General features: G+C 31.3%; 4 protein-coding genes and 1 long non-coding RNA gene across 6 annotated transcripts; 2 read left to right on the top strand and 3 right to left on the bottom strand.

Moving 5' to 3' along the window:
• The first annotated feature begins 2,511 nt into the window (after positions 1-2,511).
• LOC122579221 (homeobox-leucine zipper protein HAT22-like) lies at positions 2,512-5,593 on the top strand. 2 transcript variants are annotated; one of them, XM_043751340.1, is made up of 3 exons: positions 2,512-3,187; positions 3,381-3,463; positions 5,253-5,593. In XM_043751340.1, exons 1-3 carry the CDS (start codon positions 2,717-2,719, stop codon positions 5,530-5,532), a joined length of 834 nt encoding a protein of 277 aa, XP_043607275.1. In that variant the 5' UTR covers positions 2,512-2,716; the 3' UTR covers positions 5,533-5,593. The 2 variants fall into 2 exon arrangements, with proteins under 2 accessions (XP_043607275.1, XP_043607276.1); XM_043751341.1 differs by having other exon boundaries at positions 2,515-3,187; positions 3,384-3,463.
• Positions 5,594-6,981: 1,388 nt separating this feature from the next.
• On the top strand, positions 6,982-7,960 carry LOC122609818. The gene is made up of 3 exons (XR_006325399.1): positions 6,982-7,065; positions 7,685-7,775; positions 7,866-7,960. It is a non-coding gene; the product is annotated as an uncharacterized LOC122609818 (long non-coding RNA).
• An 8,996-nt stretch (positions 7,961-16,956) lies between these two features.
• On the bottom strand, positions 16,957-19,108 carry LOC122610004 (probable xyloglucan endotransglucosylase/hydrolase protein 7). The gene is made up of 4 exons (XM_043782970.1): positions 18,837-19,108; positions 18,505-18,605; positions 18,201-18,397; positions 16,957-17,601 (listed from the first exon to the last, which is right to left on the bottom strand). Exons 1-4 carry the CDS (start codon positions 19,039-19,041, stop codon positions 17,211-17,213), a joined length of 894 nt encoding a protein of 297 aa, XP_043638905.1. The 5' UTR covers positions 19,042-19,108; the 3' UTR covers positions 16,957-17,210.
• A 12,649-nt stretch (positions 19,109-31,757) lies between these two features.
• Positions 31,758-32,389, bottom strand: LOC122580438 (uncharacterized N-acetyltransferase YoaA). The gene has a single exon (XM_043752710.1). It carries the CDS (start codon positions 32,287-32,289, stop codon positions 31,783-31,785), a length of 507 nt encoding a protein of 168 aa, XP_043608645.1. The 5' UTR covers positions 32,290-32,389; the 3' UTR covers positions 31,758-31,782.
• A 6,372-nt stretch (positions 32,390-38,761) lies between these two features.
• LOC122611252 (LRR receptor-like serine/threonine-protein kinase HSL2) lies at positions 38,762-42,550 on the bottom strand. Its single transcript, XM_043784243.1, has 2 exons — positions 39,734-42,550; positions 38,762-39,287 (listed from the first exon to the last, which is right to left on the bottom strand). Exons 1-2 carry the CDS (start codon positions 42,312-42,314, stop codon positions 38,929-38,931), a joined length of 2,940 nt encoding a protein of 979 aa, XP_043640178.1. The 5' UTR covers positions 42,315-42,550; the 3' UTR covers positions 38,762-38,928.
• Between the last annotated feature and the right edge of the window lie 29,539 nt (positions 42,551-72,089).

Here is a 72,089-nt window from a genome sequence, read left to right on the forward strand (position 1 = left end):
GCCCATTCAAGATCTAGAAAACACATTAAGAAAATAAGTATCGTAACATAAATAGTCTGTCTGTACGTAAATAGCTTGTCTGTCTCAAGATAGTACGTAGTACAGTCAAGAAAATATATATATATATAAGTCTGTATATATATATATATGTACAAGATAGTTTTCATGCTTTTCAGTCCCCGATAAAGAACTTTAAAATGTACGAAAGGGGAATAAGTGAACTCACAGTGATCTGGTACAAAATAGAGAACTAGTACAGTGAACAAGTACAAAGATAGATAAGTATATCTATCGAGATCCAATTACGCCTTGTCGAACTCCTATGCACATAATAACCATATAGAAGTACATATATTAGTCTAAGTGATTATTCAAATCACAAATGTCCTTGATGAACTGATGATTTGGTCCTTTGAACGTTTTGACTCAAAATAGTTTTAACTGAACTTTACGTACATGGACTGAACGAAGGTGCGCCCTAAATCTTGTTTGAACTGAACTGAACGAACTTAGACCTTAAGTTCGTTTGACTGAACCTTACGAATTTAACCACTAAATTCGTATGAACTAACCCTAAGTGCTTTGAACCGTACGAACTTAACTATTATCTTCGCACGAACTGTTAGACGAAGTTGACTCTATTTTCGCATGAACCCCTTAAACGAATTTGTCTTTTATATTCGTATGATCTGAACTGGTACGAATATGGCCCCTAAATTCGCAAGCACTATTAAGTTCGTTTAATGACAGTAACATTTGAAATTTCATTTATGAAAACGAATTTAAAATTCGTTTGGAGAGAAACGAACATTATTTTCGTTGGAAGATACTTAGACTGAACTTCGGGTGAGGGAAAAAGGGTTTATAAATTCGTTACAATGGAAAACGATCATTAAGTTCGTTTGGGCTCAATATTGAACGAAGTTATTTGTTAAATTCGTATGGCATGGATCTAAACTTAAGCTAATTTCGTTTTGAACAAGATAATTTCGTTTGATGTTGCAGGCATACGAACATAAGACTGAACTTAACAAAAATCACGGGTTTTGAAGATTAAGGCATGTTACGACCCAAATTTGATCACCAAACAGTTACTAGACTTATTTAAACATAAACCCATTCATTTTTAACACGATTTTGACGTCAAAATGACCAAATCATCAAGAACACAAGTCTAAAAAGTTTATTTTTAATTTCATCAAAAACATAAGATTTGTGGTTGTTACCTCAAAACCGATTACAGAAACACGTTTTGATGATTACAAGGAAGCTAAGGATATCAATGATTTCACCCAAACCAACCAAAATCAGGAGATGAATTTAGTGTGTGTTTTAAGGTGTGGGGAGTGTGTGAAGAGAGGTAGGAGATGATGAATAGTAAACTTTTAGGGTTTTACACTTTCTATTTATACCTTACCATAAAAAAATGAGATTTCACAACTACAAGGACCATTTTACAATTAATTTAGGCTGAACTCTTTTATGAACTTTTAACATTTACGAACCGAACATATTATATTACTGCACGTAATCACGAACTCGTCGTACAATATTAATATTTAGATCAATTTGAAGTTCACCTAAGCACATAATGAACATCTAAAATACGTCTATAACTCATATAAATTAGACTGTCTGGCCGATCTAGTGACATAGATACGTTTTTAAGAACTTAAATAGAACATTTCTGGGACGGTTGTTACAATAAATTAATTAGAAAATGTTTTAAACTTTAAATAAAATGATGTCATAATTCAAGACAATAAAAAAGAAACAATTTATATGAAGATTCTAATAATGACAAGTATTATTTACAAATTAATGATGTCATAAAAATTTATTTTATTTATATAAGAGAATAAATTTTGGGATTATATAATCACTTATAGATTATGTCTATATATAATTATAACTTTATTATTATATACTTCAGATTGGAATGATATCTTATTATCTCGTTTTCATCATCGCCAGATACGAATTATTGTATAAGTTAGACAGTCAATGTGATTAATATAAAAAATCAAGCATGTGTACTAATTGTTACGTCGATCCATTGGACAAAACATCTCAAGTCTTGCAGTCAAATACTTAAATAATACAGTACAAATTGTAATCTTTTTCATTTAACTCGGGAGATCGATAGGTATTTTTCTGAGCATCGGGTTGACATGTAGCTTTGATATATATATATATATATATATATATTAAGCATAATCAATATTCTATATGCTAATGGTTACATATTTTATTTTGGTTATAAATCAAAGAAGCATATCATATCATTACATGCACCTTTTAATTTTTTCAATAGAGAAAATATAGAGTAGTATATTCGATAGAATGAAGGTGCGTCGAATCAAAAGAGTAATCTTGAAGTTTGCTTTGATTCTTAATTATTATTGTATCCAAAAGTCAACCTATGTATAGTAAGAACTCTACTTTTTCTCTCGTTTTATCAATTTATTTCATTAATTACTCATTTTATCATCATCTTATTCCACTCCCACATACCATATTCCATTTTCTACATATTCATTCATCTCGTTTTTAAGCATCATCATACCTTTCCACACTTCACATCCACCATACCTAGCTTACCCCTAGCATATATTTTCCTCCATATTATTATCATTTATTTTCCTCCTCTTTATATATATATATACTTACATACACCCCATTTCTTCTAAACTTCATTAATTAATTCATCAATCAAATGGGGTTTGATAGTGTTTGTGACACGGGACTTGTCTTAGGACTAAGCCTTAATTCATCACCAATCACCAAGGGTGTGGTGACCGAAAAAATGGCAATTTTCGAGCCATCACTAACGTTAGGTCTTTCTAGCAACTTTCATCATGACTACCATAACACTTATAACAACAAACTAGTGAGTGATCTTGGTGGTGGATTGTATCGACAAGATAGCACGGTAATTAGCGGTGGAGGTTCATCATTTTCGAACAATAACATGAGTGTGAAAAGGGAGAGAGACCAGCTTGGAACTAGTGAAGAATGCGAAAGAGTTTCAAATGATAATAATTATTCAAGAGTGATGAGTGCAACAAGTGTTGATGATATTGAAGATGATGATGGTTGTGTTAATGGTAGGAAGAAACTTAGGCTTACCAAGCCTCAATCTGCTCTTCTTGAAGAAGCCTTTAAACTTCAAAGCTCTTTAAACCCTGTATGTGTAACTCCTCTCATTATTCACACACACTGCTCGTTTAAATGTCACTGTGGATTTTCGAGTCATCTAACAATTAACTCATCGTTTCAATATATACGAGTAATATATATCACACAACTTAACCCTAGAAAATGAGATGATTTAGTAAAGTTGGTTGTATAAGCTAACGATGATTAATGTTGTATATTAGCAGAAACAAAAGCAAGAACTTGCAAGGGAGCTAAAGCTAAGGCCTAGGCAAGTTGAAGTTTGGTTCCAAAATAGAAGAGCCAGGTATATATATATATATATATATATTCATTATTCTTTAAAATTCTTTTCTGAACCATCAAGTTTTCAATAAGGAAAATGATAAATCCTACTAAATATTAGCTTAAAAATATATCTTCCTAAAACTTTAAGAATGTGACATACGTAATCCACTAATTCTATTTCATAATCTTGTCTGTTGATTTTTTTACCTTTTATCATCCAATAGTTAAGAGAATTTTTTTAAGCTATTTTGTTATAAGGATTAATCATTTCTCACTTTCAATAATTATATGCAAATGTTTTCTAAATTTTTTTTTTAAACAACTTTTCTGGTTATACCCAAACCCAACTTTTGCGATATTGTTAATTTATGTCTTGATATAGGTTTTAAAATTGTCCTTTAATTAATGAGACAATATAGCAATTTACGTGAGGAAACAAGAAGCAAACTGGCAACAAGTTACGTTGTTAACACTTTTTTATGGCAAATCAACGATTAAAAACTAGAAGCAACATCTTAGCGTAGTAATGTTTCTATGCATGAACAGTTTTGGTGATTAAATTCATAAAAATATATGATGCTAAACAAATATAAACTATATCTGATAAGGTTAGCGTGTTTGTCTTTTTGTAAACATATGTATCCAAAAGAATATATGATATGATCTTGATGACTTGATATATGTCCTCTTGACGTCTATATACGAATTGAATGATTAACGAAACTATATATGATTTGAACTACAATATAATAGAAATTTGAGATCGTCGAATAAATTAAATGAAGCAAAACTATATGATTTACTTTCTTGCTTTCATAATTGTTATCTTTTAATAAACTTACTATAGACACACTTTGTCAAATGTAGATAAGGAAAAAATTTGATATGGATTATTTGTTATTGGTCGTATTAAAAAAGGTTGCGTGCATATTTTCTCCTTTCCATTATTTCTTTTTGAAAAATGCAACGTCACGATCAACTGATAGTGTGATTACAACCACTTTATGAGTAATTAGTAACTATAATCTACATATAATTGCATGATACATGCATCAGATTCAATTATCGATTAAAATCTATCTATTATACAAATAAATTTTAAAGGTTTAAACAAAATACTCGTAAATAAACAGGCATATATATATTTTGTAAAGATTTTGATGATGATTGTTTTATAAGATCATATAAAGTATCAACCATTTATAGTTTTTTTTTAACAGCCAATCTTTTATAGTTAATGGTGTATTTATCATACATATATAAAAAAATTGTATTTTATATATCAAATATTCACCTTTTGAATTTTATGGTAAGTGTATACTATTTTATACACCTTAACTCCAACTCCTAAAACTGTATTTAACAATAATTATTATTTTTTTTATGTATATTGTAAGATAGACAGTTTTAATTAGAACTATTTTTAAAGAAAAATAATAATAAAATTATTCTTGTTTCCATTGTATTATTACTTTTCTGCTTTCTTTCTACTATTAGAATAAAAATCTTTTAGACAAAAGAAAAGTAACTAAACACAATCCATGATGACTGAGTTTGCAACAACAGACCAAAAATATTAATGTGGGCTCTATTGGTCTGCCTTTGATTGCAATATCCAACTACAATTATTCCTAGCTAACACTAATGTTACCTTTCAACTTATGCCACCAATCATGAATCATGGAAAATACTACTATGACTTAAAGATAATTAGAAACAAATATATACACGTAATCTAGCTAACTACTTTTATTCGACAACTTTGTACGTTTTTTTCTAATATTGGATTATATGTTTTTAAATAACAGGACGAAATTGAAGCAAACCGAAATGGACTTTGAACACTTGAAGAAATGTTGTGAGAAATTAAATGATGAGAATCGAAGACTCCAAAAAGAGCTTCAAGAACTTAAAGCAATGAAGTCGTCTCAACCGTTTATTATGCAGTTGCCGGCGGCCACTCTCACCATGTGTCCGTCGTGTGAAAGGATTGGAGACTCTAAATCCTCCGCCGTGAAGAACCCTTTTACCATGACTGCTAAACCTCACTACTTTACTTCTTTCGTTAATCCATCTACCGCCTGTTAATAGATCATTAATTCTTCTTTGTGATTTAATCACACACATATATATAGTTTGGTTATGAAAAGTATCTAATTACTTAAATCGCCAATGCATAGCCCTTGCTACCTTTTTTAGAGTCAAGGGTACGTTTTGGCTTGATTTGTTAGTATAAAAATTACTAGAATTTCTAGCATATATATATATATATATAGTTTTTTTTTTTGTGAGTAAAAACTAGCTAGCTAGCTATGTCAATGAATAGTATAATTGTACAAGTGTTAATTATGTGTGCTACACTTAATTTGCGTCATGTAAAATGTTACAAAAATAATGACGTATAATATATAGATTTTTCTATTTGGAGAATCAAAATACATACTATGGTAATGTAATCATATGTCATGCTTATGATGAATGAATAAAACTTTGTCATAACTTAGATTCAATCGAGTAATCAGTTGTTAGCGGATCAATCGAACACATTCACCAGTGAAAGAAAGTTAACATTTAAGAGATTGACTCGCTCAAGGCGGACTCGGTGATCAATGTTCTTTGACATATGATGATATATTTTTCGCAGCCAGTAACCCGACCATTGTTTTTTGGTATCTCGACCACAACTACTATTTGCAGCGATAGTCGCTGCAAATAGTGTGGGTCCCCAGTCTATAATGGCAAATCTGGTAAAATAATAGCGGGGTCCCTGTCAGTAATCGCTGCAAATAGTTGAATATAGACAAAACACCACTATTTACAGCGATAATCGCTGCAAATAGTCTGATCGAGATACCAGATTACTAGTCTGGTCACCCGACGTCTATATTAATTAGTTTGATAATGGAGTATTTGGTTATTCTCTATGTACATGTAACAAAAGAACAATTCAATTTAATAAGTCAAAATAGCAGTAGTAAAAGAAAGAAAACTGTCCATATAGACTACGAAGCGCGTAACCCGACCAGGGAAAAAGCAGTAACCCGACCACCCACTATTAGCGGCGACGTCGCCGCAAATAGTGGGTCCCCCATCTGTCAGTCAACGGCTGTAACTGGCCGAATCACGTGGGTGTGGAGCCCACTATTAGCGGCAACGTCGCCGCAAATAGTGGGTCCCTCCACTACAGATCCATCGTCGATATAAACAAGGCAGCCCCCTTCTTCTTCTTCTTCTTCGTTCGTCTTCTCCATTTTACTCCTCCGTAAAAACTTTTAATTTCTCCAAAAAATCCATTTTTCTCCATTAGTATAACTCACAAATCCGACCATCTATCCCCTCATCATCATTATCAACGTTCTTTTTTACACCATCTACGTTTTCCGGCCTCCCGGAGTCCATTTTCAGGCGTATTTTTAGCGGCGACATTTTTCCAGCGATTATATTTTCCGGCGTACCAGTTTTGCGGGGAACCTATTTTCCACCATTGATATACGGGAAAATAGATTTGAAACTTTTCCGGTTTACTCCGGCGATATTGTTTTCCGGCGACTAATATTTTTGCCGGCCAGCCATCCGTTATTTGTTCTACTCTTTTTTCCGGTAAACCATTTTTTAGACGAGGTAACACTCATTTACCTTTTTATATATAATAATGTTATCAAATATTTATTTCTTATAGAAATTATTAGTTATAGAATTGTTATATTTTTTTGTTAGAAAATATATGTTGAAAAAAAAAGTTAGAAAAAATATGTGTTAGAAAATATGTGTTATAAAATATTAGTTATATAAATGTTATAGTTTAATGTTATATAAAATATATGTTAGGAACAAGTGTTAGTAAATATATGTTAGAAAGTATTAGTTATAGAAATGTTATAGTTTTATAGTTAGGAAAGATTACTTATGTTATTATAGTTAGGAATGATATGATTTTTAGAAATTCATAAATATTTAAGAAAACATTTGTAGTTATAATTATTATTTATTATAGTTCAAAGTATGATTCTTAGTTAGAAAACACTTTTTAGTATGATTGTAATTGTTAATATAGTTGTTATTAGGTTAGTATTAATGTTATAAACGAATGTTTGAAAAAAAGTTGCAAAAAAGTGGTCATTTTAGGTATAATAATTTTGGAAAACAATTTTGTGTCGAAAATATGTTAATTTAGGTCGCACCTTTTTTATGACTTTTATGTTTGTTTATGTTATTTTATAAATTGGGACGGTTGATGTAGGTTAAAATGGCTGCACTTCACGGCGGAGATGGTGGCAACGACCCTCCAAACTGGGGGTGGAATCCCGAATGGGGTTGTAGGCGTACGGGTGGTAAGTATATATTAATGTACGTTGCATATAAATATATGGTACATATGTATATATATATATATATATTTGTTATTTTATTTTGTTTTGGAGGTATTAGCACAGGGAGAGCTGCTGCTGCTAACAACGATCTGGAGCGCGAGTTTCAGAATTCGGGACGCCGAATCTCGCTTATGTTAAATAACGATCTCAGTATGTGGCAGGCAATCGGGGACCACGCCAAGTGGTACAAGAGCTATTTGGGGACCTATGTCGCTACCGTCCCACATAATTACGAGTCGTGGGATCAGGTGCCCCAGCCCATCAAGGATGGACTTACTGACTGGCTTATGGTATAAAACTAATTTTTTTTACTTTTTAAATACTTTATTTAAAAAAAATGGTAGATGCTAACTTTTACTTGGTACTATTGCAGAGACAGTTCTACTTAGAACCATATCTAGGTCACCTAGAAAATCACCCGTTACGAGAGGCCGTGACCAGGATGATACGTCAGGATGCCCTGAAGATCTACAGGGATAAAAAAGCAAAATTCAAGAAGACTTGGCTCACTGACAGGGGTGGGTCCCAGAGGCTGGCAGAACTGGAGGGTCAACCTCCGTATGGGATGCCTCCACAGGTGTGGAGTTATCTACTGGGTTACTGGACCAGCGAGCCCTGGATGATTGCTGCCCAAAGAAACACGACAAACAGGCAGCAACAAAATAATTTTGTCAGTACTCACGTTCGGCAGTCATACGCTCAGCGTGAATGGCGTTACGCTGTAAGTTATACGTAATTATTTATATCCACGTATGTAAACATATATCTATACAGGAAGGTACGCCCTGCTTGGCCCGACCTTCTTCTCGCTTTTAGGAAGTTCGTAATGTCTTCTTTGCGAGTCAAGTTTCCTGGAAATTCAAGTTTGAGGTTTACCAGGATCTGATGTGGGTACAAACCGCAATCCGATTGGGTCCCCACAAATTCCTTTTCTTCATCCGTCATCCGTCTAGCGTATGCATTCCCTTGCAGATTGGTAGTTGGATCATGATTGTGTCTCCAATCCTTGACAGTTAACCTCCAACCACCATCACGCCCAGGGCGGCCTATCAAAGTGAAGGGACAACCTATCTTACTGGACCGTTTGGGTGGGCCAATTAACCTTGCATCGCGCACTCCACCGTGGTGACATATAAGTGTCACTTTATTCACCACCTCTTTTGAGTTTTTGTTCGTCCGCCGTATAACTAGAACATAACCCAAATCCATTGCTGTTCTTTGAGCCCACTCCGTTAATTCTTCAAAGGAACCGAACACCTCATCAGTTTCAAAGTCCCCAGCTTCGCATTCATATTTACCGTCTGCATCAGGTTGCTCAAACACATTATCCGGCACTTCAATACATACGTTTTCTGGGTCTGCCCAAATATCCTCCAAACTATCCATCTGAAACAATTCAAGTAAACATCAACCTCAATAACTATTAATGGTGTCCATACTCTATATATATATATATATATATATTTACATCTATACTCAATATATATATATATAAACAAAACGCTTGAAAAAGAAATATACACAATACCATCAACTACAAATACTGTTAAAATATATATCTTGAAACGCTTGAAACAATATGCTTGAAAAAATACAATACGCTTGAAACAATACGCTTGAAAAAATATATATCTATACTCAAGAATTTTTTTTTAGAAACTTATATTATTTCAATATAGTTCCGCAACATATATACTATCTAAAAATGATGGGCTACCATCATTTTATCCTATCAAAGAATGGTTCGGTATGACAAATTTTCATTCCCACTACGGCGCAGTGGGAGACCTGACCTGCAACCCTAATACCATTTTGACAACCAAACCAACTTAAAACCTTCATATGACGCAATGAGCTTCACATACTACATTCCGAAAGTTTCTAACAACATCATAAACACATTTCCAACACAATTACATCATAACTGGATTCAAAACTCATGAGCGCCATCAAACGGGTCATTTACCCATTTTGACACCATTTTCGCCCGACATTCAAAATTACAATTCTCAAAAGCTTTACACCTGAACTTTTGCAGAATTTCAACCAAAACATCACCATAAAACCAAGATGTACCAAGAGCCAAAGGAGGGAGACAACTAGGCATTTACACCAAAATATCGTCATTAATCCAAGAATGACCTAAATACCTTCAAGAGCTTCCAAAGTTACTTCAAGCTCTAATTCAACTTCCTTCAATCAACAACACTAGTTGCTTCTTCCGGAACTACCTATAAAAGGGTAAACAACTAAAATATAAGCAAAGGCTTAGTGAATACACTTGCATACATTTACGAATACGAAGGAGGGCATAGTACAAGGACTTTCACATGTAACCTATGGCATTGTCATGTCACATTTACATATTCACCTTACACACAAACAATGCATATATGGATCCATATAGGCTACACAATCATAACAATCATATCTATCGGGATTCTTAGGCCCCGGAGGTTCTTAGGCCTCATATCACATCAACTATCGGGATTCTTAGGCCGCGGAGGTTCTTAGGCCTCATAAACAATGCCCCACATGGGCTTCATGCCAAATCAATTACCATGCTTGGAACATTCACATCTCATGGTAATTGACCCAACGTAAACATAAGGGTATGCAAATATACTCACCTCCTCCGCAACAAAGATAATAACGCTAAATGAACAAGCACAAGCAATCTTCAACCTATGATCATATTGTAAAAATGCATAAGCTTACATTCACAACTATGACTAGCTCAACCTAGTCATACTCAAACACTAGCCTTCCTAGACCCAAAACCCAACCCATTTGTCATTGAGTTTCATTTTCTTTAACAAACACACTAGGTAGTTCAACCTACCATTTTCATCAATAATTTCATAACTAGTCAAAATTCATCTTTTCTCAATAACTAAAATTTATCACATGCACCCATTATTTTCATAAACAACATATCATATAACTCAATGACAGCTAGGTTAACTAAGGAATTGGGGAAAAATTAATCATAATTCAATTTCTAGTAAAACCCCCAATTTGGTTTCTTCATGAACCCTAAATTCAAAAGAAAGATAATTTGGGGAATTTTCTTACCTCAACAAAAAAGACAATTACTTGGGGTTTTAGATTCACAATTCCTTCCTCCTTTTTCTCCCAATTTTCGGCCACCACCATTAAACCCACAAACCCTAACTTTGAATTCTTGAATAAAGATTACTTGATGGTGATGATTAATATGATTGTTCTTATCCTTGAATTGAAGGGATTTAGCTTGATTTTGAAAAAGAAATGAAAGAGGATTGCATGAAGAATAAAAGTGAGCCAAAGTGGAAGTGTGAGTCAAAAGAAAAGGTGGCTGGCACCCTCCTGGCTTGCCACGCCCCATATGGCTTTTTGGTATTAGAATACCCGCTATCCGTTAAGGTTCCAACTAAATTAACCCCATATTCAAAAATAAAACACTTGGAAACTAATTTAATGCCAAAACTATAAAAAGTGTCAATTTCTTTTACCTTAAAATATTTTGGGTGTTACACATTCAAAAACGCCGCCTAAAATAGCGTGGCGCAATTGTTGAGTCTTCAATGAAATAATCTACCATGAGTACGTCAGCAGACCCATACTGATCTCTATAAATCCGTTCGCGAGTTAAAATTTGTGACGATTCGGCACCATCATTGAGCTCGACACAATCTTTCATAATAGCCATGAGCTTATCATCACTATCGTCATCGCTTAGTAATGGACCCACATATGTATTGTTGCTCGACAAGAAAGACATGATGATTTTATTTTGAAGTAGAATTTGATTTGAAAAGTATGTTTTTGAGTTTTGGTTGAATGATTGAAATGAGTGAATAAATGGTGGAAAAGTTTGGATTTTTTGAAAAATTTGAAAAGTGCTCGTTTATTGAATGATTGAAGAGATAAGTTGATTTTTTTTTACTTTTTTAAATTTACTAGCCGTTAGAAATAAAAAAAAAATAAAAATAAAAAAAGTAAACATGCTTCCTTCTCCGTATTGCCTACCATGGAGCGCTTGAATACACGCTCAATACGCCACCAATACGGCCCACACCCATACGTGTGGACCGTATTCGAAACCCAATACGGACAAAAACATGCCACACCGGGGTCTCTTATTCTTGTTACATGTAAGAGCGAAAATATCAAGTAAGATAAATGTAATCTAAGTCACTATTGTACTTTCCTTATATAAGACTAGCACGGTACCCGCGCAATGCGGCGGTCGTTGTTACAGCGGTCTGGTAATGTTGGGGACATGTGGTGATAATGACTATTGATGTTGGTGTGATTGATGTAAATGTAATTGATGTATAATTAATTGATTTAAAGGAGTAGTTGAAATATTTTAGAAGATAAAGGACTAATGGTGTAAATTATTTTATTGTGGGTATAATAGTCATTTTGCATCTCTTCTTTTTCTAACTTTTCAACAAGGGGTGCATATTTTTTATATATTAGTAAAGATAAATTCAGACACCAACTACACTCGTATTAACAAAACCATTTAACATAAAAAGTTTGAATAAAATATTTACTAACCACAGATTAAGTAGCCAGCTAGAGCCATTTTAAAAGAATTATTGGTTTGGAGAGCCATGATCAAATCTTAATTCCCTATAATTTCGGGTATTTACCTTTTGAACGTGTAGGTAAACGTCTTATCACTCCTGTTTTGAAGGAGTGCGTAAGTTCCAAATTCCAGACACTAAAAGAAAAAGTTCTTCAATAACCATTTTCCTTATTGACAACTAAAATTTAGTCATTAATAAATTTATTTAATTACCATTAAAAAAAGGTGGTAACTAAATTTGGTCATTAAACAAAAATTAGTGGCCACTAAATAACATTTTTTGGTTTTTAAACAAATTAGTGACGGAATTTTAGTAACGAAAAATGACCACTCAAAATTTGGTAACTAACCATAATAGTGACCAAATTTTGATTGTTAGTGACGAAAATTTGGTCATTATAATAAATTAATGACCAAATGTTTTTCGTCACTAATCCATATTTTTCTTATAGTAAGCATACTATTCATCTTAGATATCACTGTTTGGGTCCGAACCATTAACCTGTAACAGTTGCTATTTGAAATGAATATATTTATTCTTCGTATTAAAATCATTTAACGCTACACATTCTTCCTCACAGAATTAATTCTAGTGTAAAATGGGAGTAGATAGTGGATGCCTACAATGGAAAGGATTCAGACGTCACAATGTGCTACTATTAGAAACTTTATAGTTTGTCAACCGACGCAATTACATGACATATATCTTGGAAGTAAATGGGAATTATTATTGTGGACAAACTCTTTAGCTTTCTGAAGTTTCCAGGAACCTACGTTAGTGGTCTACTTGTCTTCACCATTAAATAGTTTGTGTGTTGGAATAAGCTACTAGTACTAAGCTAGTAATCCTATTTTTCGTTAACGTCGATTTTTTGTTTAATTGATAGATCGAACCATCTATCTTTTAACTTTATCTTTATTTTCATTTATACACATATTTAAGGAAAGCTCTAATAATTTACTTGTAAATTATTCGAATTTTATTTTTTAACTATAAAACTCTTCCTTTTAATGGATTTTTTCTTACGTCATGATCAATTAATGCACACTTAAGAATTGGATTTTATTCTTGATCTCTCATATTTTTTTTTTAAAGATATAATTATGAAAACTTATAGATATTCTGTGTGTAGCAGAGTAGAGATTAGTCTAATACTACTATAGGTTTTAATTAAGTTACTAACATATCAAGATAAATTTTGTTTCATTGGAATTGCGTAACAAACTTTAAAATGAATGAATGAAGTAATTGAACAATAATTATTAAAACCTTTCCATTATTATAATTATTAAGTACTTCACTTTAATCACTTTGGACTAAAATATCATTAGAATACGGATATTTGGTTTTGTTAATAGTCATCTACATCACAATATGCTAAACAAACAGAAAGGTAAAGATTAGACTGACAGAAACTATAAAAACTTATTGCGACAAATCAATTTTATATACATGCGAATCGCTGGCTATGTATAAATCTTGACATTATGTGAATCCCAGTGTACAATACAATAGTCCACTTAACATTACTGCTAGTGTATTATTCTCAAGCTTCTGATGCTGTCCTAATGATTGGGTCACTGAAGCCCAAAACATATTGTCCAATTAGCAATATGACTGGGCCATTGCCCGACGTTTGGACAATTGGTGTTCTTTTGTCACGGGTCAACTCCATTTAATCTATCTGTTTAAACGTACATATCTCGTCATCTAATTACTAAGGGTGAACTTCTAAGGAGTGGTGAGAAGAAGATCCATTATGTTTGCTGGCGGTTTTCCTTCTGGTGATGGATATTATTAGTCCACGCCACCAAACTATGATAGTGATGTAATGATGTGTGCAAGTGTCTGAAGTCATCTGCCTCTAAATGGATGATTGAGGCGAGTATTTATAGAGGCCTAGGAGACAAAGTCTGAGTGTTTTTCCCCTATATTCTTCGGTACGACCTGAGGTCTGTTAGAGACGTACCTTCCTTAATGGAGGTTGGGTCAATATTACGTCATTTTGTCAAGTTAGTTGGCCACGTGTCGTTCACGTGACAACCTACACATGTACTTGTATTGGATCCGCACCATGTTACAATTCCTTTTTGAAGGCTGTGTTATCTTTATCAGTTATGACCAGGTCATACTGCTGACTAGCAGTAACGAAGCCAGGAATTGCGATTGACGGGGGCCGGTCCAGTCGGATGACAAAAGATATTGACGACTCGTGACTAGATAATAGGACCCATCATCCATATAGTTGTCGACTATCTCAAAACGTGGCTTATAATATTGAATTTTTGACAGACTCGTAAAAATCGAAAATATTCTTATATATATATAACATATTATGTAACATATTTGGAAACAAATATAAAGTCACAATTCATTCCCAAACTTTTCTAACGAATTATTAGAAGGAATTCTAAGTTGTAAAACTCATATTTATTTTAATTTTTAAGAACTTGATACGTCATGATATAATAAAAACATATAGAAAAATATTTAACAAATTCAATAGTTAAGTAATTTGCATATTTTATAATTTTGTAATATAAGTATAGCTAATATCTTTAATAATGCTGTACTACGTTTAAAACTAGAAACCAATTTCATTTTTTTTCTTTCGAGTTAATTAACAAAATATACAAAAATAAAACAACTAACTTATTTAATGAATATTTTTTTACTGTGTTTGCCAAGACGAAACCAATACCTTTTTCTCTCTTTTCAATGATTTTATCTTTATCTTTTATTCCCCCCTCTCTCTCATTTTTATTCATCTCTCTAATATTCTCACTTTGCGTTTCTAAAGTGACCAGTTATGGCTGTCGGAAACACCATAGATAAACCCACTGTCAATATTATCATATATATATACATGCCCACAATCATCAACCATCATATATATGTATGATTTCCACCATTTTTGAATTCATTGCAGGGGGCTATTTTATACTAAGGTCAAAAACCCCTTGTCTCTGCCACTGCTGACTAGGATGGTACACTATCACTATTAATCTTTATAATATGAGCCCAAAAAAGCAATGAGTTTCGAAAATACTTGTTTCGCTAGTCCGTTTTACTTCTTTAGTAGATTTAGGCTAAGGCTAAGTGGCGATATTTCCTTTTTATATACTAACTCTAATATTATAAGAAACCCATTCCAAAAAACTCATATGCCCCTACTCCTGAACTCATTTTTGCTCATGCCGGAATTCAAAACCGAAGACCTTAAAGTCTTAAAGCCCTTCAATTCTCAAGTATCAATCCATCTATTAATGAATGTGGTCAGTCCATTATACTACTTCAATTATTAATACCCAGATCTTTGATCTCAACACTTTAAAAGTACAATTGGAAATTGAGTTGAGTTATATATAAGTAATGAAAATTATGTTAAATTAAACTAAAACAAGTCATAAACGTTAAGGAAGCCAATGGTGCCGGTCTTGGCATGTACTCGCTTCTCACCATACTTTGGAGAACACCGTTGGCACCAACACCACCATTTTGGGTCCGTTTTGGAAGCCACATTCTCCAAAGAATGGATAGAAGGTGGGTGCAGGCTATTTTAATTATTAACGAGATACGTTTGCCCCGGGAGACATTATATTTATTGTGTGAAGTACCATGTAAAAATTATTACATGCTTTTATAAATGTTATATAGCTCAAAACCTGAGTTGATATTGATTTTTTAATGAGTAAGCAATTATAAATTAGAAAAAATCAACAGTATAATTTTATAACAGATTAATATATTATATAGATTCCAAAAGATAATAAGTATGAAAGTAGAATATTTAAAATAAAAAACAAATTAATAATACAAACATAATAAAAGCTAATTTCCTAAATCATTGAAAATAGAAAGTGAAACAAAAATAATTCATAATAATAAAACATCAACCGAAATAACATTGAAACTAATAAGTATTGCAAACAAAATTTTCGGAGATGGTTAAGTGTATATATTCCAAACATAAACCCTACTTTTATATGTATATATACAATGTAATAGTTCACTTCTAATAAGATTAGATAATCTTAAAAATGTTACAAACTTAAAAAATAATAATATGCAATTAAAATAAGTGATATTTTGTAAACAAATTGAAAACAATTTAAAAGATCAAAACATAATTTGTAATTAAGAATATAAGATTGGTCCAAAAGAAAACGAAGTGACCAATTAAGAAAATGAAAACGGGCCCAAAGAAATAAAATGGTCCGTTACTATTCTTTACACACGATTTTTTTACCTTTCTTTTTAACATATATATTAATGTGTAATGTGTATATAGCTTGTGTCTAAACAACATAATATTAAAGAATATGGGGAGAATGGTGATATTAATTGTTGGTAGGGTACGGTGTATGTTCTAGGTATGTTCTGGAAGGAAAAGTAATGTAGCGTTGATGTGTATTGATGATCAGGATGATGGTATTGTTAAGAAAGGCCTAAAGACTTCCATGTAGTAGAGTAGTAAATTACGGAGTAAGACATTTTTGAAACAAAATGGTAGGATTTTTAAATTAAAAGACTTTATTTAAACAAAGTTACAATTTGAATAATTGAAGCCCATAAATACAAAGTTACAATTTGAATAATTGAAGCCCATAAATACAAAGTTACAAATACAATAATTTCACGCTATAGAACACATTTTATGGTACAATTTCAAATTCAACCCTCGTGTACATATACAATTATATATCCACTGACTTTATTTATAACACACACATAAAAATACGCTTGTTGCTCTCATGATCGATTGATGGAAATAATGGTCAATATAGCCATACATATACATTTCATATATTGTATGTTATATTCCAGCAACGCATTCGGGTGGTGTGACAGGGTAACGGTGTTTATCAGTACAATAATCATAAACCATATGGTTCATTCGTACCCATCTGTAACGACGGGCTGCAACTGGGTCGAGCTGTTGGTAAGTAGAACCTTCCCACCAATTTGAAGGATTAGAAGCACAGGATCTGGGACCAGGGACTACACAACCCTCAATGTCGAAATCCTTGTAGTATGCATAAAAGGGTGCTTTATTCCAATCTATTTTTTCAAGCCCACCTCTTGTTGCCCAATCATCTGCTTCCCATAATGTGGAGTAAACTCCCATTGGCTGGAATTTGGGAAATGGGACACCTTTAGCTTCATTGTTCTTGTAGACCCTAATTGGCACTTCATCCACAGAAAACCTGTACCATCATTTATGCATTTTTTTAGTTTTGTTATAAAAAAAATGGTCAAAATGGGCCTGCAACAGGGTTTTGGTCAGTGTTTATGTAGAAAAATGGGTGGGTTTAACATTCGGTTAAAACGGGCCAGTCTGGGTCAGGTTGGCTTCTTTGGTTCGCTATAAGCTAATTGGGCCTTATATGCGTCTCACATGTGGGCCGGTTGGAAAATCAACCTTAAGTAGAAAACAATTGCTAATAGCCTAATACCTTAATTATAACTTTTTTAACTGCTACTTACTCGATCCTAAACTACTACAGTAAAGACCAAGAAGCACCAATGCTTGGAATTAAACCCGGGGCTTTTCCCTAAGAGGCAAGAGCCTCAACCACTCAGAATGTTGAATGACACCTTAATTATAACTAATGAGTTGATTGTTATTACAATAAGTGTTAAGAGGTTATACCAAGACTTTTATAGTGTATAACTGTATAAGTTTCCTTTTTCTTTAAGTTAATCTTATTGATTATACATGTTTAATATGTTAGAAATAAATATGGTAAGAACGATGAATCTAGCTCTACATATATATTTTGATCGAAATAGCCTATCTACTTACACAACATGGTGATGGTTCCACAAGATGGAGTAAGTGTGATAGTCAGCTGCAGGGTCAAACCAAAGGTTAACCCTTTGTTCTCTATCACCTTTTCCATGAGCATACACATTTGTTTGGACCGAGTAAGGTTGCCCTGTTCGGTTGCCCAAGAACTCAAAATCCAGCTCGTCACGCACTTGATCTGTATCCGAATTCATCTGCCATGAAAATATACAGTACCAAGACATATATAAATATTAGTCACAATATAACTATAACTAGTTAACGAAATACTTATATAATTTTCTTTTTAAAGTTTACGTACATAGAAGGCAGTAACAGTGCCAGCTGAATCTCCCGGTATAAGCTTAATCTTCATGCTAACACGTCCAAATAAGTATTGGCTTTTTGAAGCAAAACCGCATCCTGTGATACATAATCAAACACGAATGAGGCCATCTCCTTTTTTGAAAAACTTATCAAAGGCAGGACATTGTACATATATTGTACATAGAAGCTGACCCGTACACCACTTTGTTTTAACCATACACCAAACATGTTTTACAGGTTTATACAATACACCAGTACTCTAAAGCACATTTGGTGGTGTATGGCTAGAAAAAGTGGTGTACGGATCATACTCATTATAGTACGTACCTGAGTTTTGGTCAAGAACAAGTTGAATGGCTCTGCCACCATCAAGTTGTTTAATGTGGGAATCGGACCATGTGATACGAAAATCCTGGAGGAACGTAGCGGGTTTGGCATTGGCCACGAGCAATATTGCCGAGAAGACGATTAGGAAAAGAGAAAGGTTTTGTTTTTTAGAAATCGTTGTCGTCGAATGTGTCATTTTGATCATATGTACACGAATGGAATATGTATCTTAGTGTGTAATGTATGTTTGTATGTGATGAGTATGAGTTAGATGGATATATATGGGGCTATATATATATACTTTTAGAAATAGATAGTGTGGGGTTCTTAAACTATTGAAATTATAGATATAAAGGGGGCCTATGAAAATTGAGTTCGCTTTCCATACAGCTCATTTTATGCTGCCAATCGGACTAAAACTTACATTCTGATTGGACATGGGCTAAAATTTAAAAGGAGGCTTTCCTATCAAAATTAAACTTAATGCAAGTTAGCTTAAATAATTGTAAACTCATAGGTGTATACAATAGTAATTATTCATCAATAATATGTTATTTGCATATGTATCAAAGTAAAGTTGTTATTGTATATGTACAAAAGTACAAGTCCCATTCATATAAGCAATGAATAATTCATTTTAGATTATACTAGTTTTTAGACCCGTATCCAACACTTGACACAGAATTTACGATATTATCAATGCTAGATATTCATACATTTAAGTCATAAAAGCTTATAATTTTGAAGATATATACGGTTCTAAGTGTTATATTTTGCAAGTTGTAGTACAATAATCATAAGTTCGTCACTGTCATTATTAGCCGATATATATTGATGGAATTGTTTGCCGTAATAATTACACAAGGCACATGCTATAATAATTTCTTTATTATAAAATATTTTGAAATCAGTTGTACTCATGATATGATATTATTATGAAAAATAATTAAGAATTAAAATATAAACATACTTGTGAACATATACATGATATTCCAGTATATGTATTTGATCATGATGCGGGCCCATAAACACATAAGTTTATTTTTAACCATCTGTCCTATGATAATTAGATAACAATTAAAATTATTTTTATATTCTTTGATAACAATTAGGACTCTTGATTTGAGTGACAACTGTAACTTTAAACATTAATACGCAAAATTAATATATATATATAAAAAAAGATAAAACTATATATATTTTTTATTGAGAGTTAAAATGAATCTTGAATGGAGTACATATTGATTTGGATTTAGTATTCAAGTAATGCTCTGTTGAAAATCGTGTTTTGTTCTGTGATCGTCTCATGTTCTGTGATTCCTATTATGTTTAGGATAATGATGTTATATATCGTCATCTTTTATTATGTTTGGGATATGTATCTAGAATTCAAATTGTGTTTATATTAAAAATTAAACTAAATATTAATATTTATAATTTATAAAAATCTAATCTAATATTTTGTTAAAATTTATTAGCTTTTGAAATAATTTTTCATAGAGAATATTTCATATGTTAAAAACTTTTTAATTAATTAAATGATTATAAATATTAAAAAATTCTTTAAAGTTGATTGCTAAAAATAAATATATGGTAAATATTGAGGGCTAAAAAATGTAAATTATTGATGGAAAACAAAAAAGTGTAAATTAATGAGATTTTTTCTACAAATTAATATAAATACTAATATAATAATATATTTGGATAATGATTATTAGTATTTTTAATTTATAATTAATCTAAATGATGACATAAGCGAAAATCAATTTGATGAAATTGAGCGATTTGATTGGTTAATAAGTCATTAGTTCAACTGTCTTATAATATATATTTAGATATGTAGAACGTATACTAAGCAAATATGGTAGAATGAATAGTTATTCATGTGAAATCAAGATATAGGGTTGGATTGATGGATGTATATCAGTATATGTCAGAAGAGGTCTATTTTTAATTAATATATAAGACCAAAGCAAATGAGTAACGGATCATGCCACGAGTGTGTTACTGTTATTATAACTGTATTAAGATTTCAAATTACTTCATAAAGGGAAAAAAAATGCATTGCCTCAAAGATACATTTTTACCTTATTTATGTATCATAAATACTCGTATAAAAAAGGTAACTCATGACTCCAAAACACCACCCACCGGGCCACCCCTACCTCACCCCCGTATCCTAAGTCCTTATTAATATATTTTCATAAATATAAAAAATAAACTCAAACTCAAGATAATCAAAAGAAAAGATTGAGAGATAATGAGTGGATTACACATATCATGTGATAAAAACTTTAGGTTAATTATTAGGTTGATCTTTAGATTGATATATTATTACTCATTTCAAGGTCAAAGGCATTACCATACCCTCTCTATAGTCGAGCTAGTAAAACGAGATATCCTTTTGAAGTGAACGTTCACAAAGATCGGGAAAACTTTTATCTTTCCTTCAATGTAAGTTAGATGATAATAATGAAGTTTTGGTACAAGTTTACTTGATTAATTAACTGTTAACACTATACGTTTTTTGAACTATAAATAACACGACACGTTTAATATATAATGTAACTAGTCTTCAATCTCGTCTGATCAATGGATAGTCTAAAAATATATATATCAAAGGTAAATATGAAATTAATAAATAACATAACAGGTTAAAGATAACAAAACATGAACAAAACAAATTTAAAATAATAAACCCTTTAGTAGTAGAATAAGAAGTCATAATCAAACTATAATTGACAACAAACTAAATTAAAAGAAATGAAAAATAACAATAAAATAACAAATATCAAATAATAAACAAATACGAACAAATATCAAAAATAAAGTTAAAGTAATATAAAAAAATCGTATATTTATTTTGAGAAATTTAGTTAACTTGATTTTTTTATTTAGGATAGGAAGGAGAAGTATAATATGAATGAGGATAATTAATAAAAATTTAACTTGTATATATAATAATTTATTGGGAGAGCTTTAAGAATATTATATATCTTTAAAATCTAAAAAAATTTGTTTTGATTGAAAAAGATTTATGATAAAGTTTTAAATATAATTATCTGTTTAATTAGCAAATAAAAAAATAAGAAAAAATAGAGAAAAAAAAGAGCTCTAGAGTAATTAGAAAAGATCTTTAAGCTTAAAATGAGCTTTAAGAAATGTCAAATGTATCTCCAACCTCCTCTTTAATTATAGTATATATATATTTACAAAGTGATACTATTATGAAAGATAATTAATAATTAAAATATAAATATAAATGTGATTATGTACTTGACATTCAAGTATATGTCTTTGTTTATGATACGGGCCCATAACACAAACCAGTTTATTTTCAATCACTTGTCCTATGATCAATAGATAACAAACAGGATTGTTTTTATATTCTTTTATAATAATTAAAATTATTGATTTGAGTGACAATTGTAACTTTAAACATTAATACGCAAAACTAATATATGAAAAGGGAGATAATGTTATACCTTTTTTTATTGAGAGATAGAATGAATCTTGAATGAAGTTCATATTGATTTGGATTTAGTATTTAAGTAACTCTCTATTGTAAATCGTGTTTTGTTTAGTGACTGTCCCATGTTCTGTAAAACCAATTATGTTTAGGGTAAGGATGTTGTATATCGTTATATATTATTGTGTTTGGGATAGGTATCTAGAGTTCATAGTATGTTTATATTAAATATTAAATTTATTAATATTTTAATTTATAAAATAAGAATCTAATATATTATTAAATTGGACGACATTATCAAAATTGTATTGACTAACCAATGTAAAAATAATATAAAAAATATAATTAAAATGTTTAAGGGTTTTTTGAGTTTTTGTTGAAATAGCATACATTCCATTGGAATCAAAACTTTTCTTTCATATCGTGATTGAACCTTGAATTTCATGTTTTAAAAAATTCAATGAAATATTTTAGGGTGCGTTTAGTTCAAGAAAACTCTCCTGTTTTTTATTTTCATTTTCCAAGAAAACATGGAAAACAAGAAACGCGTTCAAATTGTATTTTTCTAGAAAAGTTTTCCTTGAAAATGAAAATTCCCCTTTCCAACTTTTGCACTAAAATTAGAAAACTGTTTTTTTCAGTTTTTGTTTTCACTTTTCTATTTTCCAAACCTTTTATAAACTTAAAATTAGAAAACAAGTGAATTTGAACATGTTTTCTAGTTTTCTAAAAAGGAAAAATGAAAACTCCATCTTTTATTTTGAACGCGTTTTCAAAAGGGTCTTTTAGAAATGAAAAACCTTTTCATTTTTTAAAAAATTAGAAATGTAAAACTTGAAAATATTTTCTCCAACTAAACGCGCCCTTAAACTCTAACTTTTTTGTTTTCTCAACTAAACATGTGATGAAATAAAATTTATATTCCAATTTTTATGAATTTTAAAAGATTCTATTGAACCAAACGCCCCTATGTATGCTTAGTATACCCCAATTTGAAGATGTAATCGACACAATTGGTCATAAATGAAAACAGATGTGGAGTAAGATAAATGGGCCGCTCCATGAATGTATTGACCCAATGAAAGTTGCCAGCATCGAGCCAGATGTATCATGCAAGTCCCACCTATATGCTATGAGACGTTTGTTAGATGGTTAAATCAATCTGTCACAAGATTGCTACTTACATCACTAAAATGAATGGTGTGATTTGTGTGTTTTCAAGGGAATATATGAAGAGAAAAGAAAAAACAATATTGCTAAATGGATAATGGATTTGATACCATATACATGTTATCTTTGCTCTGTAGACTGTAGTTAATTCCTTCCTTTTCTCTAGCATTCACCTAGTTTTCATTTCAACCCAGCTGCTTTTGATTTTGATTCATTGTATTTATTAACCGCTAATTGTATTGAAAACCTTTCGGATGTCAAAAACAACAAACATTACATCATATAGTTTGGACTTCGGACTAATGTTTATTTTCATGTCATTACATCTACCTTTGAGAGTCATGGTTTCATTTCAAAAATGCGTGTAATTCGCGCTTAAAAGTAGGATTAAATACCGATCTAAAAAAAACTGACTTGATTTTGAATTCATTGTAATTTTACCTTTTTCTGAAAAATTTTCCTTTACACAAATAACATGTTATTTTATTAACAAGGGTACAATGAGCCAATGATTTTGTTAAATTTAACGATCGATTTTTAGGCCTGGATCAATATATATAATCTACCAGAAAATTCATATATAATACTCTACAAACTTGTCACTCTAAAAATTCAAAATCTAAGAGCTAATGTAAAACCCAAAAAAAAAACCTCCTTTACAGTTATCTGGTATTTATCGGTTGACTTGTGATCTAACAAGTTAATTTTCCATTTGTTTTTTTAGAACTTTTGTATTTTTCTTATTTCACTTAGCTATTCCACTTTTAAAATGGACATTCTTCTAGAACTTAAAGGGTTTAAAACAGAAATATTTAAATATTTTTTAATTTGTTTAATGACTCAAAATATATTTGTCTTAAGAATATGTCATTGACTACGTATATGTTAGCTTGATAAATAATGTATCCATATAGAGATCTTGTACGATAATTTATAATGCAACAAGGACGAATGTCCACATAGACAAAGGTAGAATGCTGTAATGTGTTAATTGGTAATACTTTGTATGAGCATGTATATAAAGCCCTTTTCATCTTCATTTGTATTCGACTGAATTTTTAGAGTGTCTAAGTGTGAGTGTTAACTTTGTAATTTGGTCACGATTTCCACAACCGATTTTGTGTGATCAAATAAAGTTTCATGCTCATTCAAGTTCGGTTTATCTTATAACTTTTGATTTAGGCTGTGTTTGTTTTAGGTCTTATAGGGAAAATCATGATTTAACTAAAAATATTTAAACCGTCACCAAAAGTGTTAGTTTTTTTAACTTAATAAACAAAAACAACTCTTTCAACTTAATTAATACAGACATTATTTATTCATTAATCACTCTATCAATATAGTCATTTAATGGTTAAAAAAAGGCCCGTTATTTATCTATACTCCCTTATAAAGCAAATTAGCTTTAAGTCATTAAGAATCTGATAAGTCTAAAATGTCCTTTACCTTAATACATCTTTCTATACCCACCTCTACAGTTGGACTAAACTACCCCCGAATCTATCTCATTCTTAAAACAAACTTCCGCCGCAATGCGCGAATATTATGCTCGTATTACATAATTATATCAGTGTATTATATCTTAATAAGATATGATCAATTTGGAATTGCCCCTGCATTATGACTCTAGATTTATGTATTATTGCAATAATAATAATAATACAACAACATTTAAGGTTGCACATGATTCTGTTTATCTGCAGATCGTGGGCCTATGGCCCGATAAGGAAAGAGTTAATAGGGACTTGAATGTATAAAGAACCGTATTTGAAAGAGAATGATATGATTATTTCTGACCACTTGCTTTGGCGTCAATGGCCTACTACGGCCCATTAGATTTGGGCTTTAGTGCTTCAACAGTCAACAGTAAGACCCATCGCTATCACCACCGACCTGAAGCGTGAAGGCGCTTCGGTGGCAAAATTCAAAATTTCTAATTTTCTTTGCTCTATAAAAATTGTGTATATAATACAAACTATCATCAAATTGGTCTAATAGTAAAAATTTTGTTCATTCACAAAAGATTCCAAGTTTAAATTATGTTTTAATTGAGTTCATATCTTGGAAGGTTAAGAGAAATGGTAGGATTTGGCAAAGGGGCAAAGCCCGGTTGGACCGCCCCAAAAATAACTTGTTATATCGGGTAATTCTTAACCAATAGATACACCAACAACAACAACAGGACTCAATCCCTGCGCGGGGTATGAGAGAGGTAAGCTGTAAATACTCTTACCTCTACACAAAGGTAAAAAGACTGCTTCCATAAGGACCAATAGATAAGCTTTTAAAATAATTAAAATTATGGAGTAGAAAAGAATGCTAGATTTGGGGTTGGTTAGTTTATAAAAAGTGAGCCATTATACCATTTGCACATCTACAAACATGAGAGGGTGATTTATTGATTGTAGGAAAAATAAAAGTTAGAAGCTGTTAAAAGTTATCATTAACTCCTATATGTACCAAGGGACAATTGAACTCGTCATTCATAACGAACAAATCGAATATATGACAGATACGTAAAAAGTTCAATTTCCGCTAACGAATGTTGAAGCCGAAGGACTTAGTCATTCAAGAATGAGGCATGATTATGGTACAAACATGTACATCATAGAATACTCGTAATAGGCTGCCAAACCATTTACTTTTTCTTGGGCTTAAAGGTATAAAGGATTGCCAAAAATGAATAGAAGACAAACACAATGATTTATTTATAATTCATACAACAACAATATATCCAATTGGAAGCAGAGTATTGGGGGAGATGAAGACGTAAACAGTTTTATATCTACTATAAGATAAACAAATTGTTTTGATAAAAATTTCCAATCAAATGAGAATATAGCAAGATATAAGAGATAAGTAATATATACATTTATTTATAACTAGCACGACACCCGCGCTATGCGGCGGTGTTTAGGGCGGCGACGGTGTGGTGGGGGACAACTTTTTGTGGTAAAGGTAACGTCAAGTGGTGTAAATAATTGATGTAAAAAGTTAATTGAGATATTTTAAAAAAGTAAGAACTAATAATGTAATATATCATTAATGGGTAATTTTTATTGGGAGATGGGAGATTCAGATTATTGGAATAAGGAGATGACCAAGGGCAAAAAAGTAAAATTGCATGTCTCAAATTGTGTAAACTTTCAACAAGGGTGGATAATGTTTAATAAGGAGTATAGATTTATGGCATGCTTGGTTAATGGTATTAGGAGATAATTAATGGGATTGATTATTATTAATGGGGCTTGTTTTGTTATTATCTAGGTAATCATTGGCCATTATGGGGTAATATATCATTCCTCACTAAATTGGAGGTAATGAACTAAGTAATCAACTTTGTTACTTGTATTCTTACTTTTTTAAATTTGCTAATAAATTTACTCATAAAAAACTTTAACTTATTTTTCTACCTTTTTTTTTTTATTTTAACTGTTATATGGGTGTTTTAAAATTTCATGCTCTTTCATTAGAGATGTCATTCGAAAAACTTTCGATGAATTTTTAAATCCAAGGGTGGAGCCCGTACAATTAAAGCATTTGTCTATCACACTCTATGACCTATGACCTCTTATGACCTATCACACTCTATGACCTATCACCCCATCATCTCACTGCCGCAACACGCGGGTACTTAATCTCGTTATGATTAATCATTATGCTTTATTGACCACTGGCTTAAACCCCAATGGTTAAGGGTATCTTTTAAATCAATTATGTGGGCCCCCGGGGTAAGTTTACCTAAGGTCTCAAGTTCGAGTCTTCGAGTTATCATCTTAAAAGAATTTTCCATGAGGAGAGGGTCGGAGGTTCAGAAAATCCCTAGTTAAACACGTTTGAATCGAAACTCACTTTACCAAAAAAAAATAAAATTATTATGCTTTATTATAATTGAATAAATTATTTTGGATATGTATATACTTAAACAACGTACCAAGCAATATCAATCGGAAAAAGAATACTAATTAATCCCCATTGCATTCGTGAGTATTAACATTACCTTTCCCTTTCCCGTTAATCATTTTGAACCGTTTATATTTTCAGTCGGATATACATACGTTGCTGTAACAGCTAATTTCATTAAAACACTTATATTTTCAGTCAGGGCCGGTCGTAAGGGTGGACAAAGTAGGCGACGGGCCGAGGCCCATTTTTTTAGGGGGCCCGATTTTTTATTTGTAAGTCCACCTAACAAGATGTACACGAGATCAAGATATAAGGTTAGACAATAGTAATCACAAGTTATATCAAGTAACCCGACTGACAAGTAAATCGAAACTAGATATGACTAGTTAGAATTACGATCCAGATAATGGATAAGAGTAATAAGGTATAATTGCTTGAAACTATATAAATTACTAAATATAATCAAATATTATGGCAATGAGTCGAGATGTACTTTTCAATGTATTTTATTTATTGCTTATAAACAAAATACAAGAGTTGTTGCGGAACAAAGATAATCACACTTGTGAAAGTATCTAAACAACCCAGAAATTCAAATGATCTATGCGACGAGGAATTACTCGTAAGAATACTTAGAGTAATATCACACGTTGCAATTGCCAAAGTTCCAAGCAATATTTGCAAGTGTGAGAAGTCTTATATTTATAGGCAAACATGTCCTGATGACATGGCAATATGCCGTACTAAATATGGTTGGATGGATTCGTGGGACAAATCCATAACATGCTTGTTTAAGGTAAAGTATGTAAGTTTCTTGATGTGACTTGACATACTTTATTCCCAACCTTTTGCTAAAACTTTCCCAATCCCAGGTTGATAGAAATTAACCGGGTAAAGGTAGTTAAAGCTGCAAAAAGACTTTCCTCGTAATCAGTGAAAAAGTGTTGTAAGTACTTTTTCACCGAGCCTCTTCAGATTCAACTTCAGGTAAGATCTTCTCTGAGCTCTGCTTCTGAGATGATCTTCTTCCTCAGTCTTCAGTCTTTGACTTCCGTCTGAACGTCTTCAGTTATGGTTGATTCTGAATCTGAAGTGAAGCTTCAGTGAGCTATATTCTGTGAGCTATATTCTGAATGACTTCAGAATCCTGAGCAAGCTTTCTTCACTGAGCTTCAACTATTTGGAACAAATTATACTTAGTCGATTTTTGACATAACATTATTTTTTAAAAAAAATGTTATATATAGGTTTTAGGTAGAATAAAACAAGTATTAAAGTAAAACAAATAAAACAATATGTTTCTCTTCACTCAAAATCACCGTGGATAATGAAAATCATCGTGCATCAATTGCTTCGTGAATCTGCGTACATGAATTTAATCATGATCTAAAGGTCAAGATCTTGTCTTATTTGTTTTACTTTAATATTTGTTTTACAATACATATTACATAACCCCTATATATAATATAAAATTAAAACTTTTACCGTGTTATAAAGAGGAAAAAAAGTCAAAGCAGTCATAATAATCGAAGTCAAGGGGTGCTCTTATTCTGTCACTGTGATTACAATTGTCTTTGTCCCTACCTTTCTTTTAATTTGCGGGTGATACTTTTCTCTTTGTTTTTATTTTATGTAGATAACGATTAATTGCAAACTTTTATTTTATAATTTTGCATTTTTTTTTAGTTTCTTAAAGAATAACTTTTGTTATGTTTATTGATATATCATTTATCGTCATTTTTTAAAATTAGTTTATATAATATAAACTCGTTATTCAAAAAATATATATAAACATAATTTGTTGCGCTTAGCATATGGGGCCTTTTTTAACGTCCGGTCAATACCTATAAATTTTCGGGACCCGCACTATTTTCAGTCCTGAGTTGTATTACGTATATATACACAAATTGTCCTCCATTAACATTCTCCTTTTTCATATTTTCTAATTTATACATGTACATAAATATAATTTTAGCCTTTAAAGGGGTAGTGGGGTGCCCTACAAAATTGGACTCTAGTGAGTTGTGGACCTTGTGGTGGGTTTAATGTTAGTTCCATGGTTGGACTTGATGTCGTAGTTGTATTATGTCTGGGGGGTAAGGTACATTTAGAATTTGACCACCTACCTTCAATGACGCTCTCTTCTTATCCGATATATATACATTGCTATTGAATTGAATGTATGGTTAGACTTTAACATAAAAATCATATCATATACATATACATATAGATAAATTTATAGTTTCAGAACAATTTATCAAAGATAGGATGATTTTGCTAATGAATTAAGACTTATTGCTAATATATTTTTACATTCATCAATATATATATATGTTTTAATTTCAAATTACCCGTCCTTAAAATATTTAACTAGTATATATTGTTATTTAATGTAATTTACATGCAATAATAGATTAGTTACAATTTTAACTCTAAAAAGATTCGGTAGCAAATTAAAAACTAGTCACTACTAAGAAAGTAAAAAGTGATCGATTTTACAACCAATTAATAATATTGGACAATAATATGATCTGATCCCAGCATTGCACGTGAAGGTTTTGCGGTTACATCCACATATCAAATCTTGAATGTTTTAAGTTAATGCATGACATTTAATATAGGATTGCGATGCTTCAATTCGTTTAAGTTTGAGCATTCATGTTGATTAAAAAAACAAAAATAAAAAAAAGGTTTGAGCATTCATGTGTTATTTATTACACTTTTCTCATATCATAGTTATTTCTTTTCTATAATGCTGAGCCAATCAAATATATATTTCCCCCCTATGGAGTTAGCCCATCAAACTTTTCCCATATGTGTTAGAAAATCATGTGGGCTTTTGTCACTTGGGATAAATTTTGAGGGTTTGGTTCTCCCTGTCATGGGGTAGTACTGTAGTAGTAGGAGTAAAATATAGTCGACAATAAAAGTATTAAAAAATCAGCCAATTATTTTTTTAAATCTGTTACAAAGTTGTAGAACATACATATTGTAAATATGTAAATATAATTATCTCAGTACATAAAAGTTAATGTGAGAACCTTTTAGATTAAAAATCATAAAAACCTTTAAATTATAACTTGATTGAAAAAATCACAAGAACCTTTAAATTATATGATGCTCATACATGAATGGTAAATATAAACAAATTAATTCATATATGTACAAATTAATTTATACTATATTTTACCTATGTTCATATGTGAACGCATCTCACATGAACCTTACCTATCTTAGTACTTTATACCTATAACTTTTTGACATGTCAATACTTAAGATCGCCGTTGAAATTAAAAAAAAAAAGAAGCCTTAACAGATTTAATTTACACAATTTTTGACAAAACCCTGATTTAATTTAAAATATTTAAAATTTATATATTGGGATTTGTTGAAAATAAAATATGATTTATAAAATAATTAATCATAATGAAAACCACCTTTGACATTAACAAAAACCCTAATTTAATTTAATAAATTTTTTTGAAAAGTTACAGATTGGGATCATACCATAAAGATTCTTATGGGTGACAATATCAAAATCTTCTCCACGTATGTTTAAATCGGGTGCTTCATCATTCTTGGCCATAATCTGACAAAGATTCGTAACCTGGTTTTTATGTATGTGTGTGTGTGGGTGATAATTTTTGGTGAAATAGATTAGGGATAATAAAGCTTCTTTAGTAACCTGAGAGAGGTGGGAGTGGCGAAATGTCATTTTTGCCCTCACGTGAGTCGTGCGTGCTATGGCTAACGGTCAGAATTTCACACCGTTTGCCACTTGGACGTTGATTGCAAAAATTTGACAAGTTTAAGGTTAAAATTGTAATAAAAAAACGTTAAGGACGAAAAATGCAAAAACTGCCAACGTTAAGGACGAAAAGTGTAATTTACCCTATTACTAATGCAACACCACATTTGTAGAGATAAATCCAAGACAGGCTAACTAATGAGTAATGACTTAAAAGAAGCCTTTTATATCAAAGATGACTTTAACAAGATATTTGTTCAAGCTCAGTAACTGTATATAAGTTGATTACAAAACATTGACCTTGGACCGTACTCATGTAGGCAAGTCGAACAGGCTTAGTCTTAAGTCTGAACCGGGTTTGCTTACAACTTTGGTCTGAGCTGGAGTTTAACTTATGGGCTCATAGATATCATATTGGGTTGGCCTATTTAATTGAGAAAAAAAAGGGCCACAAGGTGTTGCATGCTCTTTTTTTTTATTGATGTAGTTGTTATCATTTGTTATTTATTATCTCGTGAGATAAGAGAATTATAATCAATAGAGTTATTACTTATTCATTATTAGGATTTACATATTACAAATATATCCATTATGGCATTATATATCTAATTTACCAACATAAGCAAACTTGATAAACATGTTTAGCATAAAGTTTAACTAGATATTACATCTGTAGATAAAAAACTATACATGATCATATCTCTAATTTGCCCTTTATTAAATCCATACTTCCTCAAATAGCCTTCTTTTTGAAACCCTGCTTTCTCCAAAACCTTCTGTGATGCTACATTTTCATTCTCAACCAAACCTTCGATCCTGACCAAATTCGGCAACTCTTGAAACACCATACGGATTGCCATCTTCACTGCCGCTGTTGTTAGCCCACGTCCCCAAAATTCGTAACTTATTGCATATGATATATGAGCTCGGTGGCTATCAGTCCCTTGTTCTGGCTTCACCGAGATATATCCAATGGATTTATTGTCCCAACAAATTGATCGTCGCCATGGATGTGGTATTACGATTTCTTTTAGGTATGTGAGAGCTTGTTCTTTGTTGGTGATGCTCTTCCATCTAAGATATTGTGTTACTTTATCGTCGCTGGCCCATGTCAAGAAATCATCCACGTCGGTCAGTCTAAACGGACGAATTGAAAGCATTAGTCTATTTTTTTTTAATCTGGAAGATCGAAGAACTTAATTAATTTCATATAAGTCTTGAAGTCTACTTACAAAACGTAACTACATAGACACATATATAACAAGCTGCCAACAAACTATGAGAAGTTAAGATGTTTTGGAAAAGCTTATATACTTCCAAACAACCTTATCTAGACTTTTTTTGTAAACCAACGTATAATTCTATAATAACACTAGAATAATGCTATAAAATTTGTCACATAAATAAATTTGAGTCACTATTTTGATAATCTATACTCGGACATATGAAGAGTAGTACCATTTACTATTAGCTGATGATTCTTAAATTAAGAAATAATGAAAAATAGAGTATGGGCGTGTTTAATGATAATTGTATATAGCAATAATAATAATGGACGAGTAATTTATATGCGAAGAAATTAATGATCTCCACACTTATAAGTGTATACAAATATAAATTTGTACATATATTAGTGTGAATATTTTTTTTCGCACTTTAAATATGAAACTTTCAAAATTGTCCGCACTTATTGATGTAGACACTTTATTTATATTTATAATTGCAATTGATTCAACAAAACTTTATGCATTTTTTAAAATTGTGTAAATTAAAGTGTAAAAAAATGACTAATTTGTTGTAGTGATTGTGATTTTCTTTAAAGCAAAAAAAGAAAAATAAGAACAACTAAATATCAATTGACTCCCAACCCATAGACACCAACTATTTGATATTTTGATCAATAACTTTCACAATGAAAAAATAGAAAATGTCGAAAGGTAAACTCATCAGTCATCTTTTTAACTTTATTGTTAACGAGCATTAGGCTATTCTAAATTTGGCGAAGTTTTGTTTTGATTTTTCGATTTTGTCAGCTTGTATTGTATGACGTCTGGGTTTCATTTTAGTCAAGATAATAATAAGGATATTTTTTGGTGGCCGTTAGTGTACTTTTATTTATTTATTTATTTTATTTTTTAGTATAAGGATTTGTTTTATGGTTGTAACTTGTAATGTACCATACAATCATAAGTGTTCATTTCCACCTTATTCTTTTGCAGTTTTACCCCTCGTATTTGTTACACTAGTTCATTTACACGACAAAGAAGTTCATTGGGAACATTTGCTTAAGTTCTGATTAAAGAATTGTTCATTATAGCCAAGACTTTAAAACAACTTGCTGACCTCTCTTCGCAACTTGTTTCTTTCCTTACTTGATACTCGATTTCGGTAGTGAGATTTGCAAGTCGTTGAAACTTTAAAGTCTTCACGATAGAAATTAAAAACAATTTATATATTTATTTGATACTATTAATAGTTGTTAAACTCGTATAAGTCGAGTAAAAAAAAATGAAAATGAACGGACTCGGTGGATGATTCGATTTTGCTCCAGAATCGTAGCATGACTTGTTTTTTGTCATGTGAGTCTGTTAGAGTCATGTTCCAAGTCACGAGTCCCGAAATAATTTTTTTTATTTTTTAAAACTTAACTCTTTTATGATTATAAATTTGATTTGATTTGAATAATATTAATTTACTTTTAAGTTATTATATATATATATACATATATAATACTATATTACTAGATTTTAGACCCGTGTCAAATACACGAATTTTACAATATTACTAATATAAGAATTACTATATGGAAAAAGAATTGACCAATTGACCAAGGCTGGATGGGGTAATAGAGTTTCCTTTTATACAATTTTTTCCACAGAATGAAACATTATCTTAACTTTAATTACACAATTGACCAAGTTTTCATTGATATCTTGTAAAAGTAATTATATTTTCGTTAGTCATGGTTGTTAAGAAGAATAAAAGTAACGGCTAGTTCGTGAGGTTTTTAAGGATTTTTTGTGATTTTATATGTAGAGTTTAGTTTATATAAGAAGAATCTATATCCTAACGATAGTTTGATTCTAGAAACTGATAACAACAATGATTATCCTAATTATAGTCTGATTACAATTACTAATAACAACATTATTTTAGTTTGATTACAATTAATAATGTAAAATAAAATATTGATATAAATATTAATTCGTATTAATCCAACTATTGTAACTTCTCTAACTTTTAGCTATATTTTGTTATTAGATAGACATTGTGCAATAAATTATTAATTATTTATAAATTGGGTTAAATGTGTAAATTGGTAATGAAAAACCAAAAAGTGTAAATTAATTTAGACATGTACTGATTTAATCAATTTTGAGAAATTGAGAGTTGTGATTGATCAATTGAGGTTAGCTCAGTTGCCTTTTAGTATATACTAGATTTTAGACCCGTGTCAAATACACGGGTTTCTTAAATTGTCAATATAAAAAATATTATATGCACTTCTATGCTTATACGACTTCAAAAATTGACAATTTAAAAAATACTAGACTCAAAATAATATAAAGACTTCAATAAATTGAGTTCACGATCGAAATCACAATGCTATTTGTCGTCATCTTCTATGCTTATAATTTTTTATTTTGATGTGATTTCCAAAACTTTAATTAAACATATATTATATTTATCATTACTGTTTACTATAACTTAGTTTCTATCATCGGTTTACATTAACCACAATTTATTTCATACTCACAAATCATGTATGATACATATTCAAATTTCTTTATGATACAATCTATATGTTTACCGTATATCGTACGGGTATTAGGAATAGATATAGTTAATATTGTGTGATATATATATATATATATATATATATATATATATATAGGGAAAAGAAAATATAAGGTTGTTCGACACCTAAGCTTAGGTGTAGAACCCCTCACATACAAATTTTTTAATATTTCTTGATTAATGAATAAATGCTTAGGCCCCCATTAATTTTATGGATTAAAAAAATAATATGTGAGTATTCCACACCTAAGCTTATGTACCTAACAACCTTATATTCCCATCCACCATATATATATATATATATATATATATATAATTATTAAAACAATAGGAATCCTAGCCTTCTAAAGCTTTCTTCAATTTAAAGCTATTTTTAAAAATTGACACATAAGTCTTATCCTATGTGGCTTCTCTATATTTTTTTCACAATATAATAAATCCACTAAATTTTATTATATAAACATATTATTAGATTAAATAGAAATAAAATCTATATATACACAAAATTTAAAAGAAAAACAAAAGTAAAAAATCAAATCCTATGTTATAGTAGAAACCGTATGAGCTTAAATTTTATTTTTAAAATTGGAAAATATTTTATACTATTGGTTTTTAAAGTGTTCATATCTTATTCTACTATCAAAATTTAAAGTGGTTTTAGTTATAATTTTACATTACATTTACATTTTAACTTAATTTTATGTTTATTAGTATTGCATGAAGTATAATATGTAATATTTAATATGAATATTTTATAATATTTTTTTTGTAAATGCAAAGATTTTCATAAATAATAAGAGTTATATTTTGGATTTATCTATTTCAATAAATGTAAAGATTTTCATTTTACGATAATATAGATTTATATGTACATGCTTAAATAATTTATAATTGTTAAAAGTTATTATAAGTATTCATATAACTAAAACAACCTTTTTAAATATCTGCACATCGTGCGGGTAAAAGACCTAGTATATATATAATATAGCTACCAATATACTAAAACAGGATTGTATATCTTTTAAGCGACATGTGGCACTAGCTTCAAACGACACTAGTCATGTTTGAATACTTTGAATAAAACTCTTAATTATACATAACTAACTAATTATCTACATTATTATTTATCGTGATTTTAACTTTTATTATACCTAGATTTCATATGTAGATAAAGGATATGAATTCTTGGCTAATTGTATATTGGAGTCGAAAAATTGATATTACTAATTTCCATATTTTATATCTAACTAATTTGAGTATAATTTCAAATAAGGTTTATACGAATCTAATAACGAACCGAAAATTTATGATTTTATGATGATGCAAGCCATTGCTAATAAAACTTCTTTCACGCTTTTACAAGTTATAAATTATGAGATAAAACTTCTTTCACGCTTTTACAAGTTATAAGTTATGAGAGGACAAAACCCATTATCATGTTAGAAGTTTTTTGAATTCATGATAATGTAATGAATTATTTTCAAATTATATTAATACTGAATACTCCGTATATAAATTTTTATGAAATATAAAGTCATTCCATACATCGTACGAGTATTAAATTTATGACATATTCAAATAAATGTTTATTATTAGTGTTTATTATAATTAAGCTTCGATCATCGGTTTACTTTAACCACAATTTATTTCATACCCACGAATCAACTATGAGTCATATTCGAATTTTTTTATAATACTATCTATATAGCTACCGTACATCGTACGGATATTAGGACTAATATATATATATATTGATGGGGTTCTTAAAAAGAGGTCGACATTGTTGTATTTATTATCTAGAGTTAGAATTAGATTAGAATAACTTATATAACAATTATAACTATCTATATTGTAATTATCTATAGAAATTTTGTTTGTCAGATTAGAATAACTTATATAATAATTATAATTATCTATAAAAATTTTGTTGGTCGACTAACATAACTAAATTTAATTAATTGAAATAAGTTAATTTGAAAAATTAAAGAAATTGAGAGTTTTGATTGACCAATTAAGATTTGGTTGCCTTTTAGTATATATAAAGATAAAGATTGTTGGTCGACTAACATAACTAAATTTAATTAATTGAATTAAGTCACATGTGTAATTTGAAAAATTAAAAAAATTGAGAGTTTTGATTGGCCAATTAAGATTTGATCAGTTGTCTTTTAGTATATATATAAAGATAAAGATTAAGATTACAAAAAATAATTGTACATAATTATAGTTATAAAAATATATATTATTAAATATCTTGACGCTTACAAGTGGAGTCACTTTTCGAGTCAAATGTCAAAAGTCGATTTAAAAACAGACAACTATGGTAGTAACATATATATATATATCAAATAATAATAATAATAATAATAATAATAATAATAATAATAATAATAATTGTTATTCTGAGATAAAATAAATACATGACATTAAATTGATCGAATTCAACTGTCAAATAATGTTATCGTATTTGCTTTCTTACGTCTTTCTCATACCTACTTTATATAGTCAAAGCTTAAAAGATAATCAATAATTGATGTTTCAAAATTTAAATTTAAATAAAATTCTCAAAATTAAAAATTAATGGGTCGCGAAGCTGATGCCGGTCGAAAGGACATGGTACTTCATCCACCACGTGAATAATGGGTCCTTTGTTTGTTGTCATACAATATTCTATTCTAACTAATTGTCATAGGCTTTTAATACATGTTATTTTGTAAGATAAATGATAAATACAGCTTCAAGGACTATATTTAAGGTGCATAAAAAAAACTTGTACCTTCCATATTAAAAGTCTACTCTTAATTTTCATCGTAAATATACAAATAATTTATGCACTTTAAACACAGCCCTAAAAACTGTATTTAGCAATTCTCATTTTTTAATCTAGGTATCCGACGAGTTTTGTTTGCCGACTATTGTTGGGGGCCTACTCACTTTTCGCATAGCCTGAAGTCATTGCTCGTAAACTTCCGTAGTCACACGGAGATATATTTTCTCATAGAATTTGAACTTTGGACCTTTATGTATTTTCACTACTAGCTTTGTACCCGCGCGATGCGGCGGGCATAGGAAAAAACACTAGTTACTTAGCGGTCCCCGCGCGATCATCGGATTACCGTACCTATGATTATGTGTGTTTTAGACGGCGGAGACGACGACGGTTTTGGGGGGCGGTGGCTATGTGTGTTGTAGAGGGAGGCGGTTCTGAGGGGATGTATGTGTGTGTTTGTTTTGGGGGAATGTATGAGTGTGTTTTTTGGTATAATATGTGAGCAGATTCATGGGAAGGAAAGAAAGATAAATTGGGCGTAAGGTTTTCTTAAGGGTATTTTTGATACTTCAGGATTTAAGTGTTTGGTGGTAGTATAAATTAAAAGGGTAAAATAGAAAATTTAAAGGTAGAGTGTTTAATTTGAAGAGGGGTAGTTTGTTTATATAAGGAGTATAGATTAGATAATAGTAATGATGTTTTTATTAATGTAAAAGTAAGTGATGTTAAAAGAGTAATGTAGTTAATTTAAGGGTTGAGAATTATATGTTATAAATAATTTAATTAAAAATATTATTACAGTAAATATTAGGCGATTGAAGATATTTAAATTATTTAATAAAGAGAATAGGCATATTGGAGTTATCGATTATTTAGTTGAAAAAATCAGAAAGGATAAATGTTTTATAATGTAATAATATAGATAGATATAGATATAAATAAATTCTTACAACATACTTTTGTTAGCAAAGTGAAGCTATTTAGCAGTTTTACAGCTAATTTTATGTTTTGATATTACATTAATAGTTGATCAGTAACCAAAACTTCAAAGGCACCTAATAATCTGCTAAAAAGTACTCAAACTTGACAAAATTATGATTACAAATCACTAAGCAATGTCATGTTTGATGCACCCGAAATCTAAACTTCGTACACATGGAAAAAAATTACAATTTGCAAAAGACCACCATATTTGATACATGTGTGATTGGGTATCGTTATGAAAATACCATCATTTTGAAGGTGTCGTCGGTTGGTCTTTGAGCAACTCAACAACTCTTCGCATGGATGGCCTGTTGATTGGCAACATTGCAGTACATTGAAGAGCTACATCCAACACCTTCTCGATTTCTTCATAGTCACAACTTGATGGGTTCATTTTTGGATCGATAATTTGATCCAAATCTGTCCAGCTACCATCACTTGATTTGTCAGGCGAAGATAGGGCAGCCTCTGTTAACCATTTCACGATATCCTTGTTTTCACCAAAAGAGGGATCGTTTGGCCTTTTACCCGTTACTAGTTCCATTAGCACCACCCCAAAACTATAAACGTCGCTCTTTTCAGTAACTTTCATCGTGTATGCATATTCTGCAATACAACCAACAATTAAAATAAGTCTATTTTCTAAAAAAGGTTACACGTTAACTCGAGTAATCATAATGAGTCGATTCAGTGTATACTTATATCCATAACGAGACAAACAAGTAAGCACAAATCGAAATTAGAAAATGATTAGCCAACAAGAGAATGGGTCAAACGGGTCGAACAGTTCCAACATGTATGTATAAAGCATAAAGTGTATTAAATTCTTAAAGAAGACTTTTTTGTAGAAAAATTTCGCAGACTAATTAATTATAATGATATTATTGTACTTGGACCAAAATAAATTCAGGTGAACCCAGCCCAGCCGATTTCAAACAATTCAAAAACTACTAGTTTTGACTTCTAAATTCTTACCCAACCCATCCAATCTGCCTGTTTTGGCATATGAAGTTTCTGGTGCACGAAATTGATAGTAAAGAAGGGTAAATCACCTGGTGCAATGTAACCATATGAACCAGCTATACGAGACATGGCTGCCTCAGTCTCTTCCTCTTCAAACTGCAACGTCTTGGCTAGACCAAAATCAGCAACCCGTGGACTAAACTCATGGTCCAACAGAATATTATTAGACTTAACATCCCGATGGACGATACTAGGCACACAGTCATGGTGCAGATAAGCCAACCCTTGAGCAGCTCCAAGAGCAATTTCATACCTCTTGTTCCAATCTAACAAAAACCCACCTTTTGGATCTATATGTAACATATCACCTAAACTCCCATTCTCCATATACTCATATACCAAAGCTCTAAAATCATCCCCAACACTACCAAACAAAAGCTTCACAATATTCTTATGTCGAATTCTACCCAAAGTCTCCATCTCGGACCAAAACTCTGGCTCATTTTGTGAGCTCCGGTGGACTCCAAATAGCTTCTTAACCGCCACGGTTTGTCCTGTCTTGAGGGTCACTCTATATACCTTGCCCGACCCACCCATTCCAATAACGTTGCTTTCCATTAACGAAACCAACACATCTTGCTCTTTAAAGCCGACTTTTTGGAAAGATGTGATCTTCCATAAACTCTTTCTTTTCCGATACAATTTAGTCCTGATCACAAGCCAAAGAAGCGACGCAATAAGAAAAAAAGCTAAGCCCGAGAGAATTCCCACCAAGTAATAGCTTATCTTTTTTGTCTTGTGGCATCTAGGAAACGCTTTGAGATCCTGGCTACATAAATGCGGGTTACCTATTAAGCTTGACACATAAACTTCTGAATCTAAACCCATAGGTATTTCCCCTTCAAAATTGTTATATGAAAGATTAAGTATATCAAGTTTGAGTTTAGTCAATGAAGCCGGGATCTTACCAGAAAGCAAATTTCTGTTAAGATCCAAATAGTTCAAAACGGGTAAATTCCCAATCTGATCAGGAATTTCCCCGTTCAACTTATTATTAGAAAGATTTAAACTTGAAAGCTCTTTCCAAGAACTCAAAACATTCGGAATCTCACCAATGAACCTATTTGATTGAAGATTAAGCTTCTCCAACTTCTTCAAACCGGTCAAACATGTAGGAAGTTGACCCGAAAACAGATTATCACTTAAATCCATCTCAACTATCTCCTTCAAACCACATATACCATCTGGCAACTCCCCAGAAAATCCATTTCCGGATACTTTCAAAGTCGTTAACCACTTAGACTTCGAAACCAAACCGGGAATTGACCCATTGAATCTATTATTACTAGCATCTATATGCACAAGTCCAGATGACCCCCATAATCCCTCAGGAATCTCTCCAGACAATTCATTATTTGCTATACGAACCCAATATATAGATTCACAATCACCATAAGACACCGGTATCCCACCCGAAAATCTATTGTTAAAACAATTAAACTTTTGCAACTTTTTTTTATTACAAAGTTTTAAAGGCAATAAACCTTCAAACTGATTACCAGACACATCAAACTCTTCTAGATCAGAAAGTTCTCCCAATTCCTCAGGTAAACTACCCGAAAAACGGTTATTAAACAACTTTAACTGAACAAGTACCGAATTCGAGCCAAGAATATTTGGAATTTCACCTTCTAGCTGGTTATCATTAACACACAATGACGTCAGCTGCAAACCAGCTAGACTTATTGGTAACTTGCCAGTTAAGTTGTTTTGTGACGAATCGAATTCAAGCAAGGAAGTTAAATTCTTAAAAACATCCGGGATTTCACCGGATAAAACGTTGTTGTATAACCATAAATGTTCTAAAGTTGTCAGCTTTCCGATACTAGCTGGAATGTTTCCAGCTAGCTTGTTAGCTGATAGATCAATACTTTTTATGGAAACTAGATCACCTATGGAATCAGGTATTTTACCAGATAATTTAGTATTTGAAATCCGGAAGATTTCAAGTTTTTTTAAGTTTCCTAAATTATCTGGTAACGCGCCAGATAAATCAAAGTTATCTGGCGCGAGGAAAGTGTTTAAATTCGTTAAGTTTGTTAAAGATTCCGGAATAGGTCCCAAAAATAAATTTGAAGACAAATCTAAAAGTTCTAACGACAAAGAGTTTCCAATACTTTCCGGTATTTCTCCTGTGAAGTTGTTATAAGAAGCATTAAGGAATGTTAAGTTAACAAACTTATCGAATTCGGGTAACTTTCCAACAAATATATTACTAGAAATATCTAAAAAAGCAATATGTGAACAAAGAGAAAATGAAGATGATGATATGGTACCATTGAAGAAGTTGTTAGAGATGTTGAGGTGGCGGAGTGATGGAATTCGGCAGAAGTCTAATGGAAATGGGCCGGAAAGAGTTGAGAAATCTGTAAAGTCTATGGAAATGATGTCTTGGGTGATGTTGTTACAAGTGATTCCATTCCAGTTACAAACGGAATTGGAATTGGATTCCTCCCAGTCTGAAAGTAAGGAATCGGGGTCGTCTAATTGGGTTGTTTTGACACCAAGGAGTAGGGCGGTATCGCGCGTGGAGACCGCCGTTGTTATGGTGATGGTAAAGGAAAGAAATATAGAAAGTAGGATATGAAGAAAGATGGAATTGGATGCCATTGATTGGTGGTTATGGGAATGGAATGGAATTGAAAATGGTTATAAGATGAATTAAGTACAGGATTGTGAAGTGATTGAATTGAGTGAGATATGGAGGGAAAATAGGGAGTTGGAGTAGTTCATCAGAATTGGAAATAGGTGGCGTTTCTTGAAACTTGATGCCCTGTTTGGGGGATCAAAGATTATTTATGATTGTGTGAAGATTAATGTCTTTATTGTAGGATTGGATTCCCATATGTTTGACTAAGAACAACTTTTCATTTTCATGGTTTTTTAATGATTTTATTTGGTTCACTGATTTTTGATCTTGGCATTATTTGCTTCCCTTCTGTATTCATTTCTTTTTCTTATCTTAATAATTTAATAAACTTCTGCTTTTCCACATTTTGCTTTACGGATTCGAGTCTCATAGCTACGCTGAATTATTCATGTTCTTTTACTTTGTTACAGAGTAAGTATCACTTATAAAATTTACTACCACATAATCATTCTTTACAAAATTAGTTACTTACAAGCAGAGCACCTAAAGCTTTTTTTAAAACTTATTACTATTATAAAAAACTATTATAAATAATTTTTATCATTGGATGTAAAAGTAACTTCTCGTGGTCTACTTGGATAGTTAGTCCAAATCAACTGTTGTAGTCTTTCGACGTCTTGCCGAAGGTTTCTTTTTTAATATTATTAATATATATGGCTGTTTAAGAAAAAAAAAAAGTAGAAGCTTGAAAAAATTCAAGATATTACACTCTCTCTCAACCTATTTAATGGTATTTTAAAGAATGTAAGCTATTTTCAAGCTTTTGTCATTGGATTGAAAACTTTTTTTAAAAAAACCTTTTAGAAAAAAGTTTTATGATTAGAGATGTTCTTAGAAGACTCAAAAGATAAAAGTATAAAAACGTATTGTAGAATAAAAATGTGTGTGTGTGTCATTGTGTGTTGTTTTCGTATACTAAGTATGAGCAAGAGGAGTATGTTGTATGAAATATTTCAATCAATTGGGTGAGCTAAGGTTCTATTTTTATTTAATGGGACTCATCCTATTATGTCTTAAACTTTGTAAGTATAGAATTATATTTGTAGTAACGTGACAAATTGTAAAACGCTTTAAAGTAATTGGTTGGCTAATTAATCGAATATTTCAATCCGTGTAAGTTTGAGCTATATACGTATGATCTTATATTATATTCACTATATGACTATGATATATACAACACTAAAAAAGATGTGAATTTGGAGATCAAATCGAACATTACTAAAGGGATATATACGGATTCAATATAGGCCGGGTTGACGATTGACCAATTAGGAAATGGTTTGATCGTAAATAAGAGTATCTTTCTAGACTCATATGAATTAGCACGTGAAGTTGAGCCTCTTGTTGCGTACGTGTAATACATACGAGTATAGTATATGCATGTAAGTTGTCATAGTACTATATTTTATAGGATAATAATAACTAATTATAAAAAATCTGTGTTGTTGGGTGATGGGTGGACACAAGTTATAATATGTAGTAAACTAAGATATTTATTTAAAATTTTTATAAAATAATGTAGTTATATACTCTACTATTTTAGAAAATCACATGATATTTTTCAATCAAGTAAATCAGGTGCTTCTCCGGTATGTAAATAATTGTTGATACTTGACATCGTTAATAAATATATGAAATAATTGGGCTAAAATAGTGTTAGTCTAAGACAAATCATATATATATGATACGAAATTTTAGGGGTTTACCCTAAATTCCATTTCCTAAGATTTCTTGATGAACTTCAAGAATTAGTAACAACCAAAATACAAAACGAAACGAAGAAGTAGCACAACGGAATTAATATTTTTGTGAGGATTTTCTGATTTATACGACAAACAAACAAACTAGACAATAAAAGTAAAGATAGATAAGAATACACCACCAAGATTCGTAAAGGACGAGCCACCAGAATCAAGGATAAAAGAAACACTCCAACTCACCACTATAATCTATAAAGGCAAAGCCACCAAGAATATAGATAAAGGAATCAAAGATTTAAGATCTCACCACTTTAATTGATAAAGGACTAGCCACCACAATTAAAGATAAAGGGATCACTTCTAACCACCAAGATCAACGATCTATAAAGGTCACGGAGATTTTAAAAAATAGAGGCTGCTCTATTAATTCTCATTCAAACATCAACATAATTTGTCTACTACAATTGATAACAACCTCTATATATAGAGAAGTAAAACAAATAAAGATTATTCTATCCTAGACAAGATAGTACATTCTGTTTTAGTTCCTCCAATAAGAAAAAGGAACAAAACTACAAATAGACACCACAAAAAGATCAGCCAATGAAATAAAGGCACCAAGCATATCAATGACAGTTCTTTCTTGTCCTCATCTGCATTCCATTGGTCCCCTCCATTTCCCATGTGTAGTGGTAGCCAATAAGAATGTAGGATTCAAACGTGGGAACCAATCCATATAGAGAAACATCTAGCACAGCCATATTCACATGTTGACACGTACCTTCACTCTATTATTTAAAACATAAATAAAAGATAAGTGTTGAACTTTCCAAGCTGAATCAACTCCAATTTGATTCCAAGTTGAGTCACTCCAAGCTGATTGGTCTAGTAAGCTGATCCTTGATGTAAGCTGGGTCAGATCACATATTAAGTGTTGGCCAATCTGAGTATCTGATTCACCTTTAGTCTGACCCAACATGCAAGCTGATAGACTAAGCTGATTATGATGGTTCCAAGCTGATCCTTGCCTAAGCTGAGTCAGATCACACACAAAGTGTTGGTTAATCTGTTCTTCAATCTGAGTTAGTTCTAATCTGATCCAGCTTGTCAATTTATCACGTGCTGAGACTAAGAGTCCTCCAAGCTGACACAGACTCGAAGTGATACTACTCCAATCTGAGTATTCTAAGCTGGCCCAAATCAAAGATACTTCTTCACTCACGTTATTCAGTCTCCATAAAAGTGTAGTTCCATGAGGGTTGATAGGATCACCAAATAACCTTTCAAAACACAATAAGATCGGGTAGAACACTTGGGACTGATTTGCATACAAAATGAGTTCATGATTTTTACTCAAATGAGAACAACTCGGGGTCCATTTCACATCAATATACCTATAGTAACACTACAAAAAAACAGGTCTTTCTAATAGAGACTGATTTTCATGTTTTTTTATAGGCTTGTACTTTCTACGATTAAGATGTAGTAACTAAATAATCAACAACGACTGATTTTTCAGTTTATGAAGGCATGTTTTTTTGTAGTGTAAGTAAAAGGATTTAAAAAGAAAAATGAAAAACTCGACGGATTCCTGATTTGAAAGGACCAGACTCGATAAACCGAAAATACAAAAAATTTTTTTTTTTTTTTACACACCACTGAGCCACAGTGGGTCGAGCACTCCCCACTGCGCCGCAGTGGAAAGCCTCGGCAAAGAAATGTACAAAGCCCCATTGCGCCGCAGTGGACTTGACACCATCCCAATGTGCCGCAGTGGGAAGAATACAAATTCTGGACGAAGAAAACCATTGCGCCACAGTGGGCATCATATCAGCAACCTTAAAAACATTTTTGACACTAAATCGAACTTGCGACATTCAAATTTCAAAACGAACTTCACAAAACACATTTCAGAGATTACCAACAACATTATAAACACGTTTTAGACATATTTACAACTTAGTCTAGTTTCAAAACCCATGAACACCATAAATGGGTCGTTTACCCATTTGACGCTATTTTCGTCCAAATACAACTTCACAATTTGCTGAAACTTACACCTGCCCATTTACACATTTTAACAAAAGCAAGACCATCAAAACAAAATGTATCAAGAGCCAAAAGGAAAGAGACTTCTAAGCCTCTAAAAGCCAAAGCTAGCCATTCATCCATGAATGACCTAATACCTTCAAGTCTTGCAAAATACAACTTCAAGCTTTATCAAATCTTTCAAATCAACCACACTAGTTCCTTCTTCCGGAAATACCTATAAAAGAGTAAACAACTAGAATATAAGCAAAGGCTTAGTGAATATACTTGCATACATTTACGAATACGAAGGAGGACAAAGTACAAGGACTTTCACATGTAACCTATGGCATCGTCATGTCACATTTACACATTCACCTTGCACACTAACATCACATATATGGATCCATATAAGCTAAACAACATAATCATGATCATCTATCGGGGTTCTTAGGCCACCGGAGGTTCTTAAGCCTCAATAGATCAACTATCGGGGTTCTTAGGCCTCAACAAATACCATGCCCCACATGGGCTAACGCCGCATCAATTACAACACATGGACAAATAAACTTCAACATGGTGGTCGACGCCACCATGGACAAAAGGCTTCAACATGTGTGGTCAATTGATCCAACATATACATAAAGGTATGCAAATATACTCACCTCCTCCACAAAAAGGACAACAATGCTAAAATGAATAAGCACAAGCAAGCTTCAACCTATAATCATATCATAAATGCATAAGCCTACATTCACAACTTGACTAGCTCAACCTAGTCATACTCAATCACTAGCCTTTTCTAAACCCAAAACCCAACCCATTTGTCATTGAGTTACTTTCATCTTTATCAACATCATTAGGTAGTTCATCCTACCATTTTCATCCACATTTCAATAACTAGTAAAATTCATCTTTTCTCATTAACTAAGAATTTCACATGAACTTATCAATTTTATAATCAAACACATCACATTGCTCAATGACAACTAGGTTAACTAAGGAATTGGGAAAAATTAACCATAATTCATATTCTACCAAAACCCCCCCAAAATTGGTTCACTCCATGAACCCTAATTTCAAAAGAAGTATGAAAGCTAATTAAGGGAAATCAATACCTCAATAATGGAAGACAATAGATTAGGGTTTTTAATTCACAATTTCTTCCTCTTTTTCTCTCAAATTTTGGCCACCACCACAACCCACAAACTATAATATACCAGAAATCGTTCGTGTTCGGGTGCGGAAGTAAGGTGTATAACAATGGTGGATGTGTGTGTGTTAGTGTGTGTATTGAGAGAGAAGATATGTGTATGTGTGGAAAGCTTGGAAAATGTTATTGGCAAAATGTGACAAAAGGTTACAAAAGGTTAAGGCTTGAGGGGTATTTATACTCTAAGTAAAATACATAAGCTCCCCCTCAACCTTATATTAAACATACAAATTAACAATGTAAAGAAATACAACTAAGCACTATTTTGAATTTCTAACATTCTCCCCCTTAGTGCTTGGTTGTCTTTCATCGGTTCCTTCTGTTTCTCCTCCTTCTTTTCTCTGCTCGTTTTTTCTTGTTCTTTCTTTTCTTGTAATCTTGAGCTGCTTTTGATGTTGATGGCTTATCATTCATAGAACTCCAGAAAGCTCTTTTCTTGTAACTATTCCAAGAGTCATTCCAATACCTCTTAGGAATGAAATGCCAGTTAGCACCTTCTGGACGTTCATCGGGCAATCTGATGTTGTCTTGAAAGTTAACTGGAGGAATATTATGAGGACCTCGTTCATGACTTGGATTCCAAAGAACCCATGAACCTGTCTCAGTATGAATAATTCCTTCTCTTGGTCTAATTGTTCTGGCAGCAATAAGATCTCTAACCCTTTGACGCATATCAATGGTCTCTTGGATCCGTCTTATGTGTCTTTCTCTCTGAGTCTGGATGTTTTCATTTTCACAAGGATCAGGATTATCATGTATGGCTCTGAGGAAGAATAAACAATATTTCAAAGTGCCATCTGAATACTTGGGAAAATCAGATGCACGGATAAAGATTTTTCCTCTGAAGCTGTTGATGAAAACAAATCCATCCAATTCTTCTATTGGATCTCTAATCTGATAAGAATTCAATTCATATCCTCCTGCTCTCTGATTTGGTCTCGTGAGATTGATTCTTCTTGTTCTCCTTTCTAGACCAATTTGGAAATCATTAAACTCATAATATCTGATTAAAGCCTGAATGTGACTCTTCAGAGCTTCATAAGCAATGAGTTGATCTGGAGTCTTTGTAATCAGATGAGCATACTGATTGTAAAGAAAGAGGATGTCAGAGATTGGCAAGTATTGGAAAGATTCTTCTTGAACAACATAAATGTGACCATCAGCTCTGCGAACTCTAAATCAAACAAGTCTTTGGTTCTGGTACTTGATAGGAGCAAACAATGTTAACACACTTGTAATTGGACTCTGGAACTGATTATACCATTCTTCACTTCTAACTGAACTTTTAGCATTCATCATCTCTAAGTATGCATCCCTTTGATTTTGATATCTGAATAGAAAGAATGCTCTCAACCTATTCAAGGTCATGTTGAGTCTTTCCTCAGATGAGCAATAAATCGGGAAGGCTCTTTCTTCAATGTATCTTGCCCTGCATACTAACTCTTCAGGCCTGGTATTCAAATCTAGCATTTGTGCATAATGCTCATAGAAATACCCTTCATTGATTTGCCAAATTCTGTCTCGAGTAATTCTTGGATGTCTAACTCCCATGCTAAGCTCTCTTGGAGTATCAAGATTATTTGTGTCTTTCAGATCATAGATAATCTCTTCAAAGATATCTTTCTCAAATTGTTCTTGAGACATAGCTGGTCTTGGTGGAGCATCATTAGAATCATCCGAATCAGAATCACTATCATTATTAGTCCCATTCCCTGGTTGAAACGGATCAGGATCACTTGATTGATCAGAACTTGACGTTGTTGAGTAATAATGAGAGATGTATTTAACAAGCGGAGGCAAATCATCTGAATCAGAATTATGAACTTGATGAGCTTGAGATGATGAAGGAATATCTACACTTTGACTTCGATCATGCTTTTCAACTTCTTCTTCAACTTCTTTCACATTTTCAAATCTTACTTGCTTAGATATCTCTTGATCTTGATTTCCTTCTGTTGTATCATTTTGAGCAACATCAGCAACATTTTCTTGACCACTTGCTTCTTGTGTTATGTTATGACCCTCTCCACTATCTTGAATATTCTCCCCCTCGGGTTGATCATCAGGATTTTGATCATCCCGACTCCTTAAGATAGTGGTCGGTCGACATTGTTGGTCAAGCTCAGTGATTCTCTTTTGAAGAGCTTCAGTTTCAGCCTTATGCTTAGTGTCAGTATCCAAGAAATGGAGATATGAAAGAATTGAATGACATATGGCTCTCTTTGGTGGGTTCAGATTAGGCTCTTCAGATCTTAATCTACGAAGTACTACCATAATGAGAGTATCAGTGGATATACCACTTTCATGAAGCTGACTAGCAGTATAGCCATTCAGATAAGTATCACTAATATCAGATTCTGACGAAGATGAAGAACTTTGAAGAATAATCAGGAGAATCAGGATCAGGGAATGATTGTTGAATTGGAATAGTTGTGGTAGATATTGATGTTGGTGAAGCTGAAATTTCTGGGGGTGTTGGTGATGTAATTGGGGATGATTGAATAATCGGTGGTGTTGTTATGATTGGTTGAGAAGACAAAGGAATAACAGTTGTAACAGTTGAAATATGAGGTATAGAAGGTGTTGGTCTAGATGGAGGTGGAGAAATGGGAGTAACAACAGATGAACCAATTCTAAGTGTATAACCAGTAAGCAATCTACGTGGTGATGAACTGGTTTGAGCCATGGGAAGTTTACCAGTAATAGTGTATCTTGAAGGACGTAATACACTGTCTTGACCTTGTTCAATTCCTTCAACCAAATGAGTCACTAAATTACGAACAATCGGTGATAGTGTCACAACAACTGGAGATTCAGAGATCGGAGTATCAGGTGTAACAGAAACTGGCACATCAGTAGTTCCAAGTGGTTCTACTGAGTGACCTGACGACATCATAACTGTCATAGGATTTCCTGTTGGTTCAAGAGTTTGAACAACAGTTGATGATTCGGCTTCACAACCAGAATCTTTTGGAAAGTGGACAAACATAACACCGGTGTCACTTAGATCAACCGTTAAACCCAAAGCACGAATAGCCGCAGCAACTGCTCAAGCTCGAGAGAGTTCAAACTGTCGCTGAGCCAATTCAGCTACACGGGTGCCTTCGTTCAAAGCTGGCATAATGTTAGCAATGGAAGGACTTCCAAACAATCCTCGAGAGGGCACTGAAGCCGAGCTCTCTATGTTTGTTCCGGCAGCATCACTTAGATGTGCAAATGGTACAACAATCGATGTAAGTGTCCTAGGGGTTCTAGACAAACGTGCAGAGGCAAGAGAGGGGCAGATTTCTCTTTAGCTTCAACATCCACAGACTCTGAAGGAGACTGGGATGGATTATGTGGATTTTGCTCATGCAATAATGAGACGTCAGTCTGTAGAGAGACTTCCGAATGGCTAGAGGAGGTTTGACCTTGCAAGAGTTGGGAGCTCTTGTCTTCTAACCTAGGTCGAACCCGGCGAGTATATGTGGTTTGGACTAATGGAAGGCCAACGTTTTCTTTATGCCTTATACCTAGCCCTGACCTCTCATCCTCTCGAACATTTTCAACTCCTCCCTCATTTCCACCTTGTTCCTCCGGGATGTCCATGACATCATCAGCAAACTGATTGGCATCATTATCAGATGAATCAATATCAGAATCAATTACATCCTCTGGTTCAGCTTGTTTGAAACGATCATACTCAAAGCGTGATTTCTTGAATGTTTTCTTTTTAATATTGACAGGAATGGACTTCCTGCGGCCTTGATGGTATGTCGGTGTGGGAGATAGCATAATGGATGAAGATATGGTTGATGATTGAATTTGAGTTGGAACTGATAGTGATTGAGGCATTACTGGGGGTTCAGGGGTGATGATTTCTGGAAGTGGTGTTGATTGAAATGGTGATGAATGTCGTTGTGGTTATGGTGTTCTTGGTGATGGTGATCTTCTGATATTTGAAGTTTTAGGAGGTGGTGATCGGATAGGTCTTGGAGTCCCAGACTCAGAGATAGTATTCTCAGAAGATGTAGGAGAAGAAGGTTCAGCTGTTGTTTTTCTTTTCAACTGCTTTTTCTCTGAAGAACTTCCCTTCTTCTTCTTCTGTTGATGCACTTTCTTACTTAACTTTAACACAAACATTTCACCTTTCTGTTTCTTACTCTTTGGCCTACCTGAACTGGATTCACCCTCACCCCCTTTTCTTTTCCTCTTAGACCCCTCACTTGGCAACCTATGCACAACTTGGGTAGGAACCGGGAGGCTTTCAGGTCCCAGAGTTGTTCTAATCCAGTCCAGATCATGTGTTGAATATCTTCCAAAGTGGAAATACGTAACACAAACCTTTATTACCTACAAAAAAAAATTAAGTTGTTTTTGGTACCAACTGTTGAATGGGTCCTTTTGGGTTAGAAAAATTGGTTATGGTATACAAATGAGGTTTACGAACAAGAGGTTTACTCATTGAACTTTTCACTTGATGGTGATTTTTTGTTTTATTGTTTGAATATTTGGGATTCTGTTTCTTTGGAGTTTTAACAGTGAACCAACCATACTGATCCCTGTAACTAGTTATACCCTTAAATGTTTCTTTTGTGAGGAAAACTTGATTAGTTTTTGACATCTTGGATATTGAACTATGTTTAGAGATAGTTTTAAGAGCAGAGGTTCTAGAAACAGATGAAACATGAACCTTAATGGTGTTCTTACCTTTGACAGCTGGTGCAAGCTGACTTTTGGGTGAGTAAAATGAAGTTGGAGCAATCTTAGATTTAGATTCCTTCTTTGGTTCAACTTTAGGCTTTTTGAAAGAAAGTTATTTAACTTCTTTTTCAATTTTTGATTGACTTTTTGGTTGAGAACCAGTTTTTGTAGTCATCTTTTCAATCAATGCTTTTGCTTTAGCCTTAAGATTTTCAGGAATCTTAATTTTATGCTCTAAAGTCACTTTACTTTGGTCATTAGGTATGATCACAGGGGTTTCAAAAGAAAGTACCTTCTTGACAGAAGCAAGACGTTTAGCCTTCAAAGCTTGAATTTTCTCTTCAATCTTGAAAAATGATGATAACATTGTTATGGATATATCTTGAATTTCTTGAGAAGAGATGCTATCATCCTGCAGTACTTTTTTAGAATTCTCACTCCCATTGGATGGAGTGGAGCAATCATCAGAATTATGATTAGTCATCATATGGGTAGGGGTGGTCTCACTTACCTTTGGGGAATAATCTTGAGTTTTCAGATGTTCAATGACCTTTTGTTGAGACTCAATTTTTTGTTTTAGGTTTTCAATTTCTTTTTCCAATATGGTAGTTGGAATATAAAATCTGTGAGAAATTGATTGTGAAGACACTTGTTGAGACTCATTTTGTTTCACTGAAATGTTGTCTATTTCTTCTAACTCATAAATTGATCTGTTATGAGTTTTCTTGTAAGTATCATTAATAGCAACATAATCAATGTTTATTTGAATTGGTTTTGGTCTTTCAACATCATTTGACTCAAAGTCATCCTCAGATGGTCTGATGAATTCTTGAATCATGCCAAGGCGAAGAAATTTTTCATCATACAAAGCACCAAGATCTTCTTTTTAAATTTTCTCTAAATGTGCTGGATTATCACAACCTAAACCAAAAAGAAGTTCTGATCTATCAATCTTTGATTTATTGTAATAAGCAGTGAAATCCAAAAAAGGATTTTGTTCTATTTTGTAGATTTTCTCTTGGTAGAACAAAATGTTTGCTTTCAAATCCTCAACTTGTTTTTGAAGAGTTTCAATTTCAACTCCTTTGAGAAAACAAGAACTGTTTAAGTCAGAAATCTGTCTTTCATGTTTTTCACAATTTGGTCTCATATCTTTCATTTTGTTTGTGAGAAACTCAACATCTGCTTGTCTTGCATTTGCTCTTATCCATTCATTGGTTTTCTCAAGCTGTAAGGTCTCAATGGTTTGCTTGAGTGAATTGACAGTCTTTTCAAGGTCTTGACATTTATTGGTTAAATGAGCATTGGGTGAAACAACTTGAGAACTGTTACTTGACAAATGCATTTCTTTCAAAGAGTCATAGTTAACTTTGAGAGCATCATGAGCTATTGAGAGTTGAGAAAAATCTTTGTTAAGTTTATCAAACTCTTGTTTAGCTATGTTCAAATTTGTTTTCAAAGTAAGATTTTGCTTTGTCAAAGTATCAGCAGTTGTTTGAAGAGACAAGTAGTCAGTTTGAGTAAAAAATTGTACCTCTTTAGATGAAATGTCTGAGTTGATGTTGATTGTTGTCATTTGAAATGATTGAATTACAACTTGAAAAAGAATATATTTTTTTTTATTTTATATTTTGAATTCTATAAAAAACTTGAATTAGAAAATGAAACTAGAACGATCAAAAAAATTTCTAAGTATTGAAAAAAATAAAACTAGAACGATCTGGATTAGATCGTTTTAGAATCTTGGAAAAAATTTTCTAAGTGATGGAGAAGAAAGAAAAAAATGAAATGATCTAAAAAAGATTGTTTTGAGGAATTGTAAAGAAAAGTTAGAACGATCTAAATTTAGATCGTTTTAACAATTTTGGGTGAAAAATTTTCTAAGTATAAAGACTTTGAAAATTTGGGCAGAGTAACACAATGATTTGGAAGTTTTTGAGCAAAACCAATCTCAAGGAGATCAGTTACCCAAGGAAGTGTGTGATTCCCAATCACAACAACTTCAGAATCACGATCCACACAACACACAATTCACACAGAATCACAAAAGCTAGAACGATCTAAATTAGATCGTTTTAACTTCAAAATGGCCAAAAACTAGAACGATCTAAAAGAGATCGTTTTAGTTCCTCCAAAAGAGATCGTTTTGTATACCTGCAAATACAAACAGAACAGACAAAATAGTTGGTTTTTGATACAAAATTGGTCAATTCTCACTCAATTTTGAGAATTAGGATTTGATCCAAATATCAAAATGCTCAGAAAATGATCGCGCACAACCCTAGAAACAATTCCATATCTCAAATCAACTTAATTGTGAAAATCAAATTTTGATCAAATTTTCTAAAATTTTGATTTTTAATCAAAACTTTGAATTTGATTCTGAAACTTAACAGGATGTTTTGAAATATGATTTGGAATGTATTTGTGAACAAAAACTGGAAAATTGAATGATAATTGAAAGTAAATTGTTGAAGAACAGAAATGGCAGCAAAAGTTTGCTTTGAACACGAAGAAGAAGAATTTGAACAAAAATTCAACGAATCTGTATTGAATTTTTCTGGATCGTCAACTGATTGTTGTTCTGCTCTGATACCACATGTAATATACCAGAAATCGTTCGTGTTCGGGTGTGGAAGTAAGGTGTATAATAATGGTGGATGTGTGTGTGTTAGTGTGTGTATTGAGAGAGAAGATATGTGTATGTGTGGAAAGCTTGGAAAATGTTATTGGCAAAATGTGACAAAAGGTTACAAAAGGTTAAGGCTTGAGGGGTATTTATACTCTAAGTAAAATACATAAGCTCCCCCTCAACCTTATATTAAACATACAAACTAACAATGTAAAGAAATACAACTAAGCACTATTTTGAATTTCTAACACAAACCCTAACTTTTTAATTCTTGAATAAAGATTATTTGATGGTGATGATTATTATGGATGTTTCTTATCCTTGAATTTGAAGGAATTTAGCTTGATTTTGAGAGAATGAAATGAAATGCATGTAGAGAATGAAAAAAAAGAAGAAGATAATGGGTGGAAGAATGATTCATCACAAGTGAGATGGCTGGCACATCAGGGGCTTGCCACACCCTCTTCTCTTTTTGTGTGTATTTTTACCCGCCATCCGTTAAAGTTCCAACTAAATTAACCCCATATCCAAAAATAAAATACTAGAAAATTAATTAAATGTCAAAACTATGAAAAAGAGTTAATTTCTTTTACCTTAAAATATTTGGGGTGTTACATGATTAATATCCATGGAAAAATTCATTGCCCGACAATTAGTAAATCAACAAGAACCTATTGGGTTTAAAATTACTTAAGCTTGACTCATACTCGTCTCATTTTCATCCTTAATTTTTGGTAGTTTAGAATTAAATGTTTCTTAAAATTTGATAATTTACAACACATTTCATGATCCTTGTAAGGATTGTAACTATATCGTTGAAAAACTTAAAGCGCGTTTGATTCACAGGATGATTTTGAAATGAGTGGAATATATTAAAGAAGTTAGAATTTAGATAAATGAAATTTGACGAAATATTTTTGATTTTTGAAAAATTTAATTGATGAAAGCAATGAAATTTCTTATCTCATCCCTAAGGAAAAGAGATTTCTTCAAATGATGAAATGTTTATATTCCAATGGAATGAGATTCTTCTTTCTTCGAACAACCAAACCCACTAAAAACTGAAATTCAATTCAAATTTCATTATATTATTTCAAATTTTGTAAACCAAACGCGACCTTAATTTTAAAATTTGCAAAATGATTAGTATACTACCTTTACATTTTAAATCTTAACATTTACCTAATACGTTTAATCAAAATTATCATTTGGACACGTAAGTTATTTAATTTTTTCCCTAATTTTTAATTTTAATAATGAAAATTAAAAAAGTTATATCTTATTAACAATAAAAAAATTTTAAAAAAATACATAGCATATTATCAGCTAGATATACGTTAACTTATCAAACAATACTTTACTACTATTAAACCATCTACATAATAATTATAACAAGTCATCGGGTTTATTTTATCTCTACAATACAAATTTTAATTGAATATAACCAAATATGTTTTACATTATTGTACAGTACAACACATGGTGTATCGTTAAAAGTTGATGGTATACAGATCACCATCCTGACAACGTTAGGCTAGCAAAAAATAATGATAAAATTTAGGTGGTTAATTATAGGAAAAGATAATTCTATGCTATTGCTTAATTTTAAACTTTTGTTCACATTTTTATTTAAAATGAATTTATATTTCTTTAACAATTTATTTTCTTTTAACTATAATAACTTCTTTTAATAAAATGCTTTGTTTAACAAATAACATAGTTGTTATAACTTAAGGTAACCCATTCATGAAGGACCATATTTTATTTCATATAAAAGTATATATCTTTTTTATTAGACACAAATTATTATGTACCTTATTAATGTAATTTTGTTATGTGGACAAGAAATACCAATATGAGTATTGCAAAGCAAAAGATAGTGGTTGACTAGTGTGTGTAAACAAGAAAATGAGTCAACCGATGAAAAACAAAAGAAACCCAAAATGTGATGCCGTGATGCCACCGACGATTAATGTGAGATTATAAAATAAAAAGCATATAAAAGCAGTTCAATTACACGCGACTCTGGTGACAGTAAAGTACTAAAGTAGATGTGTTAGGCTTATCGAATACTATTATTGGTTTAAAAAAGAAATTAGAGTTATAACCCTTTGGTCCACTAAGCCCAATTATCAACTTGCCACTTGCCTGGATATTAATATTCTAGAATGAGAATCATTTCGACTGGCGTGCTCTTAAATTCTAGGTAACTTCCAAATTCATTTAGTTAAATTAAATCATTTCCAAAGAGAATAACACCACTAGGCACAAGTTAACCCGACCAATGTATTAGTGGTGACGTCGCCGTTAATACTTTGATACTGACAGGAGTTCCGCTAATTTTTCGTTCAGATTTACCATTACAGACATGGAGGCTCGCAGTATTAACGGTAACGTCGCCGCTAATACCCTCTGTGGTAGGGTTACACATTTTTCCCTGGTGGGGTTACACATCCCGTTCCACAAATAATTCATTTTGTTTCTGTGAAAGGTATGTTTCATTTTTTTTAAAGAATTAATGATACTTAACATTTTTGTAAATAAAACAAAATTATATTTAACTAACTAAATATTAAAACGCAATATGAAATTAGTTCATATAATAGAGGGTGAAGACTCTTAAAAATGAAGTCCAAAATTCAACCCGTGGGTTTGCATGAAACGAAAAAAATAATTAAACTTGACAAAATGATTTGCAACGAAAAGTATTTTTTAAATGTGAGGTAGATATAATTGTTTTTTTCCTGAATAAAGAAGCTATTTCATTATCTGTATCACATATTTTAATGACCATTGTCTATATTTTTTTCGTTAGGAACAAATCTGCTTTCAAGTTGGTGATCGGTAATTGATTTATGAATTATGATAGGCCAAGTTAAGCACGTCTCATATTCAATCTAAGCTTCCATGATTAGACTGGAAAGAGTAATATATATTTTCTAAAAACACTATTTTAAAATCTTTCTATTTGCAATGATGACACTTATAATAAAGTAATAGGATGATCCGGAAAGGATAAAGAAAAAAAGAAATTAATTGATCGAGTTATTAGAAATGAAAAATTTTGTAGAAAAATCTCTCATAGCAAAATATCACTTCTGGACTAGAAACGCAGATTAATTTCATTCAAATATGAACTGATTGAATTAAACTAAACGGTTAGACGATAATATCCCTACATTATATAAATCTCACTTTAAAATTTGTTAGTTATTGCCTATGTGGCATGCTTAAAAATGCAAGAAAGCCCAAAAATCATTACAATATTGCTCATTGGAAGGTCTACGGATTAGTTACTTTTATAAGAAGTTCAAATTTTCGAAAACGGATTAGTTATGCTTTCAAGAAGTTCAAATTTTTGAAAATTTGAATATGTAACCGTTCGTGTATTGCTTGTGGCGGTTACTTCCTTGCATGTCTATGTCTATATAAGACCACTTCCATTCAGTTTTAAGGCATTTCAAAACGTAAACACATAACAGATCAATTTTAGCATGGTTTCACTAAACCATGTTTCAATTAGAAATTTGCGTCCAAATAATAAGCCATGTACGATAACGGCTAGAATTTGCGGCTATGGAAGCAACATCTATATGGAGATGTTAATAACATAGGTAGTATTGAGATGATCCTGATGGACAAACATGTAAGTATTCATTGTTTGTGAATTTTTCTCTTTTGATTAGATTACTTTTTAACATAACTTTCTTTCGAATTTATAACTAGCTTTTTAACATTCTAATGTATAAACATTTTTATTTTGACAGTTTGATAAAGTGGTTGCTGTTGCAACAATCGGTTTTATTCCAACCGACCAGTTATGGTATTCAATGGAATGTGTGAACTGTTCTCAAGAAGTTAAGTTGACCGATCTCTACATGGATGCAGTCGACATTATTGATGCTTTAAGGGACAACAAAATGTGGATTTGTTGTTCATGTAAAAAGGAAGGAGTTCTCATCAATCCTAGGTATATATTTATATTTCATATTAAAACTCTATAATCATTAAGTTGTGTGGTAAAATTGTATCTCTGTTTTTTTTTTGGTAGGTTTAATGTGCAAGTTAGGATTGTGGATGCCACTGGTACTATTGGAGTTAAAATGAATGATCAACAAATTTCAAATCTTATATAAAGAACAACCTATCAAATTTGTGATGAAAATTATGAGGTATATTTAGTTTATTTTAGTGCTAAATAAGACTTTTCTATGCATTTTAAGTCATTATTTTTTTTATAAAATGGTCATTAGTTGTAATGGGGGTACATTTACTTTGCTATATGCATGCTTGAACTGGTGTTAGATAAATATATAAGGTTATAGCGCATCCACGTAGGTCTATATATCAAAGTGGGAGAAAATTCATAATACCTATCACATCCAGGTAACCAACATAATCATTTTTATATGCGCCTACTATGGGCAATCCATTTTATAATTTCTCTCCGGCGTGCAATTTACGTGTTTTAAGCTCTCGTGTATCATTAAAAATCTCAAGGTATATCTAGCATTCTTCTTCTTTAAATTAATCAACTCATAAGAATATTTTTATTATGTCCAACTCAGTTATATTTATTCATTGATACAATTTTAAAATAAAGTTTAAGAAAAATTATTTAGGGTTGTCCGTGCATCGCACGGGGTCTAATCACTAGTTATATAATAAATGGTAATATAATAATACCAAAATTTATTAAAATGATTAGAATTTAGTACAAAACGTCACCTGTATATTTTTTAATTTCATAATATATTTATTACTACAATTATAACACTTTTTAGATAAAGAATTTTATATAACATTCACATTAGCTAAATGATATGATCTAACGGTTTTGAAAGAATTCTTTTGAATGACTTTCTAAAAAAAATGCTAAACTTATGACAATTCAAATTATAATTTTATGGTAGCTAGCTGATTTTTACGATTCTTTAGAAAAAAAATAGAGTTAACAACAAAATACACATAGGGAGAAAATAAACTTTACCTGGCAAGTGAATAAATTGCGGCCTAAAGTTATCCTATTCTTTTCAGCGACAAAAAAAAATGAAAATAAAAATAAAAATAAAAATAAATAACAAGAAATACGCATATCGAAAGACAAATAGAAGAAAGTAAGAAAAATATATATCTAAACATAACGAAACAATTCCCCACGTAAAAGCAAGAAGAATGACATCTCATGACTAAAGTTGAACATCCGTTGCACCATGTCACAAATGCAAAATAATCTAATGACCGACAAATAAGTTTTTCAAACCCTTTGTTCTACTTTAGTTATAAAGACTAGATTTTTATCCCGTGGAAAACCACGGATCGATTTTAAAACACGAAATTTAACACTAAAATATATTAGTTATATATAATGTGAAAGTAATGAAATAGGATTAGATATAAACCGGACAAAGTAGGAGTTGTACATTAGATATTACAGATAGTAACAAAAGATATTAAGCCAAGATTTATATAAGACATTAAGCGTATTTGTAGCAAAACATGTTTCCTGCTTGAATGAAATAAGCCATGACTTTGTTAGCAGTATATTCATCTTCACAAGCATTGAAGCACTTCTTTGTAGACCACATAGATTTTTATCCCGCGGAAGACGCGGGTAAGTTTTAATAAAACGGTTTGTAATTAGTTTGTTATTAGTTTATTAAGTTAATCAAAAGTAAGACCAAATATTTGAGATATATACATACATAGGTAATGTAAACCAAATTTTGGAATGAAATAACATTAGATAACCTTTGAAGTGTGTTACAAACCATCCATGTATACAATTACATAGTCCAACAACTATCAAAATGATATTTAAATGAAACAGGTCTTGTAATTTAGGCTTTGTACTTCCGAAATATTATAAGTTTAACTTCCATCATCACTTCTTATTATTGATTCGAACTTCTCCCACACCAAGGTCAGGGCACCCTCGGAGACCGGGACTTGCACCCGTTGAGCCGCTTTCACTGCACTCTTTTTGAGTTTTGGCTATTGCCTTCATGGTAGCAGTTCTAGTCAAACTCGTATTATTAACCTTATAAAATACTATCCATTGCTTACTTGATATCTTTCATTACCTGCAATCGGGTCCTGCAGGTGTTAACAAAAGTCTAAATTTCAGCAGACACTTAGCTAACTAACTCACATCATGAACTTTAATTTGTAATACAAAACTTCCAAATTAACTTTTAAAATATTGACAACTAAACAGACTTTCTCATGTCTACTTTTGAGCAATGAACACCGATGCCAGCTTCACATTAGTGGGCTAAATGGAATGTAAGTTAGACAATAGAAACACACGGTAACACTTTGCATATGTTAAAAAGATTGTCTTAATCATAATCATCTATTTTGGTTAAGTCCAACTGCACTTAAATTGGCATTCATCGTCGTCCTTTCATTCAATGACTCACGATTATACAAAAAAACTTAAACTTGATGATTACTATATTGTAAACCGTGATAAAAAGTTACCGTTTCAATTGAATCGGCACCAAGGGCTGAGAATTTTGAGTTGAGTACAGCCACCTCCCTTCTCCCTTCTGTCCGCATCAGCTCACCTCCCTTCTCCCTTTCTGTTTGAGCATCAGCTAAAACATTAAATCTGCTTGACCAGTTTACCCTAAATAATTTCAAATCTTGCAAAAAGCTCAACATTAAACCTGAACCTAGCTTGACCAGTTTACCCTGGATATAATTCAACATCTTGTAAAAATCTCACAATGTAAAAAGCTTAGTTAGGCCATTACAATCATCAAAATCTTGACATTTTCTTTTTTTTTTGCTTTTCTTTAATGATGAAAGCATCATCCTTTAAACCCTTCTCCACAAACACGTTATAGAAAAGCTTGAGCCCAACTCTTTGGCTTCATTTCCATCAAGTGTATGTAAGTTTCATGTCTAAGAAAGTACCATCCAAACCCACAATTTTTCTACAGATTTCTTTCCAACACCTCCCTGAGTATTTGGTGACATTTTCCCCCAAAAACAATAAATGAAAATTTATGTATATCTGGGAGGATTTATCTGAGAGCTATTCATATAGAAAATCTGACAAAGACTCAAAGTTTCCAACGAACCTACATCAAAAGCATGACCAAATATTTTGAATTCAATACATACCGTGTGTTCTCCCTATCCTTTATATTGTACTTCAAAATTTTACAATAGCAAGAAGATTATTATATTCAAGAGTTTCAATACCTTTTCATCATCATCATCGTCATCATCTTCAAGCTGTGAATCCCTTTATTTCAATGAGAAGATTGTTACATATGAACATTAACTTCACATTTATAAGAAGTATAGGTTGAAACTATATAAGTAATAGTTGTTGCAAAAAATTATACAAAAAATTACCTTTTCAAACCAAGAACAACCAAATAAATTCTTTTTTTAATCAGTAGTAAAACAAAAAGAAAATGAAAAAAACTTTAGAATATTACCTTTTCATCATCATCTTCATTTACTGCTGACTTGTAGGATTTTCGAATCCAGATTCTTGACTATTTTTAATCTGCTAATTATTACAAGTACACCATAAATCTGAATATATCAAAAAAAAAAAAGAAATAAAGATTTGGTTCGAATTTAATTTTGACAAATACCTTGATTTCCATCATCATCATCATCATCATCCTTAACCGAAGCTATTTTAATTTTCTCTACATATATATCATCATCAGAAGCCGCTTCACATGCCTATATCCTTTAATCTTATTATTCTTCTTCTCGAATTCAAGAAAAAAATAAACAAATTAATTTATAGATGTATGTATGTATATGGATAGATATACAGATGTATGTATCTATATAATATAATGTATTATATATATTTACCTCCAAAAGTTTGGAATAGAAAAATAATCAAAGAATAAGAAAGAGATGAAAGAAAATGTTAGAAAATGATTTTTTTTAGATCTGATGATTATGAAACCTTATTTAGCCCCTCTCTCTCCATTATGCCTTAACCTCCCTTTTTCCCACTTTCAAAATTCAAAAGACCCGCCCAAACAACCTCTCACTCAGTACTCTCACACACCAAATACACCATAAAATACACACCATTTGATGTCATACTTCCAATGTGGAAGACTTGTTTGCTTGACAACACACAATTGTGATGTCACTTTGGAAGTCTCCTTTAGTATGAAAGGGGTGATAAGAACGAATTGCATTTTTGGTCCCAGTGTTATCACACATTTTGCAAGTTTGATATATATATGTTCAAAGGCGCGAAACGCATCCATGTCATATCACACTTGTTGGAATTTTGTCCAACAGTAACGTTCTGTCTATTTTCTACCGTTATGGCATCATGTGCCCCTCACGTGAGGGGTAATACTGTCTTTTCATATAAACGAGGACTACTTCTGCAACTAACCAAAATACATATCTCATCATCCTCTTCTTCATAAACGAGGACCAAAACTTGCAAAATGTGTGATAACACAAGGACCAAAAATGCAAAATGTGTTCAACAAACCGTTATACCGTGAAAACCGGACCAAACCGGAGTACTTGAATTGGTTTGGTCGGATTGAGTTGTTAAAAGTCTGGTATGATGTTTTAAGTTTTGAAAAACCGAGTTCCTTGGTCCGGTTACGGTTTGAGCAAAACGTAAACCGTCAAAACCGGATCGCACCAAAAGATATATATGTATATATATAATATATAATATATTTACTTCACATATTTATCAACTTTTACCGAAAATATGCTTTTTAACATTTACATATTCTAGTAGTATGTGCACAATATTATATTACCAGGTATTTTAGTTCAGATATTTATACTCCCTTATAAAGAGTATTGGATCTCTTAATTCAACACTTTTTTTCTTTTCAAAATACCCCAACTTAAACATAATACCCTTATATACCCTCCTTTCTCCATTCACTTTAATGATTACACACTCTCACCGACTTTCTATCACCTTCCGTCGCCGCCCTCCTTCTCCACCGCCTCCCTTTTATATTGTCATCACTTTCTATCCGCTGCAACGCGCGGACACTATGCTCGTATTGAAAAAGATCTTTTGGTAGACAATTATAAGATATTTTGTGAAACATTTATTTATATTATATAAATCTACTTTTACTTTCATTCTTTCCTATTTTTAATTTATCCTTTTGTTTTTTTATCTTCATTACTCGACTATTTTCCCACTCAAAGATCAAAGTTATAAGCTTCAGTCCATCATCACCTTTAATATTTCATATTTTATGAGTATAAAACACAATATAATTGTATCTTTATTAGTGCTTTTATTAATAATATTAAGATCATAGTGTTCGTGATATCTATTTGTGTAATAAAAGAAAGAAAAAATATATATATACGGAATATATGCATAAAATTATTTAGAGATAAAAATGAAAAAAAAAAGATCACGAAACCGTTGAACCGGTTAAATCGGACCGGCTTACATGGTTTTGTTTGGTCCGGTTAGACAACACACTTGGTCTAGTTTGGTTTAAAATATGTTGAAACCAAAAATCCTGGTTTGCTTTGAGATTTAGTCAAAACCGGACCACGAACACCCCTAGTTTGTAAATTAGTAATAATTTTAGTTATTTTATAACTTATATTTTAGTTTTATATTATTAAAAACGAAAAAAGTAACCAGCTATAAAATAAAAAAGAGTATTAAAACTAAGTGTTTTTTTTTCTTTTTCGAAACAACATTATGTTACAAAGTAAAAATCATCAAGCAAAATATTTGATGATATTAATAGGTACAATTACACATACAATATCTAAAGAGATGAACCCTAAATATGGCAACGGGAAAGCTCAACAAAGCTTACAAAAAATTTAGTGGGTTTTGAAACCACTCATCCCGTGAAATATGGAGCTTTCTAAATCTAGTCGTAGCCCACAAGTAGGATTGGGCCACAATAAAATCAAACAAAAAGTCCGAGCGATTCTTACTCGGAGAGAAAACTTGATCATTCCGATATTTCCAAATAGCCCAAATCATACAAAAAATGATAGCTTCAATACACATCTTCTTGGTAGACTTAATGTGAATGTCGTCAATACATTGAAAAACATCTTCTAAACTTGAAATATTAAAAGGTTGAAGATCAAGCCAGTTAAACATCAATCTCCACAATTTGCTTGCAATTATGCAATTCGAAAACAAATGAGTAGTAGTTTCTAAACCGTTCGAACACAAAGGGCATGTAACCGAAGGAATATCAATATCCTTCAAAGATAAGTTCATTCAAGAAGGAATACGATCTAAAAGCACTCTCCAAACTACAATGTTTATCTTTCTAGGCACCAGATTACTCCAACGAGTGGAAGGTCCATGAGGTAGTGTATATTGGTCAACATGTTCACAAACATCATTAACAGTAAAGTCAGAAGAGTCCGATAAATTCCAATGCCATTTATCGACACTTTCATTCCACACAACGTTATTGAGGGACAAAACTAATATCCTCCATTCACTTTCCTCCGCTCTTCCCCTAAGAGGCCATCACAACTGAGCCGAAGTTGACAATCGTTCAATCGATCAGAAACCTTGCATAACTTGTTATTTTCCAATCTATAAAGACATGGCAGTCGGTTCTGAAGGGATGCATGGCCACACCATGTATCATGCCAAAAACAAACCGTGTTCCCATTACCAATCTTAACATTAAGTGCATGCAAAGAAATGAGATTTTGACTATCCAAATCAGTAGCCAGTTTCGAGATTTGGTAGCAAATTCCTTTTGTCATGCAACCACCATTAGTCCAAGACCAGAACGAATGTGGTTTATAAATGTTATTTAATACCTTTACCCACAACGAATGAGGGGCATTCACATAAAGCCATCTCCATTTCAAAAGAAGCCCCTTATTAAGGGCATCCAAAGATCTCATCCCTAGCCCACCACGACATTTGGTAGTAATGACCTTGTCCCATTTTATCCAATGCATCTTTTTAGAGCTTAATTAAGTTAATAGTTATATTAGGCTTAATTACAGGTTCACCAATGTATTTCTATTTTTGTATATGTTTGCATTATAATTTACTTTTTCACATATATTACCTATAAGTTTATTATTAAATTTGTACATAGTTGAAGTGACCGATTTACTGATTTCACTGATCACCTAGATACCAACCATGTACAAATCAAAAAACTTTTGTAGGGAACATATATCTAAGTTTAAAAAGTTTATGATGCAACCATTAAAAATATAGATATATTTACTTTGGTGAACATTAAACCCCTACTGTATATGATAATTAAGAAAAATAAATTTAACCCTTGGTGATGCAGAAGACCCGTTACCCTACCTAACCCGATTTTTTATTAAGTTGAATTTAAGTTATCTTTTATTTAAATAAGTTATACAATATTGTTATCTTTAAATTTTATAAGTTATCTCTTTATTTTATTAGACAATTATAGATTGATTTTGTTTCCTAGTTAATAATGTTAGGGTTAATATATATAGGGATCCTTGATTATTGTAAAGTAGTTGAATATTTTTTGAGTTTAGATAAAATTTGACTTTTGTCAAGAAAACTGTGAAAGTTTATTGTTATTGATCATTGTTCTCGAGCCATTTGATTGCGTTTGTAACTCCATCACTATGTTCAAGAAAATCTGTTTTACGTGTTAACTTGTGGAGGTAATTAATACTTTATCAATCTTAAAAATGTAAGATACGCAATAAATAGACAAAAGTCGTAAATTCTTTATAAAGATTTAGAATAATATATTCTTTTGTTAATAATTAATAATAGATATATATTGCTTTGTAGTGAGTAGCTATTTTATAACTAAGAAATATTTACTCGTTTTATTTGAACTTTGAAGGAAATTTTATATACGGGTTAACATTGTACTACTGTAGCTAGTGAGTAGCCATATATTTTACTAGGTTTTTGGCCCGTGCGTTGCACGAGCTAACATAAATTTTTAGCGAATAATTTAACAAAATCTCAATATAGAAAAGAAAACTTCCATTGCAAAACAAACATAAATTTTCGTGAAATTCAAGTAAATTGTTAAGAAAACACAAAATAATTAACATTATTACAATGAAAAAATCGTGAAAATCAGGGTGGGCGATGTGCTTCCCCACTCTTTGTCACTTTTTTCTTTCTTTCCTCATCTCTCCTCACTTAAAAGAAAACAAAAAACCAAGAAAAAGATAAAACAAATAAGGTGAGAGGATGAGGAAGAAAGCAGACACCACCATCACCACTTTGCTCCCCACCCCATTGTACTAATAGGCCGGGGCGATGTTCCACACGGTCACCTGTTGGTTACTACCTTGTTCCCCTACGTACTTCGTCAACCCTCAAAGAACTAAATATTGATTATGTAAAAACATAAACTCAAATTAAATTAAGACAACATATTTCACAATGTCTTGTTATGTAACAAAACAACTAAAAGTCATAGTTGCAAACAATATACAAATCAAAAGGGAATAATTATAAGCTATATGTTTTTTATACATTTATAAACAATTTTAATAATCTCACTCTTCTATATAGTAAAGTTATTTAGAATGTTACATATTTCTGTGTGTTTACATATAATCTAATGACATTTTTTTTAGATAAGCAATCTTTTTTTATAGAACATTTAATAACTTGAATCAGATGGTAACAAAGACAATAACTACAGAAAGAACAAAAAAAAAAGTACTAATAACTATAATCTTGATTATCTACACAAATATAATATTTTACTAAAAAATATTAGAATGAAAGAAGCGAGATGTAATTGGAGCTTGCGAGCACGTTTTATAGTGAGACTCGATTAAGAAAACGTATTCATCGAATTGACTCACTTTATATTAAAATTTTTGATAATACTTATAATATTAATGATTTTTTATAGACAACATTTATTGATATATGGGTTAAATGTAGTTATAAAATTAAAAACAAATCATCTTTCGACCTGTCGAATTCTTTATCAAAATCTTTCTCATTTTACATATGATGTACTCACAACTCACGTACTTGCCTTAGATATAAATATGAATGTTGGAATCGTAGTATAGTATTAAGTTATGATATGAGATCTTAATGTTTTTATAAATTATATAAAATAGAATGACTAATGTTGTATATATTTAATAATAAATTTAACAATTATGCCATTGTTTTGATCTAAAGATTATAACTAAAAGTTTGGACTCATTTATCTGTCCTTATTTTTTCATAAAAGAATTTAAGACTGTGTTATATACATATTGTATATTGTAAATGTAGATTGATTATTTTAAAAAATCAGTCAATATCTCAAAAACTATGTAGCTAGATTACATTTACATTCTTTGTAATGCTATTCTCGTCTTAAAAAAAATAATACCAAAATCACTTAAATAGGATTCAGTTTTCCAAAAAACATACTCGATCTATCATGTCAACCTCCAATACACGAGTTTTTCAATGAATGACTACTTAGTCTTTTCGAGGAGTTGAAAACTTATCAATTAAGATCATCCTCTTCTCATTAGAAGTATCTAATGATAAAAATTAGTAGATTGCGATAAGTTGTTGATCATGATCATGTTAAAGACCTAAATAAATCAAAACCCGAATGGACGTGATATGACTTCTGATACGATCTTGATAGGTTATAAAATGTATTATAAACTAAATTATGTAAAAGAACTAATTCTTGCTATTATGTTTGTTTTATTTATACCCATGAAGCAATATTTAAATATGATGTACATAATCTGGCTCATGTATTCACTTGTTTTTAGCCAATTAGAAAATCGAAGTCGTTGGGTAGCACCGACCAACCTATAAACTTTTGTTAATTTAAAATATGTCAATAAAATATACTTGTGATGAGTTTTTATTAATAGATTTATGTCATATTAATATTAAATATTTTTGGTAAGAAATTATTACTATATATTTTTTTATACATTTATGTTAAGTGTAATTTAATTATATAAAGTATATTTTTGATATGTTTAGTAGGATTTTATATCGAATATCTATTATGTGTTGTAAAAAATAAACAAAGATCTCATTAGATCAAATGGTTTGTGCTTTATATTAAAATCTAGAGGTTGTGGGTTATAATCTTTCTTATGTTTTTTTAATTTGTTATTTATAAAAAATAAAAGTGGATGCTGATTATATGATGATTTGTCGAATTCTCGTAGATAATCAGTGTATGAGCGCCACGTAGGAAAAAAATGATGTGGCAATCTCAGAGGTATGCCACGTATGCGCTTGGAGATAGAGAATTATATATATATAGAGATAAGAGATATTTACTCATTTTGAACTTTGAAGGAATTTTTATATACGGGTTTACAATCATGTTGCAAATTGTATATTCCAAAGAGAAATGGAGTGTAGTAGATTATTATTATTATTATTATTATTATTATTATTATTATTATTATTATTATTATATAAAAACAACTTTTACTAAAACTTTAAAAAAATTTACAAGAAATTAGTGGGGAGCCGCGATACTATATGGGCCCCCACTTCTCTAGCTATAGCAAAACCAATCCTATTAAATATATGAGCAGCCGAACATGCTCCAACGTCTTAAGTCACGGGGAACTTTTGGATCCGCTTCAGGATAGTAACAACATCCTTGTCAAGTTAAAGAAGAGAATGAGAATTTCCATACTGTAAGGTTTAAGAATTTATAACATTAATTGCTTCGGGAACTTGTCAACTTGATATTAGAACAAGTAAAAGCAACGTTGCCGTTAAGTATCAATTTACTCCTCACTTTTGAAAAACTCCGTATTCCTCACTTTTATGTGTATACTATACCCGGATGATGCGGTTTTGATTTTTTTTTTTTAACATTCAAAAAGTCTTTTATTAAATAAATTTAACGAGAAGATAGAAGTACAAATAAGTACAAATCATAGAAGGAAAAAGACATAGGACTATAGATTAAAACTATTCCAATTTGACCACTCTATTTGAAGTTTTGATGATCTATTTGTGATCCATGAGAAGCTTAAGGTCTTGATTTCCTTCTTAGCAAAATGGATGCGGTGATGGTTTGGTGGTGACGAATTGTTGGTGGTGGTAGGTGTAAGTAATTGATTTAATAATTGATGTAAAGTGGTAATTGAGATATTTTAGAAGATAAGATAATGATGTAAATACATTTATTAAAGGTAAAATGGTAACTTGCATCTAACAATTTTATGAGAGGAGGTATGATAATTATTATAAGATAATATCTATAAATATATATAAAAGATAATCCTTAATTCTAAAATTAAAAAGTTTGGACCCTTAGATAAAACTTAATTTTTAATAAGAACCATTAAATCAAAATGCTGATGTCATCTACATTTTATTATTGTTTTTTAATTTAGTTTTAATCTAACAAATTTTAATATGGTTATTAATTAGTAATTTCCTACATTTTATAATTATAGAAAGTAATTAATTTGATGATATAGTTATGGAAAATAATAAAAATTTATATTATTTTTTAAAATCACTTTGTTGACTTTTTTATATCAAATTATGGGTTTATATATGTTTTATCATATAACGTAATAAATATTAATTATAGTTATAAGTAATTAATTTTACGACGTTAATATTATATGATATTTGTATAAAAGGTATCTTTGATCTGTATATGGTGTATAGAATAATAAAAAACAATTTTTTTTATAAAAATAACAACCTTACCGTTTTTCAACATATTTTATTTCATATTGATAAATTAATAAAATGACAAATGTAATATGAAGAATAGGTATGTGGATAACTAATCACTAGAATTTTTGTTCCGTTTTTTATATTTACATCACACAATTCTTTTTTTACATATATTTTAACTCATTTAATTATATGTAGACAAATATAACATTATTATTTTTAATACGATTTATTTACAATTAAAACAATAGTTATCCTAACATTTTAAAGCCTTCTACAATTTAAAGCTATTTTTAAAAATTGCCACATAGGTCTTTATCCTATGTGGCATCTCTATATTTTTTTTACAATATATAAATCTAAAAAATTATATTATCTAACACTATTAAATTAAATAAAAATAAAATCTATATATAAACAAAATCTTACAAAAATAAAAGTAAAAAAATCATATTCTATATCATAATAGAAACTGTATGAATTAAAAATCTATTTTTAAAATTAGAAAATATTTGGTTTTCAAATTATTTATTTCTTAGTTTTACTATCCAATATAACCAATATTATATATCACATGGTAATATAGTTTTTTATCCTTTTCGTGGTGGTGATTTTACGTTTTATAAAAACTATTATCAATTACTAGGTGAATTCAACGTAATTTGAATCATAGGTTTCTTCTTTGTAATCTAATTATAATTTGAATTTGGTTTCTAACTATATCTAATTAAAGATTTTCAACTTTTATAAATTTTATTATTTGATGAAGTAAGTTTTATGAAACTATTTTCTTTGAAAGAGTGTGATGAAATTCTAATAAGTCACATATCACTTTGCAAAAAATAAAAGATCGTTATGATTTTACATTATATTTACATTTTAATTTCATTTTATGTTCATTAGTATTGCATGAAGTATAATATGCGATAGTTAATATGAATATTTGATAACGTATATTTTTATATAAATGCAAAGATTTTCATAAATAATAAGAGTTATATTTTGAATTTATCTATTTCAATAAATGTAATATAGATTTATATGTACATGCCTAAATAATGTATAGTTGTTAAAAGTTATTATAAATATTCATATAACTAAAACAACATTTTTAAATAACTGCACATCGTACGGGTAAAAGACCTAGTTATTAGTTATATATGTTTATCTGCGTATTACGCGTGATATAATCTAGTATAGATACTCTAATATTCAAAAAGTAAAAAATAAATAAAAACAATATATAACTGGTATTACAATACTCCACATTACTACATTTGATAGGGTTTTCTTTTCTTATTTTTGGTTCCGCCAAAACTCGGGACCTTCATGTCTAACCCAACTTTAGACAAATAAACAAATTGAAGGAGGTTCGATCATAGACCTCTATAAAAACAAAACCCCTTCACCAATTATCACCTAGGTAGATAGATTACACCAGATAGGCTTTTTCACTAGTAGTGTAATTTCCAGTTTCTCTAGCTACTACTTTCTAAAAAGGGTGCGATTTGATATTCGTAATTCATAATTTACAAGTTTTTTATTTATCTTAACAAGTTATAAAAAGGGTGTGATTAGACACAAGTTTTTTAAAGAAAATAGGTTATTTAAGAACCTTTAAACAAAAGAACGCAATAAAAAAAAAATGTATGTTGAGAATGATTTTCGCCTTTTTTTTTTTAGATTTTCAAAATAACTCACTCTTATAATATAACTTATTGTGCATTGTGTGTATAATTAATTATGTGATCTTAATTTTATCTTAATCTTATCTTAATCTTAATATACACTAAAATACAGTTGAACTAATAACTTATTGACCAATCACATCACTCGATT

Source organism: Erigeron canadensis, chromosome 8 (assembly GCF_010389155.1).
Source record: "Erigeron canadensis isolate Cc75 chromosome 8, C_canadensis_v1, whole genome shotgun sequence".
NCBI lineage: Eukaryota > Viridiplantae > Streptophyta > Magnoliopsida > Asterales > Asteraceae > Erigeron > Erigeron canadensis.

Bases quoted from the DNA above. Each gene is read 5' to 3' on its own strand.
- LOC122579221 (XM_043751340.1), top strand. From the start codon at position 2,717: ATGGGGTTTGATAGTGTTTGTGACACGGGACTTGTCTTAGGACTAAGC. The intron at 3,188-3,380 runs GTATGTGTAACT...GTTGTATATTAG, and splicing joins TTCAAAGCTCTTTAAACCCT to CAGAAACAAAAGCAAGAACT. The intron at 3,464-5,252 runs GTATATATATAT...TTTAAATAACAG, and splicing joins TTCCAAAATAGAAGAGCCAG to GACGAAATTGAAGCAAACCG.
- LOC122610004 (XM_043782970.1), bottom strand. From the start codon at position 19,041: ATGATCAAAATGACACATTCGACGACAACGATTTCTAAAAAACAAAAC. The intron at 18,398-18,504 runs GTACGTAAACTT...TTTTCATGGCAG, and splicing joins GCACTGTTACTGCCTTCTAT to ATGAATTCGGATACAGATCA. The intron at 17,602-18,200 runs GTAAGTAGATAG...ATGATGGTACAG, and splicing joins TGGAACCATCACCATGTTGT to GTTTTCTGTGGATGAAGTGC.
- LOC122611252 (XM_043784243.1), bottom strand. From the start codon at position 42,314: ATGGCATCCAATTCCATCTTTCTTCATATCCTACTTTCTATATTTCTT. The intron at 39,288-39,733 runs GTGATTTACCCT...GTTGTATTGCAG, and splicing joins ATATGGTTACATTGCACCAG to AATATGCATACACGATGAAA.
- LOC122580438 (XM_043752710.1), bottom strand. From the start codon at position 32,289: ATGCTTTCAATTCGTCCGTTTAGACTGACCGACGTGGATGATTTCTTG.